Source organism: Chelon labrosus (assembly GCF_963514085.1).
Source record: "Chelon labrosus genome assembly, chromosome: 7".
NCBI classification, from domain to species: Eukaryota; Metazoa; Chordata; class Actinopteri; order Mugiliformes; family Mugilidae; genus Chelon; species Chelon labrosus.
In genome coordinates, this window is record NC_140343.1 from 26,178,443 (window position 1) to 26,250,531 (window position 72,089).

Sequence of the window (72,089 nt, forward strand, 5' to 3'; positions counted from 1 at the left end):
ATAGCAAGTTAACTTGTGTCTCTGCATTGGATAGTGACAGAGACGAATGACTCAAGCAGTGCTATTAATGGAGCTATGATAGGTCCAGCTTGTGGAAAATTGCAAGTTTACTCAGCTTTTCCATATTCTGAACAGGGAGACACGATAGACAAAGGGATTGATAGAGTTGAAGACAAAAGGGCTTACTGTATTATTTCCCTGTGTTGTATTCTGACCTCTTTAACAAAATGCACTCATGCATATACTATGTGTCTTTGTAATATAAAGTGTGCAATATAAAGAGTAAATGTGAGAGCTATATGACTTACCTACTAAATAAAACTTTCAAAGATACTGATTTTTTTTTTTTCTGTTGAAGGACCTTAATTGTTTTTGGAATTACTAGCTGATTGTAATGAAGGTTTATTGTAATCATCATTTTCTTCTCTCTTTTATTTATCTTTATTTTAACTTTCTTTTCATTTATTTTTTCCCCTATCTCTTATATTGCTTTTTGTTGATTAGTATACTAAGTCTTCTACTAACTCTGCTTAGGTGTGTCAAAATATGTCCTCTGTTTATTATTCTTTTACCACTTAACCTGCCTACTTTGGACTACAGATGGAAATTAGCCCTTGGGCTATAATCTGGCACATTTACATGTACCTTGTATATGTTCATTAATGTGCATTGTCCTGAAATAATAAATAAAAAAAAAAAAAAAATCATCTTTCCAGAGAAGATCGCCGTTGGGGGATGTGAATGGGTAAAAAATGGCATCGAATGCACAACAGTGCATACAAATGCGCCTGCGCTCGCTGTGGCTTCAGCGATCTAAACAGAGGCAATCGACTGGAAAAGGAAATCTAGACGCTTTCCCATGAGGCAATGCAACCAATTATGTGATATTTTGGACCAAAGAAGATTGCACACTGGCGGCTGACACTGGTATGTGAAGAATTTCAGATGAGTCAGTCGGTATTCTTACACACTTTGAAAGCTAAGACACTTATTATTATTACTGAAAGCAACGTGCACTGGTGCAAGAGGATGCAGACTGAATGGGAGTATGCTGTTGATGTGGTTTCAGAAGTAGTTCTGGGTTCTCTCTAAGGGTAACTGCATGTAACTTCTTCTTTTTCTTTTTGTATTTTTTGTTGGTATGTGTTTACCCCTTTATTGGGTTCAAGTTAAGTAATAGCCAACTGGTGGTTAATATTACCAAAGTCTCTTAGTTATGCACACAACATATAATGTTGCATATGGACTCAATAAAACCTGGACTTCAGTGTCAGACCACTTACTCTTTTAAAGGCTAACACTGAATTCTACATTTATAAGGGCTTTTAGAAATGGTGGTTGCCAGTGTAGACTTACTGTACATCTGAACTGGTCATTATACGCACTAACATCACTTACCTCCCTCAAAGTAGGGACTTAAAATGAAACAAAAAAATATACTTAATTCTCAGAACTATGATCTGATCCTTACAGTTCCTGCAGTACCTTCTGATACATGCGATTTATCCAGGTTGATCATATCCACTTTAAGGATAACATTAACAAGCTTGAGCCAATATTACAGAGTAAACAAGTCATTTATGTATTATGTTTTAGAATCAAATAACAATTTGATGTTTTTTTAGTTAGAATTTTTAAATAAAACAAAATTAGTCAACTAATTGCTCTTTTGCCAGTTTAACAATAACCGTTTAACTATTTTTGCCCAGTTTTCATGTGTGTGTTATGAGTAGAAATACAGCGATCAGACATAACATTATGACCACCTGCCCAATATTTTGTAGGTCACCCTTGTGCCTCCAAAATAGTTATGACTCATCAGAGAATGGACATGGGCCTTCTGAGGGTGTCCTGTGGTGTCTGGTAACAGAATATTGTTAGTGGGGGCCTTTGAGTCCTATGGAGGACCCTATGGAGGACCCAAAGGAGGCCCATAGAATGGGTCCTATGAGTTGAGGGGAGGGGCCTCTGTGGATCAGACTTGTTCCAGTGCATCCCACAGATACTTGATCAGTTTGGGATCTAGTGAGTTTGGAGGTCAGGTCAACACCTTGTACTGTTTTTCATGTTTTTTTAGTTGTTCCTAAACCGTTTTTGTGTGTGTGTCTGTGTCAGGCTGCATCCTGCTAGGGATGGCTGCTGCCATCAAGGAGTGCCATTGCTATGGGGTGGGGGTGCCTGTTCTGGTCTAGGTGAGTGGTACATGTCTAAGTAACATCCACATGAATGAAAGGTCCAAACGATTCCCAGCAGAACATTGTATTGTCACAAGCTGGTCAATGTTATTCACTGCTCCTGTCAGTGGTTTTAATGTTGTGGCTGAACAGTGTATACAAACAGTACCAACCTGATGAAAGAGACAAGTTCATGGCAAAGAGCATGACAGTCACATTGAAAGAAAACAGTTAGCCTCTTATTATAATGTAGCGTCACACACAGAAATGTCTGCCGTGTCGTTCCGTATGAAAAAACAAAGCATATGTTGTGTCACCTTGAGCGGGAGCGGGTGAACTTGATAAATGATCTTTTGTACAAGAGGTCAGCTTTCACTTCTGGCATTATTCATATTCTCAAATGCAAAACAACCTTCTGTGTTGCACAGCACACGCGCAGGCAAGCTACAAAGCATACATATTTATAGAAAAGTGTCTACAAGGTGTTAAAGCGCGCATTTAGCCAAACTTGGAAAAGACGTCTGAATTTTACTTTTGCGCAGTAATTATAAAGCAGCCGGCTAAAGAATGCCTGAGACACGCTGCACACACATACATGATGCAGTAGAACAGAGCACATGCATGCAATTCATGCACGAATGCACACTAGACAGGTGTAGAGTATCTGTGTATCAGCGCAGACTGTAATGCAATTTACTGTCAAGAAAAAGATCTAGTAATGGGTGTGTGAATAGGAAGGAAGTTGGATGGAAAGGAAATTGGACATAAAAAAGAATGAATTATTAAAGGCATGAGCTGATGACACAGTGGTCTTCCTTTTCTGCACGCTGACCTTCAAAGACTGGTTGTAGACTTACTCGGATCAAACTGTGCACCACAAAACCCCTCTGGATAGCCTAATGATCTAGCTAATCAGGTTAAGAAATGTTTTTAAATAAGCCCTTTAATTTATTTAAATATTCAACGCACATTCCCCATTTCATTTGAAATAATGAGAGACAAGGAGAAGAGGGGCAGAGACAGACCGGGAGGGAGAGCAGGAGACAGCGAGAGAGAGCAGCTAAATAAAAGAAGAAGAAGAGAATGAATCAGAGAGGACAAAATGTAATTTGTCGGCCTATTCAGACAACCAGTGCCTGAAATGAGAATTAACAGAGAATGTAGAAGACTGCTCTTTAATTGGACAAGGCCACTCTTGACATTTTCAAGCCAAACTTCAGTGGCGATGATAGGTGAGAATGTGTCATAACTACAAATGATTCTCTCTGCCACCAGTGCTGCTGATGAGCAGGTTCACAGAGCCTTTTTTTTATTCTTTCACCATATTTGATTTAGCTTTCATGTGGGCTGTGCTGTCCGTTAAACTAATGCTGACAAGACTCCCAGCTCTTGCTCATGCATCAGTCACATGTCGCACACGCTAATTCCTCCTTACTTATCTCAGTTTCACTTTCATTTGAACTGTTTCTGTCTCTTAATTCTTACCTCTATTAAAGCAGCTTTGTCATGCTGCAGGTAAGTCGATCTAAATGCGAGTTGGTGGTGTGAAGGAAAAGAGACGCAATTTGCGCAACACAATAAATCCTCACCGTGGAGTCAAGATTATTTAAGCAGTGTTGTTTTTTTTGTTTTCTTAACAGCAATCTGGAGCCACATGATGCCCAACCAAAATGATGTCCCTTGTGTTTTGTGTATTCGCCAATTTAAAATATCAGCCACAACATTATCATCGTCTCATGTTCAGCTGGGAAACATTTGGCCCTGGCACTTAGACATGTACCACCCACCTAGACCAGACCAGACACTCCCACCCCATAGCAATGACACTCCTTGATGGCAGCAGCCATCCCCAGCAGGATGCAGCCTGACACAGGCACACACACAAAACCGGTTTAGGAACAACTCAAGTGTCTGTGGGACTGGAACAAACCTGATCCACAGAGGCCCCCTTCCCTCAACCCATAGGACCCAAAGGCCCCCACTAACAACATTCTGTTACCAGACACCACAGGACACCCTCAGAAGGCCCATGTCCATTCTCTGATGAGTCACAACTGTTTTGGAGGCACAAGGGAGACCAACACAATATTAAGAAGGTGGTCATAATGCTATGCCTGATCGGTGTCCTCTATATACTCTACAATATAGCATAGAACAAATATCAATTCCGTGATGTTGACTAACGGTGCATTTGCATCTCGCTATTTATGTGACCATAATTTCTCTCAGTGCATCTACTTTCTTCTTCACTATAAACTTGCAACTCAACTTCAAACCATAAAAGTTTTAAGTATAAGCCATAGTGAGTCTTTTCCGCCTGAGTTCATCTCACCCTATCTGTGCAGGTAATATCGGCGGGACATTGCATATTGCCAACAGAAAATACGGAAAATAAATGCAGTTGTATGGGAAGTTTCTCTCAGCCATATTAAATATATATGTGTGACGCACTGGTGAAAACCATAATGCAAGCTCTGCGAAATTCAGGTACAAATCAAGGTTTAGAGAGCCATCGCTGGATTTTTTTTTACACACACACACTATACAAACACATACTCTTATCAGGCAGTCGGAGTGAAGAAACATTTCCTGCTGACTAAGAGGACCTGAAACCCAAATAATGGTTCTCATCTGGGGTTTTACGAGCCTGCCAAATAAACTGTTGACTGGATCCACAAAACATGAGCAGCACAGCTTAAAATGTTTCTTGTTTATGATGTGTGTCTGTGCTTTTTATACCCAGTATACCAATTTTTTCAGTCACTGCGCAATGTATACAACATGGTATTCCGTACACTCAAACGCACAGCTTTCATTTTAAGCACAGATTCAGAAATCCAGAAAAACAACACACAACAACAGGCCAAGACTAGGATACAAAAAAAAACGTTAAGTAACAAGAATAATGCATTTCTTGAAGGGGGGTATGACTGAATGCTGAAATACACTCAAAACACAGTGGTGGGCCGTGTATTGACTTCCAGTGTTATTCAAAACACCTCTTAATACGATCGTTATGAAGCCACTGCTATAGAAACCAACAACATCACACGGATATGCAATAAAACCCGACATTGCATTGTAGACAGATCTCTCATATAGCGATACGAATGCCATTACTAAAGCAAGAAACTCAAAGTCTCAAAGTCTCCTCTCACTCACTACAGCCCAACGCCACATACGTCAAATCCAGCAGAAGCATCAATTTCAACACAATAAAGTGGCAAAAATATACATACAAGATATAAATATAATTCATTTTACTCACCAGAACTTAAGAAACAATTTAGAGTTCCCCTCAGAGCCTGTCAGTCAAGGGTAGTGCTCATAGTTGCTGACCTGAAAGTGGTGAACACACCCTTTCCCTGGCCTGGTCAGGCTAGCTAGCTCTGGGGTTGGGCTGCCTTTCCTCACAATATCCAGGCCCCTGGGAAAATGGCTTTCCATATTACAGTTCATTTAGACCAGCAGAGAAGGCTTTGCTGGCCCTGACGGCCCACCACTGCTCAAACAGGTCCAGGGACTGGACTGGACCCTCAGCATATTTCTGGTCATGGAAAGAAAACAACCACACAGCTTGTGAATGCACCATAACAGTCAACAGTAATACTATAGCAAGTTGGTGTTGTTGGACATGACGCTACATTGATTGTAGGAAACTCCTTGTCACGTCCAAGAAGCTGCCAAGCACAGCACATTGGCCAGAAGTGCCATTACTTGGATAGTCATTTTTCCTCATGAAAGGAGTAACACATGCATGCATTTTTGCTTTTCATTTGATAGCTTTGTGCATACACACTTGAAATATTTGCCTTGTAATAATGGTGATTCATTGGTGGATATATCCCAACAGAAACAACAAAATATGAACATTCAGAGAAAATTGTGCAGGAATCTCGGGAAAACACTTGATGGTTCCTATCATTTCCAAGAATTTCAACAGTTTTGCAGCAAAGTGAGACGCATCAATTTTGCAGCTTCCTCTTTGACCTATGGCCTCCTAAGTTCCCGTCACTCCCTGATGATTCTGCCTACAGAAGAAGAAGCCAGAAGATGAATGTGTCTTTGCTCTTTCATCACATCATTACAGCAGAGAGGCATTGAAGTTTTGTTTGACCCAGCAGAGAAAGACAAAAGCTTCATATCTGTGAAGGCATACTCAGGCATTATTTAATGCCACAGTTCTGACGATAAAGTCCTAATTGAAGAATACAGTTGAGCCTGTATGTCTTTCTATTCCAGTGGAGTGGGATTTTTGGTTTCTCTGCTCTTTCTCTGCTTAGTCTTTTTTATCTTATTGGCACTCTACAGCTTAGTACTACTACTAAGTGGATTGTGATCTTTATATGGTCAGCTGGGTATAAAATGTTTCCAGTTAGCTTTCTATATTATACAGTATGATTTCAATAATCAATAGTTTTCAGGCCCATGTAGGACTTACTTATTTTAATCACTAAAATCCTCTATAAAAACACAACCATTCTCTCTGAATGCACTGTTATTTATGTTCCAGTCCCAACACATGAAGACAGAGCTCCATTTTCACACCAGTAGTCTTCTAGCTGAGCGTTACGTAACTGTACATCAGAACATGTGACAGTGCGGGGTGACAGTACTTGCCTCTTGGTTACAAGTCCTGCTGTTTCATTGAATCAGACTTGTCAACATACAGTACAGGCGTGCATGATACCCTCTTAGCTGTAAATCCAACCTTTCTGTTTTCCTTCACCCACATGGAACAAACTGTACAAACCTACACCTCTTTTACTTGATTTGCATTAAGAAAATACTGCAGTGTTTGCATGTGAATAAAGGACTACTTTTTTGCAGTCACACATTTGCATGTAACACAATGATCTCATTTATGACCATTTTCCCAGTAGCTCAAGACAAGTTGTTAGAAAGTTTCCTCAAATAAAATGGGAAAGGAAATCCTCCGCTGCATGGGAGAGTTAGCACTTTAAGCTTCTCGCAAGAAGAAACCATGTTTTTTTCTTTTAAGCAAAAGAAAAAAACATGGTTTCTTTGCATAACAACTATTATATTCATATGATTTCACTAAGATTACTTCAGAGGCGGTGCGTTTTCATAAGGCATGCCGGCGATTTGGCAAGCCCAAAGCCTGCACAACTTTTGCATTTTAAGTGATGGTATAATCCAGTTTGCTGGAACATAAACAAGTGGGACAAGGAAAACTGTGTGTTTGTGTGTGTTAACCATTTTCCTTCAAGTTACATTCAGCGGCTACAAACTTCATTCAGAGAGCTAGCACGTTTTTCTTCTTTAATTTTCAGCATATTGCTACTTCACGAAGTGTACTTATAAATAATAACTGACAAATCCATCAAAAACCGTGTCTTGAAATCTCCTCCTATCGCATCTCTTTATTTATTAGCCAGCTATACCCCATTCCATATATAACATATAATTGGCAACGATAGCATGTTATCTCAGTTTAATTGGAGCCATAGTGAAGAGGCCTGTTGATGCTATTTTATTTAAACAACACTGTTTTCTGATAGTTGATATAAGATCTCTATTGCACCTACAGAGCTCTTCAGAGTGCATCCATTGCATCTTGTTTTGCCATGCTCTTAATTTGAAAATGCTAAGTGCAGTACGTCTGCATTCATAATGTTCAGAAAACTTAAGTTGCGTAATTTGAATTTCGTCTTGGCCAAAGTTTGCAGATTTCAGGCCACCTGCAACAAAGTCGGTAACATTCTTCAGATGGTCACTCTGTCTCCCTGCCTCCCTCCCTCGGCCTTCTGTCATATCCCATTTGTCTTTTCCTAGCTGAGTTCATATATATTTTAGTCTTCACCGTTTGCTTACTTATCTGTGTATTTTACATACTGTTCCTTGTCATTGTGACATAGTATACACAACACAGAACCTTATTATGCTCGTACATATTCATGTCTACTTATAGCTATATTTAGTAAGGTATACTTAGCAAACTGCTGATACTTTAAGCACTGGGATCTCGTATCTCCCACTGATGCAGCGCTATGCTTTTTGCATGAGCTGTTAAGTGCACAATATCTGTCATTTTTTTATTGTGTCTTTTATCCCCACTGCTGAGTTTGTTCCACAAAGACCACACTTGGTGTTTTAAATAATAAGCACTACTTGTTCCAAACAAATCACAGGAGTCCCCTGTCCCTTCCAAAATCCTTTCCTAGCTCTCATTGATTATTAACATGTCCAATTTTTAGTGTGATGAGATAACAAACTCAAAAGGTTGACTCCAGTGATTCAAGGTCATAGAACAAGCTCAAAGTCAAGTGTTAAGAATTATACGTCTGCTCAGTCTATTCCAAACCTCTTTGGTGTGGTCACGATGCCTGAACTCTCAGTATGACTGGTTACAGATAAAAATCCCTCGACACACTAGAAAAAAATTGAGAAGCGGTGGAACTGCGTATTAGAGAGTACTGGCCCACTTTTGTACCCAAATAAACGTCCTTCTCCACACTGCAGGCTTTGTATTCGACGTCCAGGGCAGGTTCAGCAGGCTGTAGCAGCTTGTCGTAGCTGATGAACAGTGCGGCACCACCCAACCAACGTACCTTCTGTTGCCTCTTCTGAGCTGTCCTACACAGTGCTAACAACTCCCCTAACAGCCTGCTGAAAGAGAGCCACACAAACACATACACAGATTTAACCAAACCATGACATGTGTACACTGCCTGGCCAAAAAGAAAGTCGGCAACAAAAAAAAGGTCACACACTCGTTGGACCACTTTTAGCTTTGACTACAGCACACATTCGCTGTGGTATTGTTTCAATAAGCTTCTGCAATGTCACCAGATTTATTTCCATCCAGTGTTGCATTCATTTTTCACCAAGATCTTGTATTGATGATGGGAGAGTCTGACCACTGCACAAAGCCTTCTCCAGCACATCCCAAAGACTCTCATAGGGTTAAGGTCTGGACTCTGTGGTGGCCAATCCATGTGTGAAAATGATGTCTCATGCTCCCTGAACCACTCTTTCACAATTTGAGCCCCATGAATCCTGGCATTGTCATCTTGGAATATGCCCGTGCCATCAGGGAAGAAAAAATCCATTGATGGAATAACCTGGTCATTCAGTATATTCAGGTAGTCAGTTGACCTCATTCTTTGGGCACATAATGTTGCTGAACCTAGACCTGATCAACTGCAGCAACCCCAGATCATAGCACTGCCCCCACAGGCTTGTACAGTAGACACTAGGCATGATGGGTGCAACACTTCATCTGCCTCTCTTCTTACCCTGATGCCCCCATCACTCTGGAACAGGGTAAATCTGGACCCATCAGACCACATGACCTTTTTCCATTGCTCCAGAGTCCAATCTCTTTGCTTCCTAGGAAACTGAAGCCTTTTTTTCCAGTTAGCCTCACTGATTAGTGGTTTTCTTAAGGCTACACAGCTGTTCAGTCCCGGTCCCTTGAGTTCCCTCTTAATGCTCTTACTTTCACTATAAAACATAGCCCTTTCTATTGTTGTTTTTCTTCAATCGATCCCAGATCACGATCAGTCAGAATTTTTCCAACCACATTTCTTCCTGGAAGACAATGTTTCCCCACTATCCACACAACACAGATGTGGAGGCTCTTTATTTAAAACAAACAGATAGAAACTGGTTGGTACATGGTCATGTCATGTCCATGCAAAATGCACACATCAAATGCGCTTTTTTTTTTTTTTTTTTTTTAAATAAAACCACACACACACGCACAATTGTTGTCACTTCAGCACCAGTGCACCCATTTATCTGCAGGGCAGTGTAGCACATTCCAGCTCTGTGTGGTAGAACACTCTTCCATTCCCTTAATTTGCATGTTGGATGCTAGCACCTGTCCGTTTGTGTATCATCATACCAGAGTCATTGTACAGCAGGGGAAAACACGATTCATGACAGACTACTCTACTTTTCATGTTACGCAATGTCTAAGTGGGTGCCAGTTAGTGAAGTACTGGTCCTTCAGACCCTGAAATAAAAAAAAAAAAAGCTTCTTCAGATGCAGAGAAAAATAGATCAAATAAAGTAAAACTGGAAAAAAGAAGCAACTAATAGAAAGCAACATGCACCCTCACGGTACCTAGCTTTCATAGGTGCTACCCTTGCCTTTTGTTCTACCGCTTTTATTTTTGTTATTCTTGCGGTTATGCTTGTTATGTGATTAGATGAGATAGTGCTATTTGTGTTGTGTCCACACCACCCTTTAATGAACTGCAAATCACACTTATTGTCCCAAGATATTACTTTCAATTTCTCCAGTGGTGTGCCAATAATAGTACTGTCAGAATTTGGCACCCACACCGAATTGACCCAGTCTGCCCTCAAGGCTGCTGCTGGTGGTGTAATGGTGCTGGGGATGTCTCCTTGTCACACTCTTGACCCATCATGATTTAAAATGCCACAGCCTGGGTATTGTTGTTATATGAGTATTTAATTGCTACCTCCGGCATAATCATGCAGCAAGTCACAAAGTAGAGCTCACACTACTTTCATAGACACGACAATGAGTTGGGCGAACATCGCTGGCCTCCTCTGTCTCCAGATGTGAAATCAATAGAACGTTGTGAATGTGCAGCTGAACAATCTGCATAAATAATATGATGCAAACATGGTAACATGAAAGGACCGTCTCCAACATTGAGTGGAATCCGTGGCATGAAGATTTGAGGTTGTTTTTAGAGCAAAGGGAAGCCCAATTCCCCTTTGAGAAAAACACTGAGAACTTTATGGTGTGAAGTTGTCAGTTCTCATTGATTGGCACTTTAAAAAGATGCCACATATATATGTAAATCTATTCAAATGACAGACAAGTGATTGATGGCCTCTTCAAAAGCGTTGGTCCCAATTTATCTTGACAGCCATGCAAGTACTGCACAGAATAATATTAAGAATACACCCATCAGCCACAACATTAAAACCACAGACAGGAGAAGTAAATAACATTAACCATCTTGTGACAATTCAATGTTCTGCTGGGAAACCTTTGGACCTGGTATTCGTGTGCATGTTACTTAGACATGTACCACCCACCTAGACCAGACCAGGCAAAAATGGTATAGGAAGAACTCAAAAAACATGAAAAACAGCACAAGGTGTTGACCTGGCCTCCAAATTCACAAGATCCCAAACTGATCAAGTATCTGTGTGATGCACTGTAACAAGCCTGATCCACAGAGGCCCCTCCCCTCAACCCATAGGACCCAAAGGCCCCCACTAACAACATTCTGTTGCCAGACACCACAGGACACCCTCAGAAGGCCCATGTCCATTCTCTGATGAGTCACAGCTGTTTTGGAGGCACAAGGGAGACCTACACAATATTAGGAAGGTGGTCATAATGTTATGTCTGATTGGTGTATTTTATAATTACATTAACAAAGTACGAATTCCTTAAAACATACCTTTTTGTTTCGCTTTAAGAAAACATGATCACAGAGAACGTAGCCTCATAAATTGATGCTTAGAGATGAATTATGTCTGTGATGGCCACTAAAACGTCTAGTAAACACCATTAAACTGTACTTCGTTGCTCTTTTTCATTTAAACAGGAGACGGGGCAAACACATGCATATTTAATAACATTTAATAACATTAATGATGGTGGCCGTGATTTCGTTTAACCAGCTTCTGGACCATTGTGTTAAGTGCGCTGACTCACTGCATAAGTTCCCAGAGAACTGAAAGCATTTGAATAGAATGGAGCCATTATTAATGTTGTTAATTACAGCTGCGCCTTTTCTGCAATGCAAGTCAAAATGTCTATTGTAAAGAAGGCTCATGAGGCAATATGCCTCGGTGAATTATTACTGAGGTAGATTTCCACTTTTGAAGAGCTAAAGGATGTTAAATTAATATCCTCTCTAGCTGTTTACATAGAATTGATGAGCTCTTACTTTCCACTTTATCTGCAATGCATGTAGCTAACCACGTTATATAGCACGGTGTCACATTAGTGAGTTAATTTCTCTGTCGGGGAGAAATGTAGTTGGGTCTGGTTGAATTTATAATTAATTGTGTCTGAGTATATAAGGTGATTTTCCTTTCACATATGGCAGTGGGTGTAGATGAGGTAAGGCTGTTTTCTTTCCCTGGAATTTATGTAAATGCATACACTGTTGCTTAATTTTGTTTTGCAAAAGAGCACGGATTTCTGTCACGTTATTTAAAGCGAGTCTGGTACATACACTAACTTAATGAATTTGAACTTAAGGTGTTTTTATACTTTCTCCTAACACGAAAAAGCTACGTGTTGTGAAAACAAATTAAAAAAATAAACTTCTTGAGTTTTGCACACATAATACCTGTTTCTTAAGCACCGTGAAATTCATTCATATAGCTTCGCAAAATAATTTCCTGTGGCCAACATATGCAAACTTTCATGGTAGATTCATTTATAAACTGACACACAGCACAGTTACCTCCCAGTCCTGCCAGAATAAACCAATAATTCTCAGAGAATAATTGCTTGCCAGAATTAGATATTGTCATCTCATCAATTCCTGAAGCAGTTCAGTTTAATTGTATTTACATAGCGCCAATAACAATACAAATAGTCTGAAGACACTTTACACAACACAGAGCCGGAAAAACCCCAAATCATGCATAACATTTTGGTGGGAGTTCCGGTTGGCTGTGCCAGGACCAGAGACAAACATGCAGATCAAAAAAAGCTCCACAATTACAGAAAAGGTGAGCAGCAAGACGACTTCACCACTGTGTGGATTTAATGCAGGGTGCTTTGTTGTTTTAGCAAACCGGCCTCTCGAGTCGACCGTCCCCTCAAATGTCAGCATCGTCCACACAGCTTGCTCTCAAGGTTGTATGTCAAGTTGTGTGCATGCCACACACATCCACAGACAGACTGAAATATTTCTGTCTATAGTCCCCCCCCCCCCCCCCCCCCCCCCAATTCAGGGGCCTTCAGGGAGATAAACATTATATACTGTACGGTGAAACCCTGAGAAGTGGTTAGAGGTAGTGACACGACCCTCAGTCATCTCCATCAACCCTGGTACAATTCATAGAGAAGAAAATATAAATTCTTGAGCGAAGTGGCCACAAAGAATGTAGTAAATATTTTCTCATTTGGGAAACAACTGGCACAGAACTAGGACTAAACTAATCATGCAAGTCTTGAAATAAATTAACATCCGATGCAGTCAGTTGGTTCCCACTGCAGACCAAAGATCTGCAGGCTGTAATGATATCAGAATGGGAAACACAATACTTCTCAGTACCTGAATGGATCACTGGACAGCAGCTTTACTCAGCTGAGCCGTGTTTCAGTTTTCACTATATGGGTCAATAATGCTGTCAGTCAGTCCAAGCCTGGAAGGGAATTCTACATTGTCACTACTGTTACCACCCACACAGTTTAATGTAAGGTAAACTATGTCACAGCATGTCAAACACGCAATTTGTCTGCAATGGATTAAGGCTCTAATTACTTCCATTGTGATTATGGCCGCATGTGGTTTACTTGGCAGTATATGGAAGCTCGGAGTGGGCAGATGAAAGTGACTCGCTAGTATAGTAGGTAGTGGTTCATTTATTCTGAGCTCTACATACCTTTATGGATTTAGTATTTGTAAAATGATAATGGTAGCAAACCAGTATGAAAGTCACTTGAATTTGGCAGTCAACTACCAATTACACCCACCAGAAAAGTAATTTCTAACATACTGCTAATTCATAATTTGTAAGTGACTGAATTTCAGACTGTAGTCCCCAACACATTCTACTCATTAATAGCTTAGTGATACTTTACATTGTTTTCTGTCACAACCTTTTCACAGCAGATATTATGACTCTGCGCGGTAAGGAAAGCAATCAGGCGTAACATTATGACCACTCACAGGTGAAGTGAAAATCCATCTTGTGTCAGTACAATGCAATGTTCTACTGACATCTCAATACAATGCAATGTTCTACAGACATCTGGACCTGGCATTCACGTGGATGTTACTTAGACATGTACCATTCACGTAGACCGGACCAGGCTCCCCCCACCCCATAGTAATGACACTCCTTGATGGCAGGAGCCTTCCCCAGCAGGGTGCAGCCTGACACAGACACACACACAAAACCGACTTATAGGAACAACACAAAAAACACATGAAAAACAGCACAAGGTGTTGACATGGCCTCCAAATTCACCAAATCCCAAATTGATCAAGAATCTGTGGGATGCACTGGAAGAAGCCTGATCCACAGAGGCCCCTCCTCCCATTGGACCCAAAGGCCCCCGCTAACAACATTTTGTTGTCTGGGCATGGCTTTTCCACCAGTGGATTAAAATGAACCTTCAATTTTTCAATTGCTTAAAAGCCATTGTGCAGTTAGTATGACTTTTGGTGGTATTATTTGCCCTTAATGCTTCTGTTTGTAACTGCAATGACCCTTACTCAAGTCGTTTGATCCCAGCCGGTCCCCTGTTGATGTGCTATATATGTGATCAGAGCAACAAGGCTGCAGAGGTGAATGCCCACCTGTCCTCTCATTTCAGCCTGCAAATTCATTTGCGGATTTTCAGATCCCCCCTGGTTGCCAGATATTGTGGCGAAGGTGTTTCGCAGCTGAAAAGAAGAGTGGCCTGGCACATTCGCTCTCATTAAAACATCACCTGCACTCACAGCTGGAACATGAGGCCTGCATCACTCAGCATTCATGTCACTGGCTCTTTGTTATTTCAAGGCAAAGCATCGAAATTGCACACTACTATTAATGGGGCGATGAAGCGCACGGTTGTTATGTGGAAACATAATGAGGAAATGACTAACAATAGGTTGGAGCCTATACGTCATTTTAGGAGCACAAATACCTCTCTTCACTCTACAAATGACATCCTCTCTGGGAATAATGGGTTTAGTGTGTGCTTTGCATTACTTCTTTGTCTCAGCCAACATAAGAGTCGCTGCATGAATGTTGCTGAGGAGCGTCCAATTATACTAGGCTAATGGCAAACACTTAAAATAATGAACGGCTTATAAGGCCCTATAAACACAGAATTCATGATGAATTAATGAGTTCATGTAGAATTAATGAACAGATCATCATCTACCATATCATGGTTTATCTGTTCTTTACATCTTAATAGATTAGTAGCTGATTAAGATTCATAGAGTAGGTTATCTGATGAATAATTTGGAAAAAAAATCTGAGACAGAAACATAATATCCTTTGCTCAAATCAGTTATATTAAAAGTGAGCTGCAGCATTTATTGGTTGCGTGTTTTTAAATCGCTGGGTGTGTCATGAAAATTGGACTTCTCTCTATTTGTCTTTCCAGTCAGATAGTTTTATAGACTGTAAATAAAGATGGACATGGAGGAACAGCTCCTCAAAAGTGAAGCCAAAGCAAGTAGAGCTCCTAATGGTGACTAGCTGCAGTATAGGTCATAAGCTCCACCCCGTCCATGTAATAACGGGCTTGAGCTCATGACCTATACTGCAGCCAATCACCAGGGGGAGCTCTATATATAATAAATAATATAATAGACAAATAAGTGCAAGGAAGTCGGGATGCATTGTCCATATTTATATACAGTCAATGGTTAGTTTCAATGAATAAGTTTGAGTAAAAGTGTGACAACCTAACAATGTATCTTAATGTCATTTGCTAGACAGCCACCAAAAGTTACACTTTGTACTCCGGCCAACACTCAATCAAATGGTTAGACAAGCAAATAAAACACAAACATAGCATTTTAACATTAATATAATGCAATGCTACTCCTCAAACCTTAATTTTAAAAACCTTAAAAGTTCCTGCAAATGGCATTTATGTAGAAACTATGCTTGATATACTGAAGAAGACATAATTTCAGTGCTCTCACATTCATTCATGTTGACTGTTTCAAAAAAAAAAACTATAGGGAATCACTTTTTTAATGAATTCTGGTTTGGAAGTATCAACTGTTGAGTCCCAGCTTCTTTTAAAATATAGAGTTCTGAAATGAGGCCTTCTTGTATGATTTAGTTATTCACTGGGTTATTTTGGCCCATTGCCTCCCTCGCAGGGCCACTGAGGCTGTATTGTGGGCAGAACAATGTGATGACAGGGCTGTCCTTTGGGAACATCTAATTAGTTCCACTAGGGGAGCAAAGCAGCACCGCAACGTGCCCTGATATTTGGCTTGTGCACTCAGCGGAAAGATAGCCAGAGGGTCCACTTTAATTGCGAAAATGCCACCAGAATGAGAGTCTGCAAGTTCACCTGTCCCTGATCATGAGACCACAAGGGAGGGCCCGTTCTGTGTGTGTGTGTTTCAACACACACATAGCATCGGTGTGCATTCATGTGCGCAAATGTGCGAACCTTACCTTGTATAAACATGCACCTGGGTGCTTGGATGTGTCACGTCAGCCTCTGTCTCGTCCACTCACACTAATTAGTATTTATTTATTGACTCCCACAATGCACTAGAACACAAGCAAGGGCTGATTTGACCTAAACTTAATTTAGCTTTTATAAGATATCCTTTAGATACTCATTTTCCCCTAGGTGTACCCTAAGAGTGGAACTCCAATTAGAAAAAGAGGTTGCGTCAGGAGTTAAGAAGAAGACTGTGTGTAATAATAGTAATAGCATTACAACAAGGACATAATTAAATGGCAATCATGAACATTTCAAGCCTGGCTGATTTGGTGACACCTGTAGTTACTCGTGCGGAAAGAAAATGTTTACAAGTACAGCTCACTTAAATAGAACTATACTAAACTGTTGTTATTGTAGTAGTAGTAGTATTCTGGTTTATAGTAAAGAAGCTGGCCTGTAATTGACCTTTGTCCATCAGTTATCAACATTATTGAGCAGCCGTGACCCTGTGAACAGCAGGGCACAGTGAAAGTGTTTCTTCACTGAAAATTTGGAGGTGTGTAGTGCGTTGTCGGCACCTCTTCATCTGAACAGCTAACTATGACGGATAATTTGTAACAAAATTCCAAAAGGTAATTGTTGTCTCGCAGATGCATTCTGATGATGTAACTAAGCACTTAGCTCTCTGACACAACACATATGCAAATGTTGGGTTTACTTCCTAATAGAAGTCAACTTACGTTTTGCCATTTAAAGGCTTTTAATGTGAAGCTGCAGAAGTAGGAAGTGATCAATTCGCATTAGCAGCCGTCTCTGAGTGCACTGGCTAACGTCTGATGATGATTTAACATTCTGCATTCATGGCCAGACGCCGGTTCATGAAAATTACATTAGCATCGACTCCATGTGTTTTATATATTGTAGACAAACAATACAAAAGTAGTAAAGATAAACCGTTAAATAGGAGACACTTATCATGCTATGTATCATTTACAAGACAGAACCCCTAAGTCTTGACTAGAACTAAGTACAAAGCCAAAAGCACAACCTCAAACATTGTTTTCTTCGTTCCTCTTTTTTACAAAGAAACTCATAGCATTTACATCAACAGCATACATGCAGTAATGTAGTCACAAAAAAAAGGTTCTTAATTTCTAGTTGTTGTCATCTGACTTCAAAAACTCAACATATCAGCGACGATGTTAAGTTTTAAGTACTATCAACATTACAAGAAAAAAAAAGAGGATGATATTGGGTGTTTAAATGCAAGATTAGTTGTCTGTGGTGTATGGGTGGGGGTGTGTGTGGGTGTGTGTGCGTACTGTGATATCAGGAGCTGAACATTCCTCCAGCGCATGAATAAAAGATGTTTCCAAAGTCTTGGGAGTAGTGAATTATTGAGGAGGCAGTAACGAGGCAGGCACAGGGGCCAGGTGTGCGATGTGGGGGAAAAGTGTGTGTGTGTGCGCGTGTGTGTTTGTGTGTAAAAAGGTAAAGGGGAGAGAATGAGGAGGAGTTCACGGATTACTGAGTATTAGGTTGGCTTGGTCAACACAAGCTTCGGGCAAACATGGCAGAAAAAAACCCCAAAACATCTTATATTAAGAAAGAAGCATCTTCACAGTTGACTCCTTCGACATATGGTATGCGCACACTGACAGTATATTGTTGCTATATATACACTAGCAGTGGGAGTCTTGGTGAGGAAAGCGCACACATCTAGACACTGCTAATATATGCATTACATAGAAGTGTCTTGCTGGAGAAAAATGCCAAAACGGAAAAACAAAAGCCCTCGGGAAGCACCTTAAATGAGGCATTATTTCAGAGAGCTCATTGAAGTTGTCCAACCAGCTGATCAATATCGGCTGACTTAACGGACACATCCAAAGAGATAATTTCGCTCTCACTCTAATGGTGAGGACTTTCTTTGGGGAGCTCCTGCCTAAAGAAAGATTGTTATTGGTAACATTACATACTAATGATCACCTATTCAATAGTGTTGAATAATGGAACACTTTACTACTTTACTGAATGCAGAGCGTGCTGACCTAGGTTCACAGATTATTGTAATTTACAGTACTGCATGGTGTGCAACAGGGGTGATGATCTACTTAAAAAATAATTTGATATGTGTATTGGCATACCTTGTATAATTGCATAAACCCCTTTGGCACAGTGCAGTTCAGTACATTTATGGTCACTGGCCTTACTCTGATAACATGGCACTGCATGGAGCAAGCCATAGTTGCGTAGTCCACTAATTTTCATACCCCATTGTATTATACCATCATTGTATTGCACCTCAGCAAAGAGTCAAATGCCATAGTGAGGATAGGTGATAGTTAATAATAATAATAATAATAATGCATTTTATTTAAAGGCGCCTTTCTTGGCACTCAAGGACACCGTACATACATTCATAAGAAACGACAGCAGAAGAATAAAATATATATATATAAAAACAACAAAAAAAAAAAAAAAAAAAAAAGGCAGAGCAATTGTCATCAGATGGAATAGGCAGTTTTAAACAGATATGTTTTGAGTTGTGATTTGAAATGGGGAAATGAATCAATATTTCTGAGTTGGGGTGGTAGTGAATTCCAGAGACGGGGAGCAGAGCGGCTGAATGCTCTGCTCCCCATGGTGGTAAGACGGGCAGTAGGGACAGACAGATGTATGGAGGAAGAAGATCGTAGAGAGCGGGAGGGAGTGGGAACATGGAGGAGATCAGACAAATATGGGGGGGTGAGGTTGTGAATGGCCTTGAAAGTAAGCAGGAGGACTTTGAATTGGATGCGAAATTGAACCGGGAGCCAATGAAGCTCTTGAAGGACAGGAGTGATGTGGTGAATGGAGGGGGTTCGAGTTATGATGCGGGCAGCTGAATTCTGGACTAGTTGAAGTTTATGGAGGGATTTGTGTGGAAGGCCAAAGAGGAGAGAGTTGCAATAATCCAGACGGGAAGTGACAAGACTGTGAACAAGGATGGCGGCTGTGTGGGGGGTAAGGGAGGGGCGGAGGCGATTAATGTTACGTAGGTGGAAGTAGGCAGACCGGGTAATGTTATTGATGTGGGGTTGAAAGGATAGTGTGCTGTCAAGGATGACACCCAGACTCTTAACCTGGGGGGAGGGTGAAACGGAGGAGTTGTCAATACTAAGAGAAAAGCTGTCGGTTTTGGATAGAGTGGATTTGGTGCCAATGAGGAGGACCTCAGTTTTGTTACTGTTTAGTTTAAGGAAGTTTTGGGTGAACCAGGTTTTTATTTAGTTGACTTTCACGATATACTGGTTCACACGTTGGGCACCCCTGCTTTAAACTATTAACTACGTATAAACTGTCCGGTCATTGCAAAGGATTCCAATCTCTCACACATCGCTCTGCACTGAGGTAATACACAACCTCTATGAAACAAAGATCAAAGGTACTGAAAATGAATTGGCTGTAGCACAGAGCCTTGCCCTCACTGCAAATAATTGGACCTCGTGGGCAATGGCGAGTTACCTCACAGTGACGGTTCACTACGTGTCAGATTGTGAAATGGAGAGGGCATATTCTGTCGTCTGTGTGAAATTCATACAAGCATTCATTCGGCAGAGGAGCTAACAAAGGCAGCGAAAATGTGGAAGTTGTTGACGCCTCCAAGTAACCATAGATAATGAAGAGAATATTGTGAGTGTGGTCCGTAGAGACCTGGAGCCACAGATGTCGCCTTGCGCACATTGTATACCTTGCAGCCAAAGCCAGCTTCTGGGAAAGGTCAAATAGATGGTGACTGTTTCCAAAACAAATCACTAGCCCACAATGTTTTGACAGTGGAGCAGGTGATGTTAAGCTTGCCCAGACACAAGTTAAACCATGATGTCTCAACTTATCTGTCCAGGGTGTACGCCGCCTCTCGCCCGATGACAGCTGGGCTAGGCTCCAGCTACCCGCGACCCCTCACAGGACAAGCGGTTACAGAAGAAGATGAATGTCTCAACTTGGTTGAATAAACACTCAAACTGCCCAGGCTGTCAGAACGGAACGGAACCGGAAACTGTGACAAAAAGACAAGCTCTGTATGTAACCATGGGCTGTATTGTTGCATACTTACTAGAGGAAGAGTGACCAACTGTGTACAGCTCAGGATGTCTTGCTAATGGTGTTTCATTCAGGTGATAGAGCTGAGTCTGGGAGATTGGGAGATACTGATTAGAGACGCGGCAATGAAATATGGGGCAGGCATTTATACGACAGTATGTCAAAGTGCTTTTGAGCAAGACTCTGAACCACTGCAGCAGATTAAAGGTTAAAATGACTGCTTGATATCTGCAATATTTCATCACTGCCACAGTCTGGAATAACCTTTTTACATTAAATTTCATTATAAAAATGAAATGAATCGAGCGACTGATGTAAGCGTTAAATTAAAATTACACAAACTTATCATATGTTTTGAGGTGGAGCAGGTGCTGCCATAACACTTGCAGATAGTGCTCTTTCTCAGTTAAAAAAAAAAACTGAACCAACTATCAAAATGTCAAGGTATCCCTTTGAGATGTTTTCCTCCTGCCTATTCCCTGCAGGTGCCAGTTTCGATTCCGTTGTGCTGCATTTTGTTTTGGTATAATACACGCATGCCACTCAGGCATTGAAACACAATTTGGTACTGATTCATTTTTAGAAGGTGTTGGCAGGGTTACATGCTGCTCTCTGCATGGTGTTCGCCTACACAAACGGACCCCACTTGTTTCATAGTCAAATGGAAAACCAAAGGGTGCTTATGCTGGACCACAGTCAATACAGACTGTGCAGGTGCCATGATAAAGCCATGAAATAATGCTACAACTGCACAAAGAATTATTTGAATGGAGAGAAGCGAGAATACCATGCATGAGTCATGTTGTCTGGTACCTCTGTAGGCTGTTAGAGTTAAATAAAAGAACAGAGTCAGCAGGGGGAAAGGTTGCTTTCCCACCAGGCAACATGAAACGCCTCGGAATATTTATTAGGGCCCAAGTGGGAATGATCTGGCAGCTAGCAAAGTCAAACAGCTCACCTGAATGAGTCAGGTCAGTACGAGTTCAGCCATTCTGACAAAAACCCCTCCACACCTAAAGAGTCGGATTAGCTCTTCATGGGGACTGACTTGGGATCATTTGTTGTTTGGGATGGATTTACATTTTTATGGGTATTTAAACACCTAATTGTTTTTTTAATAGGTGCAGACATTCTTACACTTAATAAAAGTGAGTGGAGTAGTTGAGTTAATCTTAGATCACTCCAACAGCCAAATGTAAACTTTAAAGTGTATAGTGAAACAACAATCAAGTCTTTTTATAATACTTTACCTGTATTTAGATCCATGTTAAAGCCACAACAGAGTCTTGCACTACATCGTAACAGACTTGCACTGCCGTGTTTTATTCATACCTTAAGACCAGGCATTATTATGAAATGCACAGCAGTTTCTGCAAAAACCTTAGTTACAACAACAACAAGGGAATCAGTTTGTTTTCTGAGCCACCAGAGTCCAGACCTTAACCCCACTGAGAATCTTTATGATGTACTGGAGAAGGCTTTGCACAGTGGTCAGACTCTCCCATCATCAATACAGGATCTTGGTGAAAAATGAATGCAACAGTGGATGGAAATAAATCGGGTGACATTGCAGAAGCTTATTGAAACAAAGCCACAGCGAATGCATGCTGTAATCAAAGCTAAAGGCGGGCCAACGAAATATTAGAGTGTGTGACTTTTTGTTTTGGTGGCCACCTTTTTTGGCCAGGCAGTGTATTTTATAATTATTTAATATTTATACTTGGGGTGTGAAACCCTGGGAAAAACAGAACAGCACAAGGTGTTGACCTGGCCTCCAAATTCACTAGATCTAAAACTGATCAAGTATCTGTCCAAGAAGTGGGTTCATTTGTAAAAGAGCAGCTTGGATGAAGTGTAGTGATGAATCACATCAATGCCGGCGGCTTAGTAAAGTAAGGTAGCGCAGAGGTAATTGGGATGATTGAGCAGATCAAACACGTCCACACAGCCATCAAAGCGACACAAAGTCCTGTTTATCCAGTAAATATTCATACTTGTGGCTCTTCTCTATAAACTGCAACAATGATGAGTGGGAGGCTGACAATGTGCCCCTAACTCTCAATCAGGATGACATTAATACTTCCAGATGAAGTCAGTTATAATTTGCTCAATGAGTTCCCGTGGTAAATTACTAGCTTGTCATGTAGCTGTCATCTACAGTACAAAACCCACTTCTCTAATGGTTTGGTACGTCTGTAATTTCAGACACTCTCTGTCCAGCTTTTCATGTGTTCTTGCCTTTCTAAAATACAATCTTAAATGTTTAAATGAGCCATTTCTATTGTTTGGGCCTGTGTACTTTATCATACTCCCACAGCTGAATGTTGTTAGTTTCATAACAACATGTATCTAATTTACCCACTGGTATCATCAATCATCTAATCAAATTTTAACAGTAATCCTCATATCCATCGGTTAAATGGCCCAAATCCAGACGCTGAGTGTGCTAGTTGCTGGGCTGATTGTGTGTAGCACCAGATGTTGGTTTTGCAGTGTTGACTCAAAATAAATACTTTCAACTTGAGTTTATTTGACTTTTCTTTGGTGAGTCGAGCTGGGAAAACAACATTTTAGTTGTTTGTAGCAGGTGAGATAAATAATGAGTTAGTGCAGTTCCTTAGTAAGACTAATATTTTCCAGAGAGAGACCTACACCCATATTTATGTATTTTAGAGCCATAATTGAATATTTGGATATTTTCTGTTTTCATCTCTCTGCAGCTCATATTTCATTTAAATCTGTTGACGGCCCCTCAGGAGCTTTAAAGTAGTAGAGGCAGCTTGCTCATGTGTATGTGTGTGTGTGTGTGTGTGTGTGTGTAATTTCTTCTTAGTTTGACAGGTGTCTGATTGTCTCACTGCTTTCAATATGCCTTCAATACACCAATCAGGCATAACATTATGACCACCGTCCTAATTATGTGTAGGTCTCCCTTGTGCGCCCAAAACTGACCTGACTCATCAGAGAAGTCTTTGGGTCCTATGGGTTGAGGGGAGGGGCCTCTGTGGATCATCCCACAGATGCTTGATCAGTTTGGGATCTAGTGAATTTGGAGGCCAGGTCAACACTTTGTGCTGTTCCTCATGTTTTTTTTAGTTGCTCCTAAAGTGTTTTTGTGTGTCTGCCTGTGTCAGGCTGCATCCTGCTGGGGATGGCTGCTGCCATCAAGGAGTGTCATTACTACGGGGTGGGGGTATCTGGTCTGGTCTAGGTGGGTGCTACATGTCTAAGTAAAAGCGAAATGAATGCCAGGTCCAAACATTTCCCAGCAGAACACTGTATTGTCACAAGATGGTTAATGTTATTTACTTCTCCTGTCAGTGGTCGTAATGTTGTGGCTGAAGTTTATGACATTCAACATTTGTTTAACATAAATGAGGGAGCTGTTGATTCAACTGTGTTTTCATTGTGGAGGCTGTGGTTTCTAGTAATATTCCGTTGTACTGACATGTTTTTATCACTTAGACACCCACATTTTAGTCGGTGGGCTGGTGCTAAATAACAGAAACACCTTTTATGTTTAATTCAATCTAGTTTAACAGCACCACAAACTACATCCTCAAAAACAACCATATAGTTGAATTACCACCTTTCTGACGCTGCTCCAACATAAACTGAGCATTATAATGTATGTAGGTCGATGCAGGATTGTTATATCAGAATGCATTTGATTTCACAAGTGCACTTAAAGAAATGGCAAGCGAGTCTTTGTGATAATATAATGACAACATAAAGACAGGGAAAGCTAACTGAACTAGGAACACCAGAAAATTCTTTTATTGCCACTGAAACACAGGTTGTTGCATGCACAACCTAAAGACGAAACCACAGCAGAGAGGCAGAACACAGTTGAAAATCACATCACCCCCCAACAACTGCATGGAATCGTACACCAGTGAAATTGGTACCATCCAGAAAGTCACACTTGTCAGGTATGGCAACATCACTTTGTTCCGCGTGACACACAGCATAACATGTAGGCTTGGTAATACCCGGGCTTCACTGTCGGTCTGTATCTTCATGTTTTGTTTCACTGTTTTTGAAGGCTAGTGTGAAGAGGTGTCACTACAGGATGATCATTTTAAGTTCTTGCAGTGCATAAACACAAAATAAGGTACCATCTTCAAAAGTTTTAAAAAGTTCCTGCGGTCTGGTCTTAACCCACAACCAGTATCCACTTGATCATCATATACATGAAAAAAATGTATTTGAACGTGAAAAAAGGAAATACAATAACTACAACATGAGCTACTCTGATGAGCGGCGAAACGTCTTTGAGAAACTCTACAAGTCCAGTTGCCTTTCTTTAACGTTTATGGATATACCAGGACCTGGATGACTGAGAACCTTCACAGACACCATAACTACTGTTGTATTAGGTTCTTGTTTTGGGTGTAATTGCCTTTTTTTGGGTGAAACACATAGACGTGCATGGCTAGTATTTGAAATAATGACACAAAATATATTGTACACCATAAAGAGTGTCCTGAATTTTGGCCAGCACCGTAACCGCAACGATCAGTCTAGAAATGGCAGCTAGTACACATCCCACTCAGCACTGCGTTAAATACAGCATTCATAACTTCAGCAGCGTTCTCAGCATTGGACTGCAGTAGGCTCATAAACCCATACCCGCTTCAGTCTAACTATTTGCCAGCTCAGCTCCTTCGAAAGGCGCACATCATCAATATTCCTTATTCCCTTTTGATGTGCTCCACTAAAATAATTCCATTTTGATCAGTGAAACGCTGCGTTATTGTATTTGTACGACAGCCTCTGGGTCACGGTGTTTCTGTTGTGGCCAAAAGTAACAGCTACTGAATAAATGCCACAGCTTGAGCTTGGTGATTTATAGAGTTGACTGTCTGCAGATTGGTGAAAAATTTAACGAAAAAAATAAATAAATAACATCACACCCATTCTTATTAAGAGCCACCAGGAGCTTCAAAAACAGCTTCTGTGCTTCTCATTGGAAGTTTCTCAAACTACACTGGAGGGATAAACAGCATCCTATTAAAATAAATTCTCTTTATGAAGTTTCATTCTAACACAAGTCCCAAGCGCTTACCCCAGAAGGTGCAGAGCCTGCAGTCCAACAGAACTTTACAAGACTCAACTGAATTAAATCAATATTATGAATAGCCTATTTAAATTTTAAACGTTATCTGAGACCAATATACACCAATCAGGCGTAACACTATGACCACCAAATCGTTCTGACTCATCAGAGAATGGACATGGGCCTTCTGAGAATGTCCTGTGGTGTCTGGCAGCAGAATATTCTTAGAGGGAACTTTCGGTCCTATGGGTTGAGGGAAGAGGCTCAAAAGTGGATCATCCCACAGATACTTGATCAATTTGGGATCTAGTGAATTTGGAGGCCAGGTCAACACCTTGTTCTGTTTTTCACGTCGTTTTTTTTTTTTTTTTAGTTGTTCCTAAACTAATGTGTGTGTGTCTGTGTCAGGCTGCATCCTGCTGGGGATGGCTGCTGCCATCAAGGAGTGTCATTGCTATGGGGTGGGGGTGCCTGGTCTGGTCTAGGTGGGTGCTACATGTCTAAGTAACATCCAAATGAATGTCAGGTCCAAAAGTTTCCCAGCAGAACAGTGAATTGTCACAAGATGGTCAGTGTTATTTACTTCTCCTGTCAGTGGTTTTAATGTTGTGGCTAAGTTGTGTAATTAATAACTTTATTGATCAATGAGAACTACATGAGTCAACATTAGAAACTGTTTCATCCATCGATTTATTTTGAAAATATCAGGGTTATGGCAAAAAACAAAACATGTTAAATCATTTTAACTTGTCTTCATTTTGAACCAGCTTCCATCGTCTACTGCATCGTCCACCGGTGCACCACCGGGCAGGTAACATCAGATATGTGGTGTGAGTTTGGAAGCCTGCCAAAGCCAAGAACAGTAATAGAGTCAAAGCTTGATGTGTTAATGTGTTCCACTGCCAACATCAAGAGCACTGCAGGGCAAACTCAGAATTACAGACATGCAGAGAAAGAGAAAGGGGGACGCTGGCAAAGTCAGAAGGCAGTGCTTGGGGATGCAGTTCAAAAGCATTTCATCGAATCTGAATCTAGTTCTGAATCCACCAAATCAAAGCCTTGGGTGAGGAATGAAGATATATTTTTTTGTAAAACAATGTAAAAAAACACAACAATACACAGAATAACAACTGCCTTCATATACAATATGATGTTTTTTGATGTATGTGGGAACCTTAAAGGGGAACTCCGGCGCAAAATGAACCTGGGGTTAATAACACATGTGTACCGAGTTCGACCGTTCTCTGGTATTTGTTTTCATGTATTTGTTTTGTTAGTCAAATGTGACCAGTTTTCTTGCAAACCGTTAGTTAGCGTATAATATACCACTAACAAGGCTCACAATATCACCACACTTACACGGTAGCATAACTAGAACTCTCTTCGTTCAGTGCTTCTCTATGCTCTCAGTGCTTTCTTCCGGCAACAGACAGTTCAGTCTCCCCAAGATGGCGCCCGCCTGGATATGCGAGCCAGACGCGAACGGTACTGTGTTCCTTTTTTAATAAACTGCCTGTATACTTGCAAAGTTCTCAATGGTTCGGTTTACATGTAGAGACCCTAGTTATGCTACCGTGTAAGTGTGGTGATATTGTGAGCCTTGTTAGTGGTATAGAAATAGCGATTTCTTTTTATGTGTAGGTGTGCCCCGAAGGCTAGCGTTATACGCTAAATAGCGGTTTGCAAGAAAACTGGTCACATTTGACTAACAAAACAAATACATGAAAACAAATACCAGATAACGGTCGAACTCAGTACACATGTGTTATTAACCCCAGGTTCATTTTGCGCCGGAGTTCCCCTTTAATAGCAAAGTTGGTCAATTTAATTGTGACACGAATGGGAATAAACTGTAAAGAATGCAACGGTGTTGTTGCACTTCTGCAGGCCACAGAATCTGAAGGGCCAATCCAGGACTTGTCCAGTCCATTTAACTGTGGGTAACTTTGTAATGCAACAGCAGACCTTAAGTAATCCACACATTTTACCAACTTGGAACTAGATCCAAAATGAAAGCATCTATCTGAACCCACCTCCAGGCAGTTGGAAAGAGAGAAAATGAAAGCAAGGGGTCAAACGCATATGAGACAATGAGAGTAGAAATGAAATGGGAGAGAGACAAATATTACATCTTGGAAGAAAAAGAGAAGAGAGTAGAGAGGATTTGTGATGAGGGAAGTGATCCGTCCTCTGCAACACCGCTGCGAGCCAGATATTGTTCTTTGAATTGAGTTCAGATAAGAATAGTGATTAGAGACATGCATGTCTTTTAACAGCTCTTCTGTCCTTACAAAAAGCAGGTCTTTAAGGGAGCCTCACCTTCTGGGGCTATTCTTACAGTGACTGTAATCGACAGCTGTGAGCTATATTCAGCTCATTTAAGAGTTTGCTGGAGAAGCAGCTCAACTCTGACTTCCCTCCCAAATGGTCACTCCCAAAACTCATAAATTATGCATTCACAGTACGAGTAGCATAATTATGAAGACCTTTTTTTTTTTTTTTTTTCAAATAGCATTTATAAATTTTGGATTATTGTCCTCTGTGCAGACATAATGGAAAACATTTATTATAGTCTAATTTCCAACGGATTCAAAAGACTGAAATAAATGGGGTAGATCCCATATGAATAAATACTGAGACTCCTCTTAATCTTCAGCGTGCAGCCCACATCATCTTCCCATGAGCAATGGCGCGTTCCAAGCCAGACCTTTGACTTGACACTCTCTGCTGTGTTGATTAATTCTAATTTTAAGACATCGACGAGCCTCCCACCAAATCAACGTGTCAGTGTTAATTGGTGTTTCTTGGCTTTCGTGTTAATTTGCCCCCTCAGGCTCTAATTGGGTGCTGACAAGCAATGTGTCTCTGTGGCTCAGAAGCCGGGGTGATGTTGCTGCATTGTTGGTTGTAAGTTGTCCATAAAAAGGTGATAGTGATGAGGAATGATGTAAATCTTGCCATAGTTGGAGGAAAAAATATAAATCGGCCTAATAGCTTTAGCTGTTGGTCGTGTTCTCAGGTTTTATATATATATTTTTAATTATATTATTTAAATGGCATGAGTGAGTGAGAGGTTGCTCTAACGTCCTTGTAGACAGATGTACAGTAATTGTAAAATTGTGCGTTTGTCATTGCTGTTATACAATGCAACCAAACAACTATATTCCTATACAACTAAAGTGCAATGGCAGATATGTTGGAATCCTGTAACGTACAGCTAATTTATGTTACAAAATAATTGGAATTAAGGGCTTAAATGTCAAATTATCTACCTAAAAAAATAAAAAATAAAGTAAGAATATAGTAACTTAATCTATAAGATCCTCATTCTTATAGATTATGATTCTGAGCAACTTGGTTGCATTGCAAGGCAATATCTGATTAAAAATATTAAAAGTGCTTAATCCTTTATGGGACAAGGAACCATATTTGGTAACTTCGGCACACATTTTAAATTGAGTCCCTGTGCCTCTCAGAGAGATTTTAAAGCATGTGGTTTTCACCCAGCCAATCAGAGAAGATCAAGGAAACATTCTCAGGTCAAATCAGGGTCAAATGTGGTCTGCAAGGTCCACCTCTGCATGAGCGCTGAGCGTAAGAAGTGTCCTAATGTGTATGTTGACAAGTGCCTGAATCAGCGCTCATGTCCAATGGTCTAAATACATTTGAAAATTAAACATTTTGAAAAATTTCACAAAAGTAAAAAAGTCTTCTCATGCCCTGCAATAACACTCCAGGGTTGAAATTTTGAATTTCCAAGTATTTCACTGAGTGCCCTATAAAGGGCCAACTTAGCTAGGAATGTATAAACCATGAACATTTGTGAATCTACAGGGGGAAACAAATTAGAATTTTGTATTTTTTTTATTATTACTATCGGCAAACTCAAACCAATTATTTTATTACAGAGGAGAATCTCTCCCACTGTTTGCCTCACTGAGGATCACTTGACTCTAACATAAAAAATCCTAAATTCATTGGTTCAGTCTCGCGTTTGTTTTTTGACTGTTCCAGGTAGCTAATTTTGGTCTTCACTGGTCAAACTTGAAACAAACAAACATTTGAAAATGATTAATATGATTTTTTTTTCTTTTTTATGATTGCAGGGCCCCTGCAGGGAACTACAGTATTTGTGCAGCAACTCCAGAGAGCCACATTATCGACACCCAATGGGAAATATGCCAGTTTAAAGCTATCATGTTGTAGCGGTCTGCACGTGGTTACTGAAACTTAATCCACAAATGCCAGCTAATCAGAAAAGAGATGACTTTTTAGAGTTTTAGATTTAGTTGCATGCACCCAATGATCATGACTTTCAGCTGGCAACAAGAAGGCAGTGTCATCTCTTCCTAGAATACAACCACAGTTTCCACAGTGCCACAATTCTTTACCAAGATCATTTGATCATAGAAAATAACTGGGTATCTATTACAAACTGACCAAGTGTAATAGAATTATGACACAATGTTTTTCTATTCACTGGAGCAAAATGTTTCCATACAAATGTTTGTTCTTTTACTTTTTATTTTATTACTGTTGCCCATTGTGATGTGCATTTCGCATATTTGTAACATACACACTAAAACAGCAGCACAGGCACACAACATCCCCAGTCAGGCTCACTTCACCTGTCTCCCACCCATTGTCTCCAGTTGTCTGAAGGAAAACTCGACTTTCCCTACATGTCCTGCCACATCCCACATCTCGAGCTGACATTGGCAGCTTCCCTTCAAATGACCTGAATCCTTTGAAAGTTCAGAAGATCTGGAGGTCTAAGTTGTGATTATGTGTGCCTCTGTGTGGCAGGCGTTTCTCCCGGTCTGGCTGTGCTATGGCAAAGGAGCTGTGAGTGTGTGAGACTGTGCTTTTGTCTTGCAGTGTACTTCCCACCACCTGCACAGCAGCAAGGAAAGTTAAGGCTCATTTAAGGTACTGAGGGACTAGACGCCGTAACCTGAGTCTGTAGCCTACACCGGTGCGAGCCATTTATTCTTGTGCAATTGTCAGTCTGGCTCGCTCTGTAACAACACCACCCAAACGCTAGTCCGCGCCGTGTCTTTTTTGTCAGTCAAGTTCATTTTTGTTTCTACTTCCTGCTTCACCTTTAACAATGGCGACTGAAACTTTCGCCAAAATTTTCCCAAAGACGAGTCATACAAATGTTTGCATCTCCGAAGCTCCTCAGTTAGGCTTTTCTCGATGTATTCCATCTTTACTCTTCCAAATTTCCAATTTGAAAATTGCAGAAATGGAGAAGCAGCTGGAAATACTAAAGTGGAAACTATCATGTAGATCAGGTGGACACAAATGGAGGAGTCAGTGATCAGGCAGGCTCAGAGGGTCAAAACCAGGAAATCAGAATACAGGCAAAGGTACAGAGGTCCAGCAGGCAAAAACTCAGGTAATAGTCATAACAAGGAATCACTTGAGGAAGAAACTAGCTGGAACGCTTAAGGAAAACCTACAAGACGATCTGGCACAGGAGGAATGGGAAACACAGCTTAAATACACGAGGGAGAGGGAGACAATGAGACACAGGTGAAACACATGAGGGCGGGGAAAGCAATCACAGACAGAACTAGACAGGAAGACAGACTTCAGGAGAGTCAGACTACAAAATAAAACAGGAAGTTTAAAATAACAGACACTACGTGGTCCTGCCAGAAACACGCTACTACCAAGCGGACCAATCACAGCTCTTGCGGTCTGCGTTGCCGCAGCGCATAGTTACATTTCTGGTGAGGTGCACATCAGGGCATGGCGTTAGGGTCTGCGTAGGGTCTGGCCTGTCGCCGTGGTTACAGCATCAAATTGATGCAGAAGCCTAAAACGCCTCTTAGGTTGTACATATTATCTAAGAGCTATCTTACCTGACTTTATGTGTGGTGACAGTCAATCAGGATGGAGTGGGGGCTTTACTGTACTCCAAACGTTGTACTGAGCAGCCAACCAACAAAAATTGTTGCCAGCATTGCACTCATCTACATAAATGGCAGGTGTAACATATTTGCACAAGTATATACAGTAACCTCCTCCATTTATGTTCTTTAAAATGTTTCCTGTGTACTGACATTAAGCTCATTATGCATTCATTACATATTTGTTGTTTCCATTTAAGTATTCTTGGCCTGCCAGTCCAACGAAGAGCAGTTTGTATTAATTATAAGTAACAGGAGCTAGTAGTCCAAGGTGATGCTGCCTCCCATATCAAGGCAAACAGGTGCAGGTTTAAAGCAGCTTCCATGCAACCTTTTGGAGTGCTGATAATGGAATTATGGGACTAATCAAGAGGATCATACTTCATTCCCATCTGAATAGTGTGCAACAAATAAAAATCCCATCAGCCTGACCTTTGTAACAGCAGGCAGCAGAAGAATGGAGGGGAAAAAAAATTAAATTCTCAACCCCTGAGTGGACGATTACAGAGGCAGTAAAGCAGCTTGTTCATCAGATACAGGCGGAAATATTCAAATTTGACATTTAAATCGGGATGTTTTACATTTGCTGTGGAGTGTCCGGCTTCTTCGGTGAAGTGACAACGCACTGAATACTAAACAACCAACCAGGAGACTTCAGTTAGACAAGGCCAACGTGTCAGCCACTCTCCTTTGTTACAAATCAGTGAACAACAAGGCGTCCTGCTTTTTCAATTTAGTGTTCCTGTTACACATTGAGAAGAAAGCACCTTATAGCTGACATACAGTGAGCTTCACCTGACCTAAGCACACTTGACCTAATCACTTATACTCCGCTGCAGTTTGAATTTCTGTGACTTTTTCTAGATATGTCAAGACTCATTTGTACTTTTCTTGCTTGTTTTCTTTTCTTTTTTTTTTTTCTTTTGCTTTTAATGCATCTCTCTCCCTCTCTCTCTCGTTCCCGGTCTCACCCTCTTCTCTCTCCATGACGGCTCTTTTAGAGGCTGAGACGAACCTAGACACTCCCTGGAGGCAGCGGGTCTGCCCTTTGAAGACAGAGTGATGCACTATGGGTAGCCCTCTAAACACTGTAAACACCAGATCTCAGACCTTGATGCAAGGTGCGGCGCGTGAGTTCATGATATATGGCAACGCTGTAAAAACATCAGAAATAATTACGGTTTCTGTGAAATTATAACCCTTGCCAGTGTAACAATGTAATTATGGGAAGGTAGCGTGGGCTTTTGTTAACTAAAGCACGGTGCATGACAAAAAAGAAAGTTAATGAGTGTTTGTGTGTCTCCTGTCTGATTCCAGTGGCTGACCTGAACTTCAGATGCTGGCACCAACAAAGCAATCAGGAGAGTGTCTAATTGTAATCACTGTTGGCTCATACATTATGATACGTACGCAATTATCCTGACAAGCAACATATAATTTCCACCTCCAGATGAAAAATTACTATCTTGCTCAATGCTTCATTTAGACCAGCCTCGAGCCACTGTGAGTGGCACTAAACCAACATTTGGGAGATATTGTCTCAACAACAAGTCCCTCGCCAGCTGTTTTAGATCGGATAAGAGTCAGGAAGGCCAAAAGACGTTGAAAATATTGTAACCCATTTGGCAGTTTTAACAATAATACGGGGACATGACGTGTTTGTGCTGTGTCGGGGAAATCTCTGCATTGAAAATGAACTAAAGTAACCACCAAAGCTCAATAATGAGTTGTCATATCCTGTTCAGTACAAGAGGGAGTTATGTGGCAGAACATCAAGGAGGAAGTCGCTGCTTCTATACAGTGATGTGCAGTGTTGCTGTGTGACTGTATATAGTATAGCTTCTTCCCATTTTTAGCTCTCCATTGACGTGGTAAAGCGTCAGCCAACCATGTGTGCTTGTTTCAACTGTTAGGCAACACTTCATCAGTGACTTGCGACAATGCAGCTGGCCATGCTGGGTCGTTTTGTCACAATGTCCCTCGTGCAACAACGGTGGTTGATATACATGTATATAGTTTCGTTTTTTTTTAGGTGGACCTCAGGCATTTTTGTTCCCCTCCGTCTAGCATTTAAACTAAGCTAAACTAAAGGGCTGTTGGTTCCTGTTAGATACCACTGTCTATTTATATTGGGACCTGGAAATTTAAGATATTCTCTACAACATGGGGTCTTGTCTTTAAGCTAAAATCTGTTAATGTATAATTTCATAATTAAATGCAGACATGACATCGACCTTTGTTTTCTTGAGATCACTAAAAAACAAAATGGGTTCTGATTTCTTCGGTAAGACCTGACCTCAGGCTTCAAGACTGCTGTTGTGACTGCTGTGGACGATCCATAACCGAACAGCTGAAAGCCCTAAAGTACAGCAAGTGCGAGGTTGCAGCTGGGCTTAGTCTCCTCCTTAAATGGTGATCTGAATTAGACAATTTGCCTTCAAAGCTCTCTGGCAGAAAGCATTTTGCCTTGGTAGCATGTGGTTAACAGGGTAAAAGGGCCTATTTCCAACCAAAGCCATGATGTTTTCTGAATCTATAACCCTAACCAAACTGTGACTCCAGGAAAAAAATTACAATAATCGGTTAAACAAAAAATCAATGTGCAACTCTTGTTAGAGCGGACACACCTGGGTGAAAGTCTTTTTTTCACGTACTCAACCATATCTGTGAACTTTCTTGGTCTTTACTCTACCTCACAGAATAATAATAAATCAAGAAAAAAAAAATCATAAGAAAACAAGCATTACTATTCCATGTACATGGTCCCCATTTTAAAAAACACAACCCATAAAAACAGTGGCTGTATTGGTTGAGTTTAATGCCAATTGCCTCAGTAGTTTTATTGATTTATAAGACCATAATATAACAATTTGTTATTACATCTTCAATTTGTCAAATTAAAAGTTAGCAGAACTAATTTGCATGTATGAACCTGAGAGTGGACACAGCAGAGGACCTCAGGATAAGTGCCTAACATGTTCAAACACAGGCCACAGCTTAAGGTCAAACTGCAGCTTTAAAAAGCTTTTCCCCCTCACCTGATATACAGCATTGGTACTTCCACTGCAGCCAGGGAAGCTTAAAAGAATGCCTGCAGATTGCTATAAGCTCAGAGTGAGCCTCTATGTGTACAGCAGATATACACACACCATTGGTTGGGGGTGTCTATATGTTGTTATGAAGTGCAGTGGAGCAAAGAGGCCTTATCTAGCCCTGAGGTGTGAGTTAGGGCCTGGCAGCTACAGAGGGGGAAACGACTTGAGGCACCTGGACACAATGTCAATACTAGAGAGAGGAAACAAGGGTAAAACACTGCTAACCATAGGATGCTTTTATATGACCAATGCAGCGTCTGCAGATACATGCTTCAAGGTCTCTCTGATAACCCTCGGAAGATCTTATTTTGATAAGCAACTCAATACTTAATAATCAGACTGGGTATGCGTGATATTATGGAAATATAGTTCATGATATGAATCTATATTTAATGAGTTTTACAGGGCCCACTCATTTGTCATGCCAAGTAATGAAAATAAAAGTTTGATAACAATCTGAAGTTCAGGACTAAGCAGAACGGTGGCATGACAGTAATTAAATTGAATGTTGTTTTGAGAAATGTAGAAAAATGAAAGTCATGGTCCCTTAATAAGCGTGTACATGAACCCAAGACAGACTGACTTACAAAATAATTACGTTTTGTAATTACTGATTTACCAAAGGCGGTGCTTCAAGACTGATGCTGTCAGTACTAAAGAGTGGCCTGATGTGTGAATCCTAAGACACTTTCAAAAGAGAGTTAATTTTGATCATTTAAGGGGGAAAAAAAGCAATGATAAACAAATAAAACACTGTTTCCCTCCTTAGAAAGTGAATATCTTCCAGTCTCCTGTGTAACCAGGGCTCTGTGTCAATATCACCTTAATGCCTCTAATCTTTTGTGGACCTTTTAGATGGGCACGTCTATTATAAAAGCCTGTCGACTTCTGATTTTAAGCACAGAGAAGGGCCGTGGGTGTTTACCCATCTGATTGCCTGGCAGATAGCGAGTTCTTCTGCCATGCAGATAAGACTGGCAGGAGTGGAGGGATGGAGAGGGGAATGGAGGAAGAAGGGTAAGTGAGTCTGTCAAGTACAAATGTGGAGGAGTTGAAGTGGGCAGCAGAAGGAGTGGAGGGCAAGGGTAGTCGATAGCCCGACAAACACTCCTTCAAACGGCTCTGTGCAGCACACCCAATCAATAAGTAGATATGTCAAGTGAAGTTGTAAAGCCATAGAATGAGAGGCAGCGACAGGAATGAGAGGAATTGAAAGGAATGGGGAACTGACATAAGAATAACAATATAGCAGCGACGATAAGAATGTGGAGAATAGCTCATTGGCGGCCAGCAGTGAAGTCTTGTGGTATTGCTTAAAATTGCCTGATGGAAAGTAATGTTACTTAAAGAACACTTATTAAAAGATGTGGTTCTATGAAGAATCATGCAGTATGTGTCGATATGTTGTAGAGTTTTTGGAGATATGAAATTAATTCTTTTCTAGAATTGGATGGGCAAAAAAAAACAAAACAAAGAACTGTTACTTTTCTGTGAAAATACTAATTTAATCAATATGAGTGTTGTATATATGCCAGTCAGACATAACATTATGACCACCATCCTAATATTGTGTAGGTCTCCCTTGTGCCTCCAAAACAGTTCTGACTCGTCAGAGAATGGACATGGGCCTTTTGAAGGTGTGTCTGAGGGGGTGTCTGGGAACAGAATGTTGTTAGTTGAGGCCAGGTCAACACCTTCTGCTGTTTTTCATGTTTTTTTAGTTGCTCCTAAAGTGTTTTTGTGTGTCTGCCTGTGTCAGGCTTCATCCTGCTGGGGATGGCTGCTGCCATCAAGGAGTGATGCTATGGGGTGGGGGTGCCTGGTCTGGTCTAGGTGGGTGGTACATCCACATGAATGCCAGGTCCAAAAGTTTCCCAGCAGAACATTCAATTGTCACAAGATGGTCAATGTTATTCACTTCTCCTGTTAGTAATTATAATGTTGTGGTTGAACGGTGTACACTTAACAGTATTTTTTAAAGCATGCTGCACTGTTTTCCTAATGTGATTTGCAAAGGGGCTTTGACACACCGAGCCAACCGGCTCTATATATATCAGCTTTATATAGTATCTACAGCTCCATTGGCAGCATTTTGAGCCCAGTAGTGAGAGAGATCCCTCTGATTGACTGTTTTTGCACAAGAGTAACAGTAAAGACAATTTGAGTGAATGAAAAAGTCAAGAGGGCCGACTGCTCAGAAATAGTGTTTAAGAAAGGCAACTGGACTTGTAGTCTACAAGTCCAGTTGCCTTCCATTTTCAGACTACTACCACCTGTTTGTATTGAGATTATTGGAATTATTATTATTATTTTTTTTTGATGTAGTGTACGTGCTAGTGTGCCCTTGGCGTTTTTGCGACATGTTTAAGTCCAACTTCTTGGACTTACCAGAGTGACATCAAATAACCAGCAGGGAAGAAGGTAGACTGTTGTATGTCACAGCCTTAACCTTCTGGCAACTTTTATAGCTTCAGTTAATTTTACTACTTCACACCTGATTACGTCTGACAACCCATCACAGAGAACTACAAGTTGGACTGTTGAAGCAGAGTTGCTCAGTACCCAGAGGTACTGTGCTCTGTTTGGTCATGTTTGCAGCAGAATATATGAGACGCTGGATATTATTGTACGAGGAGCATGACCTACTGTCCAAATAAAACATAAAAACTTTCTAAGCTGTCAAACGCAATGTATTAGCTTAACTAAACCAAAGTGCTAAAGAGTCCACTCTGGTGCATTCCCCTAGTCATTGAGGGAAAATTGAGATGTCATCTTTTCACAAGATATCTACTGACATTTTCCACCTCTGCACTCCCCCAGAACCTACCCTACAATAACCATAGTCCCCGAGGTACCAACCATCAGTCTCATCTCCCCTCGACTCATCTCAACCACACACTTGCGCATCCCAATCTGACCCGTAAGCATCAGAACGTCCCCATGGCCCTCACTCAACTGCTCCTACACAGCCTGAGTGCTTCTCTCTGTCCTGCATGATGGGGGAGTCGGGCCACCTATCTGCTGTTGTGCACACAATTTGAGATGACAGGTTAAGTGGCTTACCTACCCCCTGGGCCTGCTAATACAAGGAAGCAGTACCTACAGGCATCTCAGATGGTCCTGTGCTTTACACGCAGGGGTGGAGGGGTACGGAGTCAAAGAGGCGAGAGTGGAGGTAAGATGAGGTAGAAAGTAGTAAGGTGAGGATGTGGAAGGAAATCCGTAATCTTTTCATATCCAGCCACCTGAACCGGAAACCAAACACTGTATTTTCCAATTTTCTAACAGAGTGAAAAATCGTCAGTTTACAAATAACCCTAAAGCAGCCTAAAGCCGTGTATTATTCACTCTGTTGTCGCAGCCTTTTCCAAAACTCAAACATGCTGTGTGTACTTGTTACAGTATTAGTATACAAAATAACAAAGAAGAGACTTCAAGTATTTTAAAGATAGTGACAGAGAGGAGAGTCAGATATTACTCAGAATAGACCCTTTTATGTCCTATCGCACAACTACATCACAGCGGTTAGCTGGAGGCAAAAACCACCGAGCAGAATAGTAGGCTAGTTTGCGTTATTGGGTAAATATTTCAGCTATCACTTGCGGCCCTGAAGAGTGACTAACCGTACATATTCAAATAAATAATAAAAGAAAAAAATATGTAGCCTATTTTTTTCTTCCACCATTGTCAAAAGCAAACTGACAGAAACTGCTAGTCAGAGTTAGCTAATGTATTCCTGTGGATTGTTTTGCCTGCAGATAAGACCAGCCCACTAAAAAAACATCATCTTGTTTACCAACACAAAAGGGGTCTATGAGTCTGGTGCTGTTATTTGGAATATTTTGGGACGGGACGATGGCTTCTAAGGGAATGCTGGTGCCTAAAGCAGAGTCATGTTGGAAAAGTCAGTCAACAATGACAAAAACGAAGAAAACGATATGTGTGAACATCAGTGGGTAACAGATAACACTGTTATCACTTCTGCAAAGAAAATACAGAAGCTTGTCTTTATCCAGTATCTTCCATTCAGTGCCTGTACCGTCAGCTACTTTAGCCTTGGGCTACATTTGTCAAAGTAAACATTTCATCCAGATGAGTGACAAGTGCCGGGGTGTGAACGTGAACAGCTGACCTGGGCCAAGGCATGACTGGCAAACATGCTGCTGACTGAAGGTGAAAGGTAATATATTGTTTGAAACAGCTTTGAAAGTATTTCTGAAATGACATCCCTGGTCACCGAAAAGGGGTTGTGAATTTCAGAGAGAGAAGTGAGATCAGAAGTCAAAGAGGAGATCTTGACGGAAGTTGTCAAGATGCCCAGTCGATTACACACCTGAATGGATATGTTTCTCTTTGCATTGTATGGGCCAACTACACTGACCCGCAGAGGTGACCTCATACCTTATCCACTCTGCTGACCAAACAGAGCTCAGCTCTAAGCCCTCTCCAACTAAAGCAATATGTTCATAGGTAAGGTTAAATTTATCACCAGTATTTGTGACAGGCTTATTAAATTCCCAGTTCTGGGAATTTCAAGATATTGGTTTGTTACGTTCAAACTGATTTTAGGCCAATGCACAATTTGCGGGTGGTAACAGCTCAGTCTATATGTCAAGCTATATTGTAATGAAACGTTACAACCATTTTTAAGTCCAGATGCAATAATCATTAACTGAAAACAAGATCAGACAAGATTTGTTTGACAATTTTCAACAGGTTTTTGAGACATACACTGCTAACTAGCAAATTGAACAGAAAACAAATTTATTGAAATAATTTGTTGCTCCATTTCAACTGTTCTTCGAAAGAAATGTTACTACATCATCTATGCTGTCAGATTAAAGCAGCAATATCTCTGTTCTAGCACTCACACCAGATTACAATCTTTAACCTTTTCCAACTTCACTCTCTGTAATCCCGGTGACCTTCTCCATCGCATTGCCATTGACTGTCGGAAACCAACTCTGGAGAACTTCATGACTTTCAATCCACCCTTTTGTGCCAGCTCTTGACTGTAGGCAAAACAGTAAAGCAAACACATAGATGAAGCATTTGTCTGCGGCCCCTCCTGGATTGTGTGACAGGCAGCGGTGGAGGGGAGATTCCATCAACCTGACAGGCTGCTTCTTGCAGAGAAGAGTTAATTGCTGTGGGACCGGAGCAGCCTTCAACATCCATCAACAAACCTCATTCTTGCTCCATGGGGTTGGAGGTTGGGTGAAGCATTGAGAGAGGGATACCAGAAAGGGCTATAGAGGGCAGGGAGATGTGGGAAACATCTGATTTCCTTTGACATCTTGGGCAAATAACCTTCAAAACAAAGCACTGCTGCCGAACGGCTGTCCATTGTGGGCGGGTTTAGATTTCAGCCACATAGTTCAATGAAAAGATCATTATAGGCCAAACCTGCTGAAATAATAATAATAATAATAATGATATATATATATATATATATATATATATATATATATAATTTAGCATACAATGTATCAATTTTCTCACATGGCATGCTGATATAATTTAAAACTAACAAAAAAGACAACATATTGCTTTAAAATTTGGAAATTGCAGACTGATTATGGATAGTTGGTATAAATACATATCAGCCAGGTGAAGACTGAACCTATGTCCAAAGTCCAAACTAACATGGCTGCTGCTGTGTCTTTCCCTTTCCTTCCCCAGGCCAATACTGTTAAGTGTTTTTTTTTTTTTTTTGTCATTCCCTTTACATTCACCAAAGTCTTTTTTATTGTAACCATGGCAACGAAGATCTTCTAACAACGTTCTCACTGATGGTGCTTGATCTGTCCTATCTCTAAAATGTGAGATAGGAAAGACAAATGATCACAATCTGGTTATAGAGGGATCAGACTGCACAGCAGCTGTGTGTGTAGGTTTATAGGGTATGGACAAGTCATGCATTTTGTATTTTCATGGTATGCTATACTGTAGTACTGATGTAACAATTAACTTGTGTACAATATAGGGAAAAGGAAACATATTAGGTTTCTGTTAAGGCTGCAATACAAATAAGAGATATGTTCTAAAAACATGCTTTATGAAGCATTGAAGCTAGACAAACCAGATATTAATGATTCAATTATTAATCATATGTCGTGTGCAGTTGCCAAAAAAATGTGTATTTGGAAAATAAATGAAATCTTTTATTAATAAAATCAGTAGAAGGAGGTGCCAATAAAGAAGTCATATTATCAGGTCTTGCACAGACGAACTTTTTGCCAATATAGATGCCAGCAAAGTTAATGTGTTGGCCACAAGTCCGGACATGAGTGGGCTGCTAGGACATTAATATGACAGCCTTGAACCACGCTTTAGCTGCAAGGGCTGATGGATACATGAGAGCTGTGCAGGACAGGATGATTTGAATGAGTACTGCACCGTACATTGGCACAGACAGATTTAAAAAAATGAATAATCTCTGAAGATAGGTCACTGATCAGACCGAGTGTAAAATTGTCTTTTTTTATATATATATATCATAAGTTGAGGAGATCATTGGACTGAAAATGCACACACATCACAAAATATCACATAGTATTGGAATCATTTTATTGACCACCAGACTGAGAGAGGCCCTGAAAAATAGGTTACACTTGTGAAAAATGACTGAATTTATGGAGTTACTTAGGAGCCACTTCAAACCATTTTACATTTTACACTCTTTCTTTGACATTTTGACAGACCACCACCGAAAACCTTGTAACTACGGGCCTCTCCCCAAATTCACAAGCGGAAAAGTTTTTAGGACACCGCTGGAAAACCTAATGAAACATTCAACAGGAGTAAAAGGCCACGGTTGGCAGCCAACACTGACCCGGTGATACCTGCAGTCATTTGGAGCCAAGAGGAGCAGGGAGAGGTAAACACCCTGTCTTTGTGACTCAAGAAACCAGAGGAGGAGGTGGCCTTTCCCAGTGAAAAAGTGAGCGTGTAAATGAGTGAAAGAGAGAAAGAGTAGGTCTTTTATAGGACACCATTTGATCTTTTCTTTTTTTATTATTATTTACCATCTTAAAAGAATTCATTTGGAGTGTTTTGTTTCTGAAGTTAACACTGACAATGGAACAACGGGCTTACAAACTATAGAGTCAGTGAAAATGTAATGCAGTCTATAAAAACACATCAATAAAGTGAGAGAAAACGCAGTCACTGTGTGTGTAGGGGGAAAAACAATGCCATATGCACAGGCTATTGTGTAGCAATGCAGTAGAGTTTATGGAGTATAGAAAATAGCTAGTAGACAGATACTGACTTTAAAAAATTTTACGCTGCATCTCAAGTTGTTCATGCAGCATTTTCAAAATAGAAGATCAATAAGGAGCTCTTTTTATTTTCCCCCACTGTGACTCGACGTTACACAGTGTGGTCTTCTGTTACTCGGCTTGCTTTATTATGGACTTGGTGGCACTGACTTAACAGAAAGGTACAGTTAACGGTAAAAATTGGTTGCTTACATTTTTACCTACTTTTGTTAACATCTTAACGTGATCTGGATCGGACTCTGTTTGCTGTGCGTTTAGTTTTGTTGTTTTAGCAAGTTCAGTGCTTCGCGGTATGAAATTGATGAACTTCTCTGTATCTTGCAAGCTATCATGCTGATAAACAATATTCGATGTGAAAGGATGACTAGTTTTTCATGAGAGATTAAAAGAAAACATACAATCCTGGAACTTATTAACCAATAAGGTCATTGCATTTTAAAAGTGAGATCCGGGGCAGGTGCTGACGCAATAACAAAAAGAAAAAACACATAAGTTGTTCTAGCATACTTGCTAACATTAGCTGTTAATCCAGCTTCAGCTTCAAGAATCACATGGTTTTGTTAGGAGTAGTTGAAGCTAAACAGAAACATTGTGTCCCTAGGGCTTCACTCGGTTTGCTGTGTGAACCTTTGCAAAAGTGCAGATTTTAAAAGGGACAGAAACATAACATTCTTCACCTTGAAAACTTTTTTCTTTAACGTACAGTAGCATATAGCTACTGGATAAAAATCTTTAAGTATTGTTAGTCCTCATAGAAACATAATTTTCCATCCATTCTGTATTTGCACACCACTAAATCTGTCCCTCCTGTATATAATACAGGGCTCATGCAGGGAAGCTAAAGGGCAGCTTCAATCACCACAGACATCAAGTTGTTAGTTTGTAAGGCAAGGCAAGGCAAGGCAAGTTTATTTGTATAGCACAATTCGTACACGAGGCAATTCAAAGTGCTTTACAGAAGCAGAAGATATAAAAGCAGATTTAAAAGTAGTTCAGATAAAAGTAACAGTTTTCACTTATTTAGTGCGGTAAGCACTTTTCTAATTTTGTTCCATCTTTGACCCCTATTCTTGCAGTTTGTCAGAAAATAAAACGGTTTTAATGACTTTTTGTTACCTTGTGATGAGATGATTGTGACTCCTTTGTGGTGATTTCATTAGAAACGTATTCAGGTGGTAGATGAGAGAAAGCCTTTAGGTAGCATTAAGAGAATCTTAGGTTATAATTGAATCTGCTCGGATGAGCAGAAGGAAGCATAATTGCATGGGTTCTTCTGATTTCGATGATTATTAACTGATTTATTGGGCCTTTCCAATTATCTCAGTAACTTGGAACATATTTTTACTGCCATTATGAACTTTTTGTTACGACCCACGTGGTAAATGCTAATGCTGAGAACGCCTCAATATCCTCATTTTCACCCTTCCTTTCCTTTTCGCTTTCCATCATTTCCCCGCTGAAGAGCCAAAGATAAGCGTGGGACTCCTGTAGCATCCATATCTTTGGCCATCGCTGCTCTGCTGATGTAGACACTAAATAAACTGGTAGCTTTTAGCAGATGTAATCAAAAAAAGATGTAGCTGACCTGATGGAGGAAGATAGCCAGAGGGTGCTGGCGGGATGGACCACACTGCTTTCAATTGAAGGAGGAATAAAAAAGGAGTTCCTCTAAGGCTAGACCTCTGCCCTCATTACATTTTAGAACTGCTGTCTTCCCCCTAGTTCCTCATAGAGGAAGGATGTTGTGCTTTCTTCGGTATGCACTTTGCAGTAGCTACAAGGCTAATCATTGTCAAGATCCAGTCGAAGCTACTGCACCTCAAATGTTTTGTTAAGACAGGAGATGGGCAAACATTAGGATCAATTTTGGTTCTGTCACTTTTAAGTATTTGTGTGTGTAACATAGACTGTAAAAAAAGATGGATGGCGGAACTGCTCCTCAAAAGTGAAGCTAAAGCCAGTAGAGCTCCCCCTGGTGACTGGCTGCAGTATAGGTCATAAGCTCCACCTCCTCCATGTTAGTGGATGGGAACTGAACCAAATTAAATTAGTCAAATATTTTTTTTCAAGGATAGTTTCTCTCATTTTAGGTAGTTAATATAATGCTGATGCATGTTCAAGAGTCCTCCGAAAAAGTAGTCATAAAAGCCGTAAAAGTAGTAAATAAATAAAGGGAGTGGGGACCATAGAAGCCAAAGCAAGCAGAGCTCCCCCGGTGAGTGGCTGCAGTATAGATCATAAGCTTCACCCCCTTGGTGGATGGGGGCTGAAAATAGCATCAGTTTGGTCAATACAAGGGAGTGGGGACGCATTGTCCATATTTATATACAGTCTATGGTGTGAAAGCTTTTCTGAAAATATGTGCTTCAGGACACCAGGTGGGATATAACGAATGACAAGGTCAGTGTATTTGCATAAACGGTTATGCAACTGTTTGCCAAGAAGAACAAGACTGATTCCTCATTAATGACTGAGGAGTAGCATCCACTTTGCATTCCTGCTTTTCAAACACTTGTTTTCAAAAATAGCTTGTGTCAATATTGTCCGCTAAAGCAGTTTGTACCATTCAAATAAAATGAAATAGCTTTAGTTTAATACGCAAAAATTGCACAATTGCACTTGCTATTTTCCAAGCTGTTGTATTTTTTTTCTCCAAAGAGCCCGAAAGATAATATTCACTGACATCCCACTCCATTATAAACCACTTAATATTCCATGCAAACCTGGCATTTGGTGTGATTGAGAGGCTGCCCACCAGCACTAATTGGCCTGTAAACATTTGAGCAGACACTCACTGAGTGTATTGGTGAACGTTGAAGGTAGCTCGCTGTTTTATACATGGGGCCCCCTACCTGCCCACCTCCTCTCCTCTACGACGCTCCTTCCACAAGCCCAGCGCTTTAATGTATTTAATTGTCAGAGTAAAAATGTTAATTGCCTTTCATTATGTATAATTTATATAGCTTCAGCCGAGGGATTCTTTAATATCCAGCTAATTTGAATGGCATCACCGGGACCAGCTGCTGATTGTGTGGGCACACTCGAAGTTGATCTGTCAATTAAAGCAGCGGTATGATAGACAGGTTGTGTTTTTCATACCTCTCTCCATTTTTAAACTCCTATGTGTCGACACACTATGTGAGCTAAAGAAAGCCCCACAAAGCTCCAGTTACATTTACATTTTTTTTTCACCCTGCTGTCACTCTTAACCATGGAAATGTACTGTACTCTAATTAGCTCATTCAAAATAATTAAGTAATTAAATCCAGCTCTTTACACTTGCGCTTCTAAAACAATTCTATTTGAGTCTAGCATTCGAGTGAGAGACTGAAGGCTCTCCAGAGTGAGCAGTGGTAGACCTTCCCACAGTGTTGAAGTTGAAGCTTTGCATCTCCATCCAAATTTTGATGAGTCTCAGATATCATTTATTTTGTCCGTTTTACATTTTACAGCCATGCCAGTTCTTATTTCTGCTGTCATTCTTTAAGGCTGTTACATACATACTAGTGTATACTCTGCGAGCTCCCAGATGCTAATATTCGCAATGTGACCGCTAATCTCTCCTGGGTAGGGATCGGCATACTGTGTGTGGGTGAACGCTGAATGAACGGCGTGATCCGATGGACAAGGTTGTCAAAACGACTGGCCGACATCTGAAAATCTGAAAATCTGAAAATCTCCTATGAGGAGTTTGGCACTCGAGTTTCTCGTGTATAAATTACTTGGCCAAAACAAACCCAAGGATCAAGAACACATTTCTCGCTTCTCTCGTAATATGTAACGAGGTTTAATCTCTAATTGCTGACTTGTCCAACTCAATGTCCTCACCAGTTCCAGCCCTAAACCCCACCTGTGCACTTACTTAGACATGAATCATGCCTTTTTCACAGATTGTCTATCATGCCCCCATAGTCCTAATGTTGCTGCACCTGTGGGAGTTGCCTATTTGCATGCTTCCTTTTTTCAATGTGTTTAACTGCGTAGTTTCTGCTTTACAGTCTTGTTGACCAGTCACTAGTAAATATGCCTTACTAGTCATAAAATAAACAAATTTTCATTATAACAGCTTTATATTAATAGATTTTAGTTCAAAGAAAAATGCTGTGAAGGAAAACCAAACTCATGGATTGCATACATAATAATAGACTTCATTTATTTGATAGAAAAGATTTTATCAGCTCCAGTAGGGTCCAAGATTAACTGAGGATATTATTTCCACATAGCTTAAAGTCAAGGGATTGGCTGCTGCTAATGTGTGTGTAAATGGTTCATCATGAAACCATACATTTAATATGCTCAGGCAGGGAATTTCCAATCGATATTGTTCATATTTACCTTGGATTGTACTCATAATTTTTACAATATGAGCAGGTACGTTTGTACATATTTGTTTGATGCCCTGAGCAGTATATCATTATAAATCACTACACTGAGTTATCCCTTAATGTTACAGAGGACAAGGCTTATCTTAGCAAATGCATTCCCTCCCTGTGATTACTGTGCAAAGCCTGTATTTTTTTTAAACAATGTATTCAGGACTTAATGGGTTTTATCTGGCCAAGAAAAGGGTGGCTGCCATTTATATGAGTCAATCAGCTGAAAAATGGGGATTTAATCATCAGTTCCTGGTTATTAAAATGATTACAGGCAACTTGTCACATTTCTGCTTTTGTTTTGCCCAACTGCTTATTGCCGTGTCTTTTGACATGCAATGCATTTAAATTAATCTATTACTGGACATAATTGGAATATTTTTAAATTTCACATGTGCGGAACACTATTTTAATACTGATGGATACCATCAGTGCAACCATGTTCCATTTCATAGGAAGCTTTTAGTTATGTATAGTAGCCATAACTCTGTAAGGCAGTCTGCATGAGAGGGATGCAAGCAGTGAAACCATTAATTTAAAGTCAGCTGCAGCTGACAGTACGGCGACAATAAGCAAAAATGAACAAAGAATGTTGGACTGTGGTTTGGAAGACGGTTGTTGGTCGGCTCTGCTCTTCATCCTCTTCAAAAGGGCTGGGATACTCTAAAAATATCTCCCCGGCAGCTAATCAGAGAGAGACAGGCAGTAGCGGCAGAGATGTTTGTTGTTGTTAGACTCTTTTGGCTTCAACAAGCAGTACCATGATGCACTGGGGGAAAGGGCCTGGACACGTCTGAATGCTTTGATCAATAGGGTTCAAGTCCCTCTGAAATGCAGCCTGGCTGGAGCACCAAAGTGTTTCATGTCCACTGATCTGATGGTGCCAAGGCAATGGGACATGGTGTGTGGTATGCAAAGCTATAACAAGATCTGCAAACAAATGTAGCAGGAGGAAGTTTGAGTGGCATTAATTGGTGAGCAGGATGAAAGCCTGTGACAATACATCCACACAGCCATCAGCTTGGCTGATGAGCTGCTGAAGTCTCAGTTACTGCCAGGAGCTTAGGGATGATCCATTAATAACTAGTTTATTAGCTCTGGTGCTGCAATCATGCACAAATTCTCCATAATTATCACTTTAACAATCAGTTAAGCTCTATTTGCTGTCTGTCTGTCTGGCGAGGCGTATAGTTTCAGCTTGCAAACATTATATAGATCAAGTTTGGCAATGTGGTTCTCAAAGGCTCAAATGTAATACGTCAACTTTTTGAAGGAAACCGCAACCCTCACAGTTTCACAGTCAAGTGCAGGCCTATTGATTGGTTGTGAGTCTTGATGAACTCATGTTACTTTAACATTTTTTGTGGCGGGATGCCGTGGGTCAATGCATCATGTGAACAGGGCAGGCTCTGCGTGGCGCAAGGAATCAAAGAATAAAATCTAACGTTAGCCTGTCAGTGTTATTCTGTTACATGGGAGTGCCTCACTTAGAAAGGAAGCCTAAGTTTAGCCTGGCTTTCAGGTGTCAGGCACATCTTTCGAAGAATATACAGTTTACAGCATGGGTTTCGCTGAGAGAAAATAAATAAATGGGTAAGCGTATGATCTTCTTGCCTTGTACCATGATGGTCAGTACATTTTGAGGGTGTAAGGTTTTAGTAATGCTTAATTACAATTAAAAGATCAAACTGTCTAATGTATAGTAACAAACAGTAGCTGATTCTATTATATTTTTACTTCTTTACGCTCTGCCTCTCAGTAGTTGTTTTCATGTGTCTGTTTACACAAAGTGCAAATTTGATTTTTTTTTCTGCAATTTTCCAATTTTGACCTCCAGTAAAGACAGAAACCAGTCTATTTGCTGTAACACAAGACACACATATGAGAACAAATTTTCAGCCTTGACAGTTCTGTATGTAAAAGAAATAAGGCGACGACTATATCCTCTGGTGAATGCAATCACAGCCTTGCTAGGTTGATAAACATGAGCAGCATGCAGCATGTAGACAGCTGACCTCGCGTAATTACCTCATGCTAAAGTTCAATTTTCAGCAGTTGCCTCTGAGCTGCCAGTGTAATACAGGGTTGTCAAAAGGCAGACTTTTTGGGACAGGATAACTGAGAAACGCAAACAGAGGTAAAATAAGAGGTCAAGGCCATGAAATGAGACACTTTCGGTGCCAACCTGATGCTGCTGCTGTCTCTTCCTACGGCCATTACTATAATCTTCTTTTCTACGACCCTTCTTGTCCCCTCTTTCAGGATGAATGATGCTTAAAAATTGCCCCACTGTAAGAGCATGCTTCGGTCAAAAACAAAGGTGAGGGTGTGTGCAGAAAGACACAGAGAGAGCACTTAATACTCTGCATTCTGAGCTGCCCGCACATCCTGAATCCATTAGGGCGAATGGGCTCACTGACTCTTGGAGGAAACCTAAATGTAGTACTGAGTTGGCCTTACGCTTTCAGCTTGCTTGGCCTTGGGCCGATGATAACACACGCGCGCGCACGAAACACTCTAGAGAAGTACAAGACCCTGAGTTGCCTAGCTCGGCTCCAGCATGTGTAGTTTGAGATAGCCAGAAGATGACAGTGCTCAGACACTGTGAGCACACCCCACAAATCAAAGAAAGACTGGTCCAGTTTGTTTATAGTTAATAAATCAGTGTTGCATTAGTTTTTAATAGAAAACAAAGCTTTGGTTTTCATTTTGATATGTCTCATACTGCAACTGAGTAAACCTCTTCTCAGGGCTGTGTAGCTTGGACAAATTACACTTGTATCATTCTTATTAGTAAAATTGAGTTCAATGACATTGTGTGGCTTACAAGGGCAACCAAAATTAAAAATTTCAACCAATTTTGTTTTCAGTGTGTTTGGCAGAGGTGGAAAAAGTACTAAAATATCGTACTCAAGTAAAAGTACCAATACTTGGATGAAATATTACTCAAGTACAAATGAAATTACCCATCTGAAAAATTACTCAAGTAAAAGTAATAAGTAGCTAATTTAAAATGTATTTTAAGTAAAAGTTACTTAGTTACATTTAAAAAAAAAAAAACTGTAGAACGGGGCGGGGGATCTCTCCCATGTAGTGAAAATAGGACAAGGGGTCATACATCCAAAACTGTTTAGTTTTTAATTAAAGAACAATCTATATAAATGTATAAAAATCTATACAAATGTATACACATGTAATGACAACATAACACATGTCACACATGACATGTAAGACCCTTAGAAAGGTATAATGTGCAATTTTAGTTCTGACCCTCCGATAAAACTTTTTCAAACAATCAACTGTCAATCAAACTGTCTCTGAACCGTCGTCGCTCTTCTGATCCACCTCCATCTCGTTCTCAATCTCCTACAGAAAGACTTGGCGCTTGGTAGTGATAGCCTACATGCTGACCATACGTCACTCACTACGTGGTTCCGGGCGCGATTTTTTTTTTCGTTAGTCAACGTTTTTTTTTTTTACTCAGTAACGGATGGGATTTGTAATGTAGCGAAATACAATACTTCGCTCAAAACGTAATCAAGTAAAATTTAAATTACCGATTTTAAAAACTACTTGAAAAATACAAAATACACAAAAAAACTACTCAATACAGTAACGTGAGTAAATGTATTTCGTTACTTTCCACCTCTGGTGTTTGGTTAGAGTTATAACAAATAAAAGCCACACTATACAACAATCAGACATAACATTATGACCGCCTTCCTAATATTGTGTAGGTCTCCCTCGTGACATGGGCCTTCTGAGGGTGTCCTGTGGTGTCTAGCAACAGAATGCTGTTAGTGGGGGCCTTTGGGTCCTGTGGGTTGAGGGGAGGGGCCTCTGTGGATCAGGCTTGTTCCAGTGCATCCCACAGATACAGGATGAGTTTGGGATCTAGTGAATTTGGAGGCCAGGTCAACACTTTGTGCTGTTCTTCATGTTTTTTTAATTGTTCCTAAACCGTTTTTGTGTGTGTGTCTGTGTCAAGGAGTGTCATTGCTATGGGGTGGGGGTGCCTGGTCTGGTCTAGGTGGGTGCTTCATGTCTAAGTAACATCCACATGAATGCTGGGTCCAAAAGTTTCCCAGCAGAACATTGAATTGTCACAAGATGGTCAATGCTATTTACTTCTCCTGTCAGTGGTTTCAATGTTGTGGCTGATCGGTTTAAGTGTTCAGTGCAGGACTACACAAACTTAGACAGAGTAGCAAGACAGACAGACAGTGGCACACCCTACATCAACATCTTGACAGCAGGCTTGCATCTGATCAGCAGCAACAGATAATTGGACAACGAATAAGAGGGATAAGCATGGAAAGTGGCTTGACCTATCACCTGAAAACTGCCAAAGAGACCAATCCCTCAAGGTAAGTTTTTGCCTGTCTGACTGAAGTTATCAACAGGTATTGTTTTAATGAGCTGCTGTAGCACTGTAGATACAGAGATCTGGCATATCTTTGATGTGAAAGGAGTCTTGGACTTAGTCAAATTTACATATAGATTTACATATAAGTGAAGGTAAAGCTCCCACAGTAGAAAATCACTCCAGGAGTGGAAATAAATGTCTTCATTTATAACGCTCAGATGGTAATACATGTCTGGTGATGGCTAAAAACACATAATTTAAATCTCTGCGTATCTCTGACTTAAAAGAAAGCTGATAGCCGTCTATGAATTAGATCCAAACTGGAGTCTGGAATGTCTCCCTTGCTCTAATTTCTAAATCAAACCCCATCTTCTGTTGATTCATACGCCAGGAATCTATTAGTTAAGTTCAGCCCTATCTAAAAATACTATTCAGTGTAATGAGGCTGACTCAGAGCCAGTATTCTCAACCAAACAAATTATATTCAACTCTTTGGTCAAAAAAGACAGAGGCAACCACTTTGTAGTGCCTAAGTATAATCATCTCAATTAATTGCCAACATACAAGATGCTCCTCATTGGTGGGATGAGTGATTATGTCGTAAGTGGGTCTGCCCCGTGGTGCGCCAGGCATCCAATCTTTCCCCATCTAATTATATGGGGAGTTATCGTGTCCCTAATGACTTTGCGTGTTGCCTACTCCTTAAGAAGCTCGAGATAAAGGCGAGGACAAAATGATGTAAAGCGCATTATCGTTGGCAATGGACTCCTGGCGGCATTACTTTAAATAGAGCCTGATTCCCTTTTTGTAGCCAGGCTCTTTTGTGAGATATGAGAACAGCACTAATGAGTACCCTCTCTCTTGATTTGGAATATGACCAGTCTAATTTCTGCACAGGAGGGAAAAGGCATCTTAACAAATGAGAGGGGGGGAAAGAAACCTTTTTTTTTATGAGAATGAGAGGAATTTGGGTGTAGATGCTGAGATACACTGAGGTTACAAACTACAAACTGAAGTGGATATTTGTGGCTAACATACAGTAGTATTTCATAGAATACTGGGATTGACATTGACGGTGCAAAGGTGATGAATGTGTGAAATGTTTTATGGATTAAAAGATACATATATGTTACATAACCTGCTTATTTCAATCAGTGTCTACTGTATTTAACTGTGTTCAGTATTTATTTTAAAGGTAAGCTTCTTGGCCGATGTTTGTATTAATTACAATGTGTGAAATAAACTACAATGGAGTACTCCAAAAACTCCACAATGGAGTACTCCCCCCCCAAAAAAAATAAAAAATAAGAATAAAATTTTTTGGGGGGGGCGTGAAGATTTTCTCATGTACCAAAGGGCGTCCCAGCAGAGAAACTTTCGGAACCACTGCCATAAGCCATCTGCTGATAACAGGAACCGTTACCTAAAGGAGGTGATCCCTATTTGTTACATATGCATGTGAGCACAGAACTTTGTCATACATAGACAAGAAAGAAATTGTCCTTGCATGCTTCATTGCAATTTCCACAACATAAAAGAAGTAATGGCAGTGGTGGCCTCAGAGGGGTGACTTGAAGGGGTCTTAAAGCTGCATTGTGGATGCCAGGAAGGAGGTGAAGAAGCCCTGGGAGGTAGGGGAATTAAAGTACGCTGCGGGGGGTCATGCCAGTCCAACCGGACTGGTCCAAATCCAGGTGAGCTGACTTGAGGCAGCAGATGAAAACTAGTTTTATCCAAAGGCCCATTGATGGGTAGCATACAGAGGAGCTGTGGTGTTAGAGACAGTTTCCTGGGACAAGTAACACCAAATAGTCAATAGAACATACACCAAACCATTAGTTACAACAAATTATGTCGCTACAATATCACAGTGACATGTTTTTATACAGAAGTATGTGCGAGTACACATCTGTGGTGGATTCCTTTGATGTGAAACTCATTAAAATTTGACTCAACCATTCATTCCTTCATTCATCTTCTATAACCGCTTGTCTTGTGAAGGGTTGTGGGGGGGCTGGAGGCTAACGGGCGATAGGCGGGATACACCCTGGACAGGATAGTCTATCACAGGGTTGACTCAACCAATATCTTGCATTTTATTGTCTCAGCGATCCCTTCAACAACACAACCTAGCAACAAAGCTGTCTGTGCCAGTTTGAGTTGTCTTTGGTGTGCGAACCACGTTCACACTTTCGATTTGTATGAAATAATTAATTGTGAGCATGAAGCAGACTAGTTCTGAAAGGTTATTGTGTTCTTTTGAAAACGGAACCAAAGTGAACTCAGTGATGTTTTCAAGAATAATCCAGGTACTTTAATTATCCTATTTAGTCTTTGTTGGGCCACAGACTATTTCATATACCCAGGGTGTATTCCTCCTTACACTGGTGTTCATACTTTCTCAAAAATCCAGCCACATGACGAAGTTATTCTGTCTGCTTGGCTTCTCTCCTCTGCCTGTTGGTCTGGTGTTATGCTAGATTTGTTGCTGTTTCTGACAAAGCCACAAGCTTCCAAAGCTTCCCTTAGATGTTTCCACTTCGTGTCTCTGGACTCAGTGCTACTCAAGCAGTCTCAGCTACCCCATGTTTGTGGCACAAGGAGACATAGAGGAAATAGGTTTCGCAGTTTTTTTGTGGACTCCCTGTAGTATTTGAAATTTGAAAATCCTGCCTGTTCTCAGTTGAAGAAAACAAGCCCCTTGTCATCTCTCATCTTTCAATCCTGATGTTGCTATCCTATGAATGTATGTCTTCCGGTAAGGCTTGAATTTCTTGGACTTTGATCATGACGCAGATGCCATGCGTATTTCTAACCCTATGTCTGTGTGCTGTTTCGCACAGACAGTTCAAAGCCCCTTCAGAAAGTTCAAAGTTTTCTTTTCTGCAAGGTGTGGATGACCCCACAGTGGATAAAATATATGAGAGTCTTCACCATCCCAAAGAACCCATAAAGCTTTGTGGATGAGCGGTGGAACATCCTCGAGATGAAACAGCAAGTCAAGTCTCATCTGATTTAGTACTTTGAGGAATGACAGACGAACAAAATAAACAGCAAAAAAAAACAAACCTTGGCAGCTACTGTGGAGACTGATCTTAAATTATTCACGTACAGGGAATGCTTTGTTTTCTGCTACAAGGATGACTTTTCTTCCAGAAGAGGTGACACTAAGGTTAAACCTTTATCTGCAAACATCTTTCAAGCACTGCAGGTGATTCAGATTAATTGACATTAGCACCTAAGGGACCTTGCCTTTGTGTGAAACATGACAAAAGCAGATCTAAATGTGATTCCCAGTGATTGCCACACCTTCCTTTTTATCGCAGCATTTATACTCAAAGTACTCTGCTGCTGCCCTTTCAACAGTTCTCCAACTCACATGAACACACACTCAATTTACCTTTAAGTGATGCATCTGAAGCAAGAAAGTGACCAATTTAATATCATCATCTTCAACGTCTTGCTCTGGAAGATAAAAGGTAGTGTTGTCAACATTACTGCAGACTATAGCTAATGGAGTTCCAACACAGATGAAGCCTAGACCTCGGTGGACGTAGCAACAAAGCATTTGTTTTTTTTCAGTAGTGTTTCTTGGTAACACAATGAATCTCTTTCAAGAGATCCCAACAACCAAAAGTTTGGGTGTGACTGAAATATAGTAACAGAGGTACCTTGCAGATTAGAGGTTGGTTTGAATGCCTTATAACTTACATAAAATTTAATTAATTTCAAGGAACGACTACTCTCAAATCTGTTCAATATGTTACCACAACACAGATGTTTAATTAAAAAAGGAAACGTCAGTAAAAGAATCAAACATTCAAGCAGCATAAAGTTTTCTTATCCTGAAATAGCCTTTTCACCGTTACCTTAGTGTCCCCTACATCCAATTTGATGGCTCTTGAATTGTTAATCAGCCAGTGGAATATTAAGAGCTGCTTTAATGCTGATTTGCCAGAGGCAACAATGTGAAACAGTAAATACTAAAAAAAAAGACCTAGGTCCTAATGATTCATTTAGGACGATATCGATTTGGTGTGAAGTAAATTACTAATAAAGGCCTCACTTTAGCATTTTCACACCACAGCTTGTCCTGCTTTGCTTAATAACACCATAGACCAGTCAACAGCAACTAAAAAACTAAAACTCAGTGTCAACATCAAGCAATACAATGCACTGCATATCTTTTTCAACTAAGTTGCTGTTAGTTTTGCGCTTAGACCTGAATTAAATACCATGCAGCTTAGCTGCACACTCCAAATTACCAGTCTTCAGAGAGAAGTAAGCCATTTGAGCATGCATGACATACATTTGTAAAGTTTTATAAATCTACATGTAAAACTAAAAATGGGAAAGAAACAAAGAAAATTATGTCAGCCACAGCTGTTGTGAATCAGTGAGGAGAGCCGGGTGGAGCAAACACAACACAGATTTAAGTATTTATTTCAGAATGACATACAATTTTGTTTTGTAGTTATTCACAGTATTTAAATAAATAATATCAATACAAGCAAAAGATTACAATGTTTGGTAATGCTGAAAGAGGCTTGGTGGGGAAGATAAACTGGTACAGTAGCAGTAGTAGGCCAATGCAGGAGCAAACATTGTGGTGAGCCCAGAGCAAGCACAATGAGCAAGTGTTGCCTCAGTCCTAAAGTGTGCTATTTGGGTCAGGACAGACTGAAGTAATGGAAGACTGGACAGAAAGGGAATGCTTGATACGCCACAAAACTCCATTAAGGGTTCCAGTAAGCCACAACAGTGAACCAGCATGGACAGAATCAGGAACTCAGCTACTTAGACTGCAGCCATCCTTAATAGGGCTAATGTCCTGTAATGAAAAATGCCTGTTGAATGCCTTTTGAAATGTGCCACTAAATGCTTAAGGTGACCACCGTTTATGCCACTCCCATTAATGGAACAGGGTCATCAACGATACACTGATCAGGCATAACATTATGACCACCTTCCTAATATTGTGTAGGTCTCCCTTGTGCCTCCAAAACAGTTGTGACTCATCAGAGAATGGACATGGGCCTTCTGAGGGTGTCCTGTGGTGTTTGGCATTGTTGTTGGTGGGGGCCTCTGTGGATCATCCCACAGATACTTGATCAGTTTGGGATCTAGTGAATTTGGAGGCCAACACCTTGTGCTGTTCTTCATGTTTTTTTGAGTTGTTCCTAAATCGTTTGTGTGTGTGTGTGTCTGTGTCAGGCTGCATCCTGCTGGGGATGGCTGCTGCCATCAAGGAGTGTCACTGCTATGGGGTGGGGGTGCCTGGTCTGGTCTAGGTGGGTGCTGCATGTCTAAGTAACATCCACATGAATGCCAGGTCCAAAAGTTTCCTAGAGGAACTTTGCATTGTAACAAGATGGTGAATATTATTATATTATATTATATTACTTCTACAGTGGTCATAATGTTATGCCCAATTGGTGTACACCTGTGCTTTCCCTACTGCGGGGAGCCAAAATATCTGCTGTGAAAAGGTTGACCTCAGAAGGGATGTGATGACCTGGAAGCATGAGAAACCTCTCTGTCCAGTGGTTACAGTCACAGTACTCATATATTAAGAAGTGGTTGAATTATTCAGTTCTTGCGTGGAGGCGCATTGGAGGGTAGAGTTTGTTTCAACTGAAATATTATTTTCTTGCTGAGCCATAGTGGCATATGAGAATGATATCAATGATATTAAACGACTAAGCATTTCTTGGAAATGTGTAATTTTGGCTTGCAGATTCACTGGAAAGATGCCACTAATGTTGCTGGATTCAGTAGTTTCACGCTTTAGAAGCTTCCCACTCTGACCATCCATGCTAAAGATGCATTCATAAATATATGCACTTATGCAACCTGTGGGGCTGTGATATAGTACTACATCTGTTCAATATCTCTAAAAATGTGGCCTTCAATGGAAATTTGAAGGAGTAGCCTGTCTCAGAAAATTAAAGAGCTCACTCTGTTTTTAAACTGAATAATACATTTGTACTGAAATCCTTGCATGAGAAATCAAACGAACATGCAGGAGATTCATGGGTAATTGCCTGCCTAAAATTCAATTAAGATGCAGTTATGGGACTTGCCTTAACAACCTGTGTGCGTTATTCCCTCACACCTTAAGATTGCATGCATGATTAACTTCCGCATCAAAATACAGTGAGTATCTGCACTGCCATATTTACTGCAAGATCTCCTCCATAAAATCCTTCAGCCCATAAATGATTTGACCGAATTCACTGTTAAAGACGTAGCTCTTCTGCTGCGAACGTTGACCCTACAAGGGCATCAAGCGAGAACAACTGTATGGAACTGTGGGCAGTCTGTCGCAGTTTGAGGAACACATTATATATGTCATACGGGCTAAATTAGGCTCATGTGCAACAGGTCAGACGAAGCAGTGTGCACCGGCTGATACCTTATCTTGCTCTGTCAGCAAGTCTCCACTGTGCCTGGGATTAATTGTGTCTGTCCACTTGAGACAGGGATGTCACGCTAGTGTGTGCTCAGCAACCCCCACTGCCATGTCGTCAGCTGGAAGAGAGGAAGACAGAAACAGTTGTTTCCTTTTCACTGTGTAATGGTGCTGTGCCAAGTGCACAGTAGATAGTGTTTTCTTTGTTTGATTTTAATTATTCAGTTGTTATACTGGTTTGTGTTTTGGACCCTAGTTTTGGAGAGATACATGTGTGGAGTATTCCACCGAGGCTCACATTTACCACAGATATTACTCAACCCTAAACAAGGTCACAACTTCTTTGGGATCCTGCTCAGAGAGAGCGAGAGAGAGAGAGAGAGAGAGAGAGAAAGCATCGATATATAATATTGACAGACAGATGTACAAAGAGAAGGTTACAATATATTGTACATACACCAATCATGCATAACATAATGACCACCTTCCTAATATTGTGTAGGTCTCCCCTTTGCTTCCAAAACAGTTCTAACTCATCAGAGAATGGCTGACTGCATCTCGCTGGGGATGGCTGCTGCCATCAAGGAGTGTCATTGCTATGGGGTGGGGGTGCCTGCTTTGGTCTAGGTGGGTGCTACATGTCTACGTAACATCCACATGAATGCCAGGTCCAAAAGTTTCCCAGCAGAAGAGTGAATTGTCACAAGATGGTCAATGTTACTTAGTTCGACTGTCAGTGGTCATAATGTTATGCCTGATCAGTGTATCTGTCAATAAATACTGTCATCTAACCAAAGTAAGAATGGGCTGTGAAACAGAAGGATAGGTCTCTTTTATTTTTAACAATAAAAAAGTAACCTATCTGGTTTTATTTACCGTGTGTGTGTGAGGAGATAGGGAGGCAGATAGTGATCACAAGTGGGGGGTTGTGGGATGTCAGTGGGCAGGCTCCTTGGTGGCACTTCCACAGGAGGGGGTGTCGACAGCTGGCTTGTAATTGCAAGCTGCAGTAATTAAGCCCTGAAAAATTAGCTGGCAGTTCTGTAGCTTTGGTCCAGATTACCATGCCACTTCCTTTAAGTTATCCATCCACAGGACAATCCAAGGCACAAACTCTGACGCTGTTTATATTATTCTAAAGCATGAAACAGATGACCATCTGATCACCACGCTGTTTCTAAAGCGCATCAGTAAGGGAAAGTGTTCATGGACAATAGAAAGTGAGCATGACCTTTGTTGTATTGAAGTCTGGTAGCCTCTAGCTATTGCTAGCTGATACTGAACAGATATCATGTGAGTTCTGCTGTTGTTTTTCTTTGATTTGATTTCACCAAACGTTTAAGTGATCGCCGACCACAATCAATCAGGATTTTTTTTTCGACCACATTTCTTCCTCAAAGACGATGGTTCCCCACTATCCTTCCAGTTTTTAATAATGCGTTGGACAGTTCTTAACCCAATTTTAGTAGTTTCGACAATCTCCTTAGTCTGTTTGAGAAGGGTCAAATCATTGGCATGCATCAAGCAGAGAAAACATCTAACATCTTTTCCACGACCACGGGATGTGGCTTTCGACATGGTTGTTTAAGAAATGAGAAGCTACTCATTGCATCAGTTGGGGTTAAATAACTTGTTGCCAGCTGAAAGATAATCACCCATGCAGTAATTATCCAATAGGAGGTTCGTACCTATTTGCTTAGTTAAATCCAGCTGGTGACTTTTTATTTTGGCCAGGCAGTGTATTTTTTGCATTATTTTTTTTATTCATATCTCCTTGACACTATTTGAAAAAGCTCATGAAATAAAAGAACATTAAGAAATTTAGCGGCTTTGTGGTGTTTGGTATGCAAGATCACCATCGCACCGTGACCACATTCACTATGCTGACTCCTGATGACTTTCCATAAAATTTTAAACAGGACTTTGTGTCTGGCTGCTGCCACGGAAGGTTGCGTGGGGCAAGATGTTTGCAAAAAGGAAAACATGCTGTTCCTTGCTCTTATTTCTGGAAAGAAAATGGCCTAAAAGAAAAACGTTTTCTGTTGAAGTTGTGTCATGTCATCAGCCTGTTAAATAGTTGTTTAACACACAAATGTCTTAGGATGTGTGCAAAGCAACCTAGACCACCTTTAAACTGCTGGAATCATTTAGTCTTCTGAAAACCTTTTTTAAAAAATCACTACATAATAGCCCTGGGAGTGTCAGTAGCTGGAGATGGTGCACTGCCTTTCCTGTTAGCTGCATGCACTAGCCTTTTGTTTGCCAGGTTTTTCCTAGTGCTCAGTTGAGGCAATTATTCGCTCCACTTGGCAAATTTGTCCTCCTTTCACCATCTGAGTCGACAGATGATTTAAAAGGCACCTACAGAACCTCTGAAAGCCAAAGCATTCCTGACTGGTGCTTTAATTTGTCCAATTAGGCAGCTAATGAGCTAATTTGGAGCTCAAGTGAACCTCAATAAAGATGAGTGTAACCGGCCAAGAAGTTCTGCTCACAGGACTTGACTAAAAGGAAAGGTTTTTGATGTCTGAGAAATGATTGTGTTTTTTTTTTTTTATTATTATTATTCTCTTTTCCAAGTAAATAAATATGATTATGCTCTAACAAGGCTTTGGCATGTTAAGTACCATCCAGAATCACTAACTCTTTTTGGATCTGGCTCTACAGTGGTGGGTTAGCGTCCAGATACAAAAATGAGTTTACTTCAGAAAATTAGATGAGTTACTCTCCAAGTTCAGAAGTTTTTCTGCCTCATTCCTCTGCCCTGACAGCCTATAGTCTGTCATGTCTGTTCACACTCATCATTAGGGTTTGGGTAAAAACTTTATTTTGATGATCTTTATGGAATATTAATTGATTGCAAGAATCATTCAGCCCAATTTGATCTCAAGCAGGCAGGACCAGTAACATAACAGAATAATAGCCTATAAGTAACGACAACAGACTTTTCCATTTGTTTTAGTGCAATGACAAGTAAATTAGGACAATGTTTACATTTAATAAACAAAAAAATAAAAAAAATATTGAAATTTCTTAAGAAAAAGTGCAATTTGGGCACACTGCTGTTGTCTGCTGTTTAGTCCTCGGTGTCAGTGTTGTGTTCTGTCCACTTCTCTTTCTAAAACTGTGGACATGTTAGGAATAGCTGTTATTTTCATTGAAAAATTGCAGTCTTCTATGTAATTTTCGCACTTTGCAAATTCATGCTACAGGCCAGATTAGACCCTTTAGCGGACCACTTTTGGCTCGCGGGCCATATGTTTGACACCTGTGGGTTAAAGGGTCTGCTTTCTAAATTCTGCCTTTAGTGGACCAATCCAACCAGCCCATAGTAAAATAAAAAACATATAAACATACAAGGTATTCATGAACAGAAATTACCAACACATCTTATAAATTACAATCCCGCGACAGTGTGTGCAAATAAGGCTGGAGTCAAGAAACATATTGTTGGGTAAAAATCCAACACCCCCTGGTCAACTTCTGGTGTCTGCAGCTTGCGTGTTGGTTTTTATATTGTCTTCCAGGTAATTGGTGGGCAGGGGTGTGGAATCAACAAAACTGTGATCACCTGTGTTCAGAGTATTATGAAAGGATCCTGCTTCCAGGCCCCATAGGAGCCAAGTGTTCATCCACTTATCTTCATGCTATGTTCTTTAAACATATCTGCTCACATTTACCTCTCACTCCACTGGTTCTAGTTATGACATGGGAAGACATGTGCACAAAATGCTGAGACATGACATTTAAGTGGTAACATCAGCCATAAGACATGGTTACCCTATAGTATACTCAGAAAACTACAAATGCTTCAGGAAGCTGTAGAACATCTTGTCAAAATAATTTCTATTCTTCCTTCACATGTGCCCAGCATTTTCTAATGAACCTGGAATGGTGATTATGTGAAATATAGCAGATCATGATTGTAATTAACCTGTAGCAGTTGATGGAGATTTTAATCAGATGCTGGGTAAATTGTGAAGCACAATGTGGGTATTGCGGAGGTCTATCTTTGTGATCGCAATCATTTAATATCCATGTCTTTGTGATATATTGAGGGCAAGTTTCTGAAAAATAAGCGTTGGGAAGTCATTCACCAAAACACTGGGCCCAGTCTATACTTGCTTCACCTGGACTATGACTCATCTGCTGAAATGAACACATGCAAAGGTTATTTTTTTTTCTGAGGGAAGCACAGAGAAACCAGACTCTAAATATAGTGTGCATGATTGTCAGCTAAGGTGTCAAATATATCCATAATTTAGTTTTAGTGCTTGGAGGCAACCCCTTCATTGGAAAATGGAGAATTCTGATTCTGATTGTGAAGCAGTCATTTCAAATGACAGCAACATAAATTAGACAATCGACCCCTCTGTTTGGCACACCTTTGGCTTTCTTAGGATTAAAAATAAAATTCAAATTTGTATTACTTTAATACTTTTCAGTTGACCAACAACATTTGTATTAATTACAGTTGAAACCAGATGCCACAATAATGAGAGAATTTCTCAGAGAATTTGTTATTACTTTCTTCAAAGTCAGAAGTTTACATACACAAAGATTACTTTATTCTTTAAACAATGAAGGAAAGCCCTGATGATGATGTCATGGCTTTGGAAGCTTCTGATAGGTTAACAGACAACATTTGAGTTAATTGGAGGCACACCTGTGGATGTATTTTAAGGCTACATTTCAAACACACTGCTTCCTTGTTTGACATCATGGGAAAATCAAAAGAAATCAGCCAAGATATCAGGAAGAGAATTGTGGAGCTCCACAAGTCTGGTTCATCCCTGGGTACAATTTCAAGATGCTTGAAGGTGCCACGTTCATCTGTTCAAACAATTATACGCAAGTATAGACACCATGGGAATGTCCAGCCATCATACCGCTCAGGAAGGAGACGGGTTCTATGTCCCAGAGACGAACGTGTTTTGGTCCGGAACGTGCAAATCAACCCCAGAACAAAAGCTAAAGACCATGTCAAGATGATGACTGAAGGTGGTAAGAGAGTTTCATTCTCCACAGTGAAACGAGTCCTGTACCGACATGGGCTGAAAGGCCACTCAGCGAGGAAGAAGCCATTACTCCAAAAGTAACATAAAAAAGCCAGATTACAGTTTGCAAATGCACACAGGGACAAAGACCTTAATTTTTGGAGACATGTCCTGTGATCTGATGAAACTAAAGTGGAACTGTTTGGCCATAATGACCATCGTTACATTTGGAGGAAAAAGGGGGAAGCTTGTAAGTCTGAGAACACCATCCCAACTGTGAAGTATGGGGGTGGTAGCATCATGTTGTGGGGCTGTTTTGCCGCAGGAGGAATTGGTGCACTTCATAAAATAGACGGCATCATGAGGAAAGAACATTATGTGGAAATATTGAAGCAACATCTCAAGACATCAGCCAGGAAGTTAAAGCTTGGGCACAAATGGGTCTTCCAAATAGACAATGACCCTAAGCATACTGCCAAAGTAGTTACAAAGTGGACAACAAAATCAATGTTTTGGAGTGGCCATCACAAAGCCCCGATCTCAAACCCATAGAAAATTTGTGGGCAGATCTGAAAAGGCGTGTGCGAGCGAGGCGGCCTACAACCCTGACTCTGTTACACAAGTTCTGTCAGGAGGAATGGACCAGAATTCCAGCAGACTATTGCGAGAAACTTGTGGAAGGATACCCAAAGCGTTTGACCCAAGTCATACAGTTCAAGAAATTCTCTCTCTCATTATTGTGGCATTCAGCAAATAGAAATAATTTTGGTAATCCTAACTGACCTAAAACAGGAGAGGTTTAGTCTGATTTAACTTCAGACAGTGAGGAAAAAAGGTTTATGTGTCTTTTAACACAGTGTATGTAAACATCTGGTACGTATTCTGCTGGTTTGTTACCTGGTTTGTGCTTGGCTACATTCCAAGTGGCATTGCCGTTGTCATCATTTTGATTGCATTTTTCAACAAAATGTCTCTCACTGCGGAGAACTTTTTTTTTTTTACTGCGAAGAAAAAGTCAGGATATATTGTCCAGAGCTGCATTGATTTTTCTTTCTTCTTTTTTTTTTTTTTTTTTTTACTTCTCCTTATAAAGTTTGTCTCCCGAGTTTCCAAAACTTTATAGAAGTGCAAAGCTAAATCACCAGAGTACCCCATCAACTCTATGTCCACGTACAAGCTTTGTTTCTTTGCTTTCAACTGCATGGTTTTGATCAGCAGTAAGTCCTCTCACTTGTTTCAGTCTAACATCTTATACAAATTAGGAAAACATCCCAGCTCCCAGCGGATACAGTTTGAACTCTAGTCTCAAATTTAGTTGTTTAATAAAATAAAACTGCATGCTGTATGAGACCACCACCTTTACCTTTGAGCAGGGCTTTGAACACACGAGGCTGACATGTAATGTCAGACCAATTTCACTGCGGTCTTGCCAAAGTAAACAATACCTTTGGAGGTGGCCTCTGCCAACACTGCGAGGCTTTTGTCTTTGGCATCTCATAGGCTTCTATGACAAGGTTAAACTAAAGAACATTCCCTCCCCTACATGCCTGCTCTGCAAAATGAGAGTTGACTGGCCTGTCTGTGCTACCACAGGATTAATGTGCAAAGCTCGAGTAGCAAAGGGGCTGCCTAAAAATTCATGACTTGCAAGTGCACACTCACACACACACACACACACACACACCCACACACACACAATGGTAAGATTAGACTTTCTGCGGTCAAAATCCTTAACCCTGGGCCCCCTGAACCGAGGCTACGGTCATTGCATTGGCGCAGGTTTGATTCCAGCCCGTGCCCTTTGATGCGTGTCGTCCCCTCTCTCTCAGCTCACATCCTGTCTCTCTCCACTGCCACCTAATAGCCAAAAATAACTCAATCAAAAACACTCTCACCTGCCCACAACCACATATGACCCAGTGTTTCCTGAGGGTGCAACGACTTCCGATTCGAAGTCGACTAATAAGTGGTGAAAGTCGAGTCAACATCGACTAGTTGATAACGTCGATAAAAACACAGCAGAAAGTAATGCTTTGCAATGATGAAATCTATATTCTTGAATACATATTGTAGCGTCTATACTAGCTCACGTTTATTGTTCATGTGATGCAACTTTGTCATTCATTACTGACCCTATTTTTCTTGCTTGAGGATGCAACGATTCCGTTAGTGAAGACATTAAAAATAACTCCCGTATGACATGACTGCTGAAAATTCATACAATGGCTGTCAAGGAATCTCTGCTGCCTCTTTGATCTGAATTCTGAAAACCAAATCTTCTCATAGTTGGTAAGTAGTAAGACAGTTGGAAACTGTCAGAGCTGTTCTGCAGACACCTGGGTCTTGTCTGAGAGGCGGCCAGGGAGACTGACACACCGGTTTAAAGAGCGGCCTTGGAAAACAGAGCCTCGAGATGAATGTAGTCTCCACGGTGAAACCCAGAGGTACAAGCTGTTAGAGCTCAAGAGGGTGTGAATAGCGGAGACGTTGGCAAAATCCTCTTGATGCCTTCTAGCTGGCAGTTGATACAATACATATCAACACCTAGCTGAGCTGAAGAAAGGGGAGGGGGATGAAAGCAAGGCAGTTGTGTGAACCAGGTTAATGGTAACATCATGTAATTTACTTAAATATACATGGACTGTAACACATGAAAGGGTACATCAGACAATTGTTAGACAATATAAATATATTTGGAGCCACTTCATGTTACAAATATCAATAGCAAATGAGTGACAAGTTCCTTTAGATCAGTGGTTCTCAACCTTTTTGGGGTCCTGGACCCCCTGCATATTTTTGTTCGACGCTGAGGACCCCGCCACCCGATCTGGTGGGTGGGGGTGCAATTTGATAGAAACAGCAGAAACTGCATTTTAAATTGCATTATGGCATTTATTCACTCTTTGGGGCAAATATGAGCTTTCAGTTGTAACTTCCAGAACAAAAAATCATACATATGCAGTAGCTTCTTGGCATAATGTAACACAACAGCATAGTTATGCAGTTTCCAGAAATTATTTAGCGTCCCCCTAAACTCGGACAATTTTCGCGTGTTAGCAAAGTTAGCACAAATGGAAATATGGATTTGAATTTAAAACCAAATCGTCACCTTAATCAAATATATATTATATATAGCCTATTAATATTGCGTTGTTAAATCTTCTGATGATCTGATTAATTTTTAATTCAGACTGTTTAACAGAATATCTTCCATCATTTACCACTTCCTGTTTTGACTGAAGGTTTAGATTTACAATCTTCTATTTTTATCTTTCACACAAAGAATAGTGTGATAGAATAGAATCCCAATAAATGGACCGACAGTACAGTCACTGGTACAGTTGACTCAGCGTAGAAGAAGAGCAACAGCATGAACCAGTGGCTCACTAGCGCCCTCTTCCATGAGGCAGAAGTACTGGCTGCCTCATCTCGTGCTTTTTCAGTGCGATTTAATGTCAGATCAACAAGACTAAATACATTAATTAGGCTATGAAAGATTAGGACACATGATAAAAATGTACACAACCAATATATTGATGGCATATAGAGAATTAGCCACAGGCACGAGCCAAGGACACGAGTCTAACGCAGTTTGTGAGTGACTGCGCAGTCCGAGGCTCGGCTCGCTGCCTCAACTCACGTCGCTCCCTGTGGTCGCTCTATATATTCACACAAGAAATACGTAAATTCAGCGATTTTGACTATAAAAATGATCGAAATGACGGGAATCATACAGAAATTGCATTTATATCCAACTTATATAAGACCAATGGACAAAAAGTATAATTTATTTTATCGTCATTACTTAACCTAACCCATGTTGTCAAGTTGAAATGTCGTCTTCTTCTTTGTGTAACTGTGCTTATCATCTTCTTTGTTTGTTTGTAATATTAGCATAATTTCAAGCGCTAACCTGAACCTTGCAATTAATGAGTTTTACCACATCAGCTTCCTGCAACTATTTCACAATAAAAGCATTATTAAGAAATTAATGTTGTATCCCCACTGAAACACTAGGGGCTCATAATTTGAAAAGAATGCAGATCCTGTTAAGTTTGTATTAACAGCGTCAGTAACTTTAACAATGCAAACGGGTGCGAGATCTCTTATTAATACGTAACATTAATCGCCTCCGCCCCTCCCTCACCCCCCACACTGCCGCCATCCTGGTTCACAGTCTTGTCACTTCCCGTCTGGATTATTGCAACTCTCTCCTCTTTGGCCTTCCACACAAATCTCTTCATAAACTTCAACTAGTCCAGAATTCAGCTGCCCGCATCATAACTCGAACCCCCTCCATTCACCACATCACTCCTGTCCTTCAAGAACTTCATTGGCTCCCAGTTCAATCTCGCATCCAATTCAAAGTCCTCCTGCTTACTTTCAAGGCCATTCACACCCCCCCCCCCCCCCCCCCCCCCCCCATATTTGTCTGATCTCCTCCATGTTCCCACTCCCTCCCGCTCTCTACGATCATCTTCCTCTGTACATCTGTCTGTCCCTACTGCCCGTCTTACCACCATGGGGAGCAGAGCATTCAGCCGCTCTGCTCCCCGTCTCTGGAATTCACTACCACCCCAACTCAGAAATATTGATTCATTTCCCCATTTCAAATCTCAACTCAAAACATATCTGTTTAAAACTGCCTATTCCACTTGATGACAATTACTCTGCCTTTTTTTTTTTTTTCCTTATATTTTATTCTCTGCTGTTTCTTTTATGAATTGCTGTTTCTTTTTATGAATTACTGTTTCTTTTTATGAATTGCTGTTTCTTTTATGAATGTATGTACGGTGTCCTTGAGTGCCAAGAAAGGCGCCTATAAATAAAATGCATTATTATTATTATTATTATTATTAAAATACAATGAATTACACTTGTGAAACAGATGGAATTAGAGAAAAAAAGTCATGTTACCCTCTGTAGTTTAGGTAGATAAAGGTCTCAGTCACATTTGAATAAAATAATACTTTTTGTATAAATGTCATATAATCTTTTTTAAAAGATATTTTATTTTCACGGACCCCAATGACACGGACCACTAGGGGTCCGCGGACCCCTGGTTGAGAATCAAAGCTTTAGATCACTATGCATGAGATACACAGTGTGTGTCTTTGTATGTAACAATACTATACGTGCAATATAGACTGCATGTCTAATAGTTATTATTTCTATATTCCAGGATCAGAAATTGTAAATTTACCTTAGTGGGCCTTATATTTGTTAGGGCGCACATTTACAGTTATGTAGGTAAATCTGTGTAACTGCGTATGTGCACCCTTTTGGATCTCTTATGGGAAGTGTACCATTATTATATATGCAGAGAAACCACTTGTGGTCAATCCCCAGTGCCAAGGACGAATTCCAGAGGCTATTTACTGCAATTCGAATGTTGTTATTCCATTGGCAGACTTTTCTTTCACACCAAAAGGGAATACCCCAAGGCCATTTCAGCATCACAAACATCATACAGTAGAGCTTTGAAGTAGCCTACGGCTGGAACTCTGTCAATACAAATCGAGTAGGATGCACTCTGGCATTTGCCATTTCACTTTACCCTCGGCTCAATATACTTGACATGCTGTAGCTAGGGAAATATTTTGAAATCTTATACTGTGTGGAGTATTTGCAGCGATGACACAGTTTTCATTCTATACGTGTCTTGTTCACTGCGGATTATTTTAAAGAGTATTTAGTTATCGTTTTAAGTGTTCATAGCGTTATGTTTCTGCATTGACATGTGTGACTGTAGCATCTTAGTCAAGTACTAGTGCTCACTACCAGTAGTAGAGTAGATACATTTAAAAAATGCATTCATAATTCACTTATTTTAGTGAAACAACCTGATACAGGAAGCTGAGTCATTCACCTTTAGCAACAGGTATATATATACATACACTGATCACGTGCAGTGAATAACATTGACCATCTTGTGACAATGCAATGTTGGAATGGAAACATTGCATTCATGTGGATGTTACTCATGTACCAGTCACCTAGACCAGGCACCCCCACCCCATAGTAATGACACTCCTTGATGGCAGCAGCCATCCCCAACAGGATGCAGCCTGACACAGGCACACACACAAAAACAGTTTAGAAACAACTCAAAAAACATGAAAAATAGCACAAGATCTTGACCTGGCCTCCAAATTCACTAGATCCCAAACTGATCAAGTATCTGTAGGATGATCCACAGAGGCCCCTCCCCTCAACCCATAGGACCCAAAGGCCCCCACTAACAACATTCTGTTTTGGGTGTGTTTTTCATCAATTCAAAATTATCTCACCTTTGCGGTCTCTGGCTGTGTGTCTTAAGAGTGTTGTGAAAAAAATGTTCAAAGGTTTAGTGTCAACCGGCAAGCAGCACACTGTATCATTTACAGCAGCAGTATCAGTCACATTCTGTTCCTGTCTGCCCCCCTGGCCCCTGGTCACCGTGAAGCACTTTGTGAGAAACATGTTCCGCTTTGTGATGTAAATGCAAGTGACTTGTCTGGTCCTCAGTCAACATGACTTGTTTTCATAGCTCAGGTCTCTAAGGTGCCAACATGTATCGCACAAACACCACTTTCACCCCGACCTCCAGCCGAGAATATAGTGTTCCACCTTTTGTGAGACTCATCGCCTCCATCCCCATGTGGAGACAGGTGCGGAATAACAATAGGTCCTAACACACATGCACCACTTTTATTTATTTTTTGTAAAATGCGATTTAGTCAAACAAGATGGCTCAAAATACAGCTTTGTACTGTTTTCCGACTTTTTTTTTCCAACTATACACAGCCATACCCATCCACCAACTCACACATCTCCCGTGCTGTCACAAAATGTTGACACTCTTCGAACTTTTCTAGAGACACACTCTGACAAACTATGGAGGGGAATTGGGGTAAGTTGCCCACGGTCATCACACCTCTGCCTTGCCTTATCGCACCAAGGGGACGGTGGGAGCCCCAGGACAGTCATTAGGCCGGGCCAATACTGGATGTCTGTGGCTAGTTGTCCTTAGAGTGGATGACCTTCACATGGGTTCAGAGACTGTCGAGACCGCGAGGGTGGTTAGAAGATGAGTAGGTAAATCAATAGGCAATATACTGTATATGGGCTGAGTGAAAATACCACAGTCAGCTTGATGAGCTTTTTTGCGATGTTGCCACAATGTGCGGACACAGTTAAATTAAATCAGGTGTGTGAAGTGACTTTAGAGGTCCTGCATGGAGCTTTTGTTGTTGGATTATGACCCCCATACTGTAAAGAAATGTGATAGGTACTACCTGTCACTGTAATACTTACTAAATCACATTAACTATAATCCCACCAGTGTCGCCAGATGGGAAACAAAAAAATATACTGTCACTTTAAAATTATTGTATTTTGACCCCAACTATCGTATGTACTGAAACAACACTGCTGATGTCGCAGTGAGGAGGAGCCAGCCAGGTACAGTATGAGCTGATCGAGTATGAGTGGGAATCAGTTTCTGGTGATGTGTGGGTGTTCACGTAAATCAAAAAGTAATTTTTTTGGGTGCATGGAAATCCCAAAACTATCGTATATTGGCTTTTTTAACAAGTATTTATTATTTTTGTATTAATACGATAATTATCATATATCTGGAACCACTGAATCCACTGACTTGCTTGCCAGTAAGATTTCACAATTACTTTTATATGAAATTAAGAACAGCATCCTCTTCATATTTGTATTCTTTGTGGTGAAATGATCCGCAGTTGTGTCATAAAGTACAATTGCCTGTCTTTCACAATTATGAAAATTAGTACAGCAAAACTACTGTGGTAATAAACTTCACACATCCCACATAACTGTGTGAAATTAAAACCAAAATGTGTTTCTGTTCCTTATTTTTTCAAACATTTTATGTCGACAGTGGTGGAAAATGCATTTGATGAGATCTGTTGTGACAAAGAGTGTAAATGCATCACTTTGAATCATTTTCAAAAGGGCTTTTTATTTACCTCAGGGAAATGACCTTTCCCTCGCAGTCCCGGAGGGAACCATGCACCTCTGTGGCTGCAACTGAAAGTTATATTACAGCAGTGCTTATGCATTTAAAGAGCAGGAGGTCTCTTCTGTTGCACCACTCCTTCCTGAACACTATATACTTTTTAAAATGAGTTTACCCCATGTAACACTACAGTATACCAAATGTTATACTTCACAATGTCTGAAATGCCTAACTTAATGTCGATGCAATCAGAAAATACCCTCTAATAGTGTGGATATTTTTTATAATTCAAGTTAAATTTAAGTTGACTAATTGTTCAAATTTAAAAAGAATGTTACTTTAAATTTTAAATATCAAAAACGTGAAATATGAACAATTGAAGTGACTTAGTGGCTTAACAGCATCTCAGTATTGCTGCCAATCTTCATTCCATTATAAATTAAATACAATCAGGAAGCAGCTTTCAAGAGATCACAGAATTGTTCACATATTATTCTCAAGAAAACCCAGTCATTCACACTTCACCCTATTTGTCATAGCATATTTTCTAGTAAACAAATCTTTAAAGAAATGGGATATAATATAATTACATTTTGATTTTTTGGTTAACTTAAGTTGCGTGAAATCACAAAATAATCACAGAATGAGTGTGAAATAACTGGAAATTGCTTGGAATGGTAACAAAGTTATGCTGCAAGACATTGTGTTGAATAGACATAAATGATTCCACTGTTATCATTGTAGGAATTAATTAAATCAAATGGTGTTTTTGACCCTGTGGACAAATTATGAGGAATTAATATAAACAACTGAGATATAATTTGTCCACCAACATAATTAATTACAATTCCAGTGAATAAGCCATGTAATGATGATAGGGAAAAGCTACTCTTGCCGACCAAAAAGGAATTTGGATTTTCATTTATCTTAATTATGATTCTTGTGAGGGTATAAGGTCTTTTTGAGGTTAAGTGACTGAATTCACGTTTACACCATAGGCTCATTAGAACAAAGGCAAAAGTGGAAGGGTAATAAACAAAGCGGTGGTATCTGAATAAAGAGTGGCACAGTTTAGAGATGGTATGAGAGACTGGATAGACGCATGTTATTACCGTTATCTGAGAAGTTGTTAGTCACATCAATTGCACAAAGGCTTATGTTTGAATTGTCAATTAAATTCAGTCGGTCTGGTCACATGGACTGCAGGGTCCTGGGAGACAGACTCTGTCGCTCTGCCGTCCAGGGACAGAACAGCTCTGCTTCTGAAAGTTATTACCCTTTTATATATAGCCTTAGTCATTTAAATCATGGCTTATCTAAAAACAAAAGGTAAAAATTAAGTCAGTTGGACTTGTTTGAGTTTTCCTGACATTTCGGCACTCATCCAAGTGGCTTCTTCAGCACAGAACTGAAGAAGAAGCCACTTGGATGAGCGCTGACATGTCTTTACGTAACTTCAAACAAGTCCAGTTGGCCTTGTTTCTACATTTGTCTTTAGATGTCGCTGGCTATTGACTATTGTTAAGAGGCCTGCAGGTTCAAAGATCCATGGACATGCATGTGTTGGGTGAACTTTGTTGCTTGTGGGTCACTTGAATAAGAAGTGTTCCGCTGTCTTGGGCTTAACTCAACTGCAACATATCCATTAGGTTTCCTTTAACCTGGACCCAAATGCAGACACTGGCACACAGACAGATGATTGAACAGTTTCATAAGAAAGAACACAAGAGGTGAAGAACGGTTGAAGATGGACAGCTCTAAGCAGGTGGTAGTTCCACTGAAGTCTGGAGGGAGCAGGACTGAATACAGGGGTTGGTATGGGTTGATTTAGACTCACCCAAGCAAACAGGAGACAGAGAAAAAAAAACAAGGGTCAAAAAGGTTAAGCAGCAGGCAGGAACTAGACAAACCCAACAAACCTTAAAGGCACAGTTGAGTAATCACCACTGAGCGAGACGGAACGAGCTGGTGAAGCTAGAGTAGACTCCGGGACTCGGTATTTTATGCGGGCTTGATGAGCAGATGGGT